The sequence below is a fragment of the Halichoerus grypus genome, chromosome X (assembly GCF_964656455.1).
Source record: "Halichoerus grypus chromosome X, mHalGry1.hap1.1, whole genome shotgun sequence".
NCBI lineage: Eukaryota > Metazoa > Chordata > Mammalia > Carnivora > Phocidae > Halichoerus > Halichoerus grypus.
The window spans coordinates 78,913,805-78,985,137 of NC_135727.1; positions in this window are offsets into that span (position 1 = coordinate 78,913,805).

Consider the following 71,333-nt stretch of genomic DNA (forward strand, 5'->3'; position numbering starts at 1 on the left):
TTTCGCTCGGGCCTGAGTGTCACTCGCAAAAAGCTTTGGACTCCCTTGCCGTGCTCTCACGCACGCACACAACAAAATGCTTCCACCCACAGGAGCAGCTGTTTTACCTGCAGCACAGGCTCTCAAGGGAGTTTTTCCTTTGAATTAGGTGGCTGTGTTTAAACCGGCACACACACCCTGGGCAACGGTACTAGCCCCATAACGATGATGTGGGTTGAGAGCTGCCTTCTGTACTGGCCTGTCTCTCCCCCGATATTACGATATTGAAACCGTCCCCAGGCTCTCAGCCACAGTACACCCTAAACTTCTTCGCCCACAGAGAGGTCGACGGTAGCTAAAGCACGGTTTCTCTACAGTGTTGTTTCTTCGAGTTAGAACCTAGCTATTAGCCTTCCATGCAAAAGTGGGGCTGCCGTGCTAGCTTGATGAAACACATGGGGAGTCGTGTTCTGCCTTTCGCTGGGGCCTGAGTCTCACTCGCAAAAAGCTTTGGACTCCCTTGCAGTGCTCTCACGCACGCACACAACAAAATGCTTCCACCCACAGGAGCAGCTGTTTCACCTGCAGCACAGGCTCTCAAGGGAGTTTTTCCTTTGAATTAGGTGGCCGTGTCTAAGCCGGCACACACACCCTGGGCAACGGTACTATCCGCATAACCATGATGTGAGTTGAGAGCTGCCTTCTGTACTGGCCTGTCTCTCCCTGATATTACGATACTGAAACCGTCCCCAGGCTCTCAGCCACAGTTTACCCTAAAGTGCTTCGCCCACAGAGAGGTCGACGGTAGCTAAGGCACCGTTTTTCTCCAGTGTTGTTTCTTCGAGTTAGAACGCTAGCTATTGGACTTCCATGCAAAAGTGAGGCTGCCGTGCTAGCTTGATGAAACACATGGGGAGTGGTGTTCTGCCTTTCGCTGGGGCCTGAGTCTCACTCGCAAAAAGCTTTGGACTCCCTTGCAGTGCTCTCACGGACGCACACAACCCAATGCTTCCACCCTCAGGAGCGGCTGTTTTAGCTGAAGCACGGATTCTCTACCGTGTTTTTCCTTTGAGTTAGGTGGCTGTCTTTAAGCCAGCAAACACACCCTGGGCAACGGAACTAGCACCATAACCATGTAGTGAGTTGAGAGGTGCCTTCTGTACCGGCCTGTCTCTCCCCCGATATTACGAAATGGAAACCGTCCCCAGGCTCTCAGCCACAGTACACCCTCAACTACTTCACCCACAGAGAGGTCGATGGTAGCTAAAGCACGGTTTCTCTACAGTGTTGTTTCTGCGAGTTAGAACGCTAGCTATTGGCCTTCCATGCCAAAGTGGGGCTGCCGTGCTAGTTTGATGAATCACATGGGGAGACGTGTTCTGCCTTTCGCTGGGGCCTGAGTCTCACTCGCAAAAAGCTTTGGACTCCCTTGCCGTGCTCTCACGCACGCACACAACAAAATGCTTCCACGGACAGGAGCAGCTGTTTTACCTGCAGCACAGGCTCTCAAGGGAGTTTTTCCTTTGAATTAGGTGGCTGTGTTTAAACCGGCACACACACCCTGGGCAACGGTACTATCCGCATAACCATGATGTGAATTGAGAGCTGCCTTCTGTACCGGCCTGTCTCTCCCTGATATTACGATATTGAAACCGTCCCCAGGCTCTCAGCCACAGTTTACCCTAAACTGCTTCGCCCACAGAGAGGTCGACGGTAGCTAAGGCACCGTTTCTCTACACTGTTGTTTCTTCGAGTTACAACGCTAGCTATTAGACTTCCATGCAAAAGTGGGGCTGCCGTGCTAGCTTGATGAAACACATGGGGAGTGGTGTTCTGCCTTTCGCTGGGGCCTGAGTCTCACTCGCAAAAAGCTTTGGACTCCCTTGCAGTGCTCTCACGCACGCACACAACAAAATGCTTCCACACTCAGGAGCAGCTGTTTTACCTGCAGCACAGGCTCTCAACCGAGTTTTTCCGTCGAGTAAGGTGGCTGTGTTTAAGCCTGCACACTCCCACGGGGGAACGGAACTTTCCCCATAACCATGTAGTGAGTTCAGAGCTGCATTATGTACCGGCCTTTCTCTCCCCCGATATTACGAAATGGAAACCGTCCCCAGGCTCTCAGCCACAGTACACCCTAAACTGCTTCGCCCACAGAGAGGTCGACAGTAGCTAAAGCACGGTTTCGCTACAGTGTTGTTTCTCCGAGTTAGAAAGCTATCTATTAGACTTCCAAGCAAAATTGGGACCACAGTTCTAGCTTCATGGAGCAAGTGGGGAGTCGTGTTCTGGCTTCTTCCGGGGCCTGGGTCTCACAAGGAAAATGGTTTTGGGCTCACCTGCAGTGCGCTCACGCATGCACACAGCAAAATGCGTCCACCCTGAGGCATGGCTCTTTTAGCCGAAGCAGAAATTCCCTACAGAGTTGTTCCTTTGAGTTAGGTGGTTGGCTTTAGGCCTGCAGGCACCCCCGGGGCAAGGGTACTAGCCTCATAAACCAGAGGTGACTTGAGAGCTGCCTTCCGCACCGGCCTGTTTCTCACTCCATTTCACGTATGGGACCCTTTCCCCGGTGTCTCGTACACGAGCAGTGTCAAATTCCTCCTGCTTCAGGAACGGCAATGTTAACTGAAGCGCAGTCACTCTATAGGATTGATTCTTGGTGTTAGTAGCCTGGTAACTAGGCATCCAGGCACACAGGGTGCAGCAGTGCTAATCTCCTCAAACAAGAGGTGAGTCGACAGCAGCCTTCCTTCCAGGCCTGCTTCTCACTCCGAGTTACGTGTAGGTTCCATTTCTCATGCTTTCACAAAAACACACAATACATGAAGTTCCCGCTCAGGAAGGGCGATCTTTGCTGAGGCACGGGTTCTCTACAGTTTTGTTCCTTTGCGTTACGTGGATGGCACTGAGGACTCCACGCACACACGGGAGAGCCGATCTAGTTTCCCGAAACAAGAGTTGAGTCGATAGGTGTCTTCTGCCCATGCTTATTTCTCCCTCCGAATTCTGCTGGGACTCCTTCCCCAGGTTTGCACTCAAGCAGACTTGAAAATGCTGCCACCCTGTGGAGAGGCGAATGAGCTGAAGCTGGGGTTCTTGACCGGCTTCTTTCTGCCAAATCAGTGCGGAGCCCTTAGCATTCCTATGCACACATGGAGCCGAAGTGTTAGCTTCAGGTAACAAGAGCTGAGTCGAGAGGAGCCTTCTGGCCCGGACTCCTTCTCCCTCGGTTTCACGTAAGGAACCCGTTCCTCAGGCTCTCACCCACGGTAGCCTGGAAAGTGCTTCCTCCCTCAGAGAGGTGGATGGTAGCTAAAGCACGGTTTCTCTACCGTGTTGTTTCTTCCAGGAAGAACGCTAGCGATTAGACTTCCATGCAAAAGTAGGGCCGCAGTGCTAGCTAAAGGAAACACACGGGGAGTCGTGTTCTGCCTTTTGCTGGGGCCTGAGTCTCACTCGCAGAAACTTTGGACTCCCTTGCAGTCCTCTCACGCACGCACACAACCAAATGCTTCCACCCTCAGGAGCGGCTGTTTTAGCTGAAGCACGGATTCTCTACCGTGTTTTTCCTTTGAGTTAGGTGGCTGTCTTTAAGCCTGCACACACACCCAGGGCAACGGTACTAGCCCCATAACGATGATGTGAGTTGAGAGCTGCCTTCTGTACTGGCCTGTCTCTCCCCCGATATTACGATATTGAAACCGTCCCCAGGCTCTCAGCCACAGTACACCCTAAACTTCTTCGCCCACAGAGAGGTCGACGGTAGCTAAAGCACGGTTTCTCTACAGTGTTGTTTCTTCGAGTTAGAACGCTAGCTATTGGCCTTCCATGCCAAAGTGGGGCTGCCGTGCTAGTTTGATGAATCACATGGGGAGACGTGTTCTGCCTTTCGCTCGGGCCTGAGTGTCACTCGCAAAAAGCTTTGGACTCCCTTGCCGTGCTCTCCCGCACGCACACAACAAAATGCTTCCACCCACAGGAGCAGCTGTTTTACCTGCAGCACAGGCTCTCAAGGGAGTTTTTCCTTTGAATTAGGTGGCTGTGTTTAAGCCGGCACACACACCCTGGGCAATGGTACTATCCGCATAACCATGATGTGAGTTGAGAGCTGCCTTCTGTACCGGCCTGTCTCTCTCTGATATTACGATATTGAAACCGTCCACAGGCTCTCAGCCACAGTTTACCCTAAAGTGCTTCGCCCACAGAGAGGTCGACGGTAGCTAAGGCACCGTTTCTCTACAGTGTTGTTTCTTCGAGTTAGAACGCTAGCTATTAGACTTCCATGCAAAAGTGGGGCTGCCGTGCTAGCGTGTTGAAACACATGGGGAGTCGTGTTCTGCCTTTCGCTGGGGCCTGAGTCTCACTCGCAAAAAGCTTTGGACTCCCTTGCAGTGCTCTCACGCACGCACACAACAAAATGCTGTCACCCTCAGGAGCAGCTGTTTTACCTGCAGCACAGGCTCTCAACCGAGTTTTTCCTTCGAGTTAGGTGGCTGTGTTTAAGCTGGCACACACAGCCTGGGCAACGGTACTAGCCCCATAACCATGATGTGAGTTGAGAGCTGCCTTCTGTACCGGCCTGTCTCTCCCCCGATATTACGATATGGAAACCGTCCCAAGGCTCTCAGCCACAGTACACCCTAAACTTCTTCGCCCACAGAGAGGTCGACGGTAGCTAAAGCACGGTTTCTCTACAGTGTTGTTTCTTCGAGTTAGAAAGCTAGCCATTAGACTTCAATTCAAAAGTGGGGCCGCAGTACTAGTTTCATGGAGCAAGTGGGGAGTCGTGTTCTGGCTTCTTCCGGGGCCTGGGTCTCACAGGGAAAATGGTTTTGGACTCACTTGCTGTGCACTCACGCATGCACACCACACAATGCATCCACCCTGAGGCATGGCTATTTTAGGCGAAGCAGGAATTCCCTACAGAGTTGTTCCTTTGAGTTAGGTGGTTGGCTTATGGCCTGCAGGCACACCCGGGGCAAGGGTCCTAGCCTCATAAACAAGAGGTAAGTTGAGAGCTGCCTTCCGCACCGGCCTGTTTCTCACTCCATTTCACGTATGGGACCCTTTCCCCGGTCTCTCATACACGAGCACTATACAACTCCTGCGGCTTCAGGAACGGCAATGTTAGCTAAAGCGCAGTAACGCTACAGCATTGATTCTTGGTGTTAGTAGCCTGGTAGGCGAATGAGCTGCAGCTGGGATTCTTTACAGGCTTGTTTATTCCCAGTCAGTGTCGAGCACATAGCATTCCAAGCACACATGGAGCAGTAGTGTTAGCTTCAGGTAGCAAGAGCTGAGTCCAGAGGTGCCTTCTGCCAGGACCTATTTCTCCCTTGTTTTCACGTATGGAACCCGTTCCCCAGGCTCTCAGCCACGGTACTCCGTGGAATGCTTCCTCCGTCTAGAGGTCGACGGTAGCTAAAGCACGGTCTCTCTACAGTGTTTTCTTCCAGTTAGAACGCTAGCTATTAGACTTCCATGCAAAAGTGCGGCTGCCGTGCTAGCGTGATGAAACACATGGGGAGTCGTGTTCTGCCTTTCGCTGGGGCCTGAGTCTCACTCGCAAAAAGCTTTGGACTCCCTTGCAGTGCTCTCACGCACGCACACAACAAAATGCCTCCACACTCAGGAACAGCTGTTTTACCTGCAGCACAGGCTCTCTACCGAGTTTTTCCTTCGAGTTAGGTGGCTGTGTTTAAGCCTGCACACACAACATGGGCAACGGAACTAGCCCCATAACCATGTAGTGAGTTGAGAGCTGCCTTCTGTACCGGCCTGTCTCTCCCCCGATATTACGAAATGGAAACCGTCCCCAGGCTCTCACCCACTGTACACCTTAAACTGCTTCCCCCACAGAGAGGTCGACGGTAGCTAAAGCACGGTTTCTCTGCAGTGTCGTTTCTTCGAGTTAGAACGCTAGCTATTAGCCTTCCATGCAAAAGTGGGGCTGCCGTGCTAGCTTGATGAAACACATGGGGAGTCGTGTTCTGCCTTTCGCTGGGGCCTGAGTCTCACTCGCAAAAAGCTTTGGACTCCCTTGCCGTGCTCTCACGCACACACACAACAAAATGCTTCCACCCACAGGAGCAGCTGTTTTACCTGCAGCACAGGCTCTCAAGGGAATTTTTCCTTTGAATTAGGTGGCTGTGTTTAAACCGGCACACACACCCTGGGCAACGGTACTATCCGCATAACCATGATGTGAGTTGAGAGCTGCCTTCTGTACCGGCCTGTCTCTCCCTGATATTACGATATTGAAACCGTCCCCAGGCTCTCAGCCACAGTTTACCCTAAACTGCTTCGCCCACAGAGAGGTCGACGGTAGCTAAGGCACCGTTTCTCTACACTGTTGTTTCTTCGAGTTACAACGCTAGCTATTAGACTTCCATGCAAAAGTGGGGCTGTCGTGCTAGCTTGATGAAACACATGGGGAGTGGTGTTCTGCCTTTCGCTGGGGCCTGAGTCTCACTCGCAAAAAGCTTTGGACTCCCTTGCAGTGCTCTCACGCACGCACACAACAAAATGCTTCCACACTCAGGAGCAGCTGTTTTACCTGCAGCACAGGATCTCAACCGAGTTTTTCTGTCGAGTAAGGTGGCTGTGTTTAAGCCTGCACACTCCCACGGGGGAACGGAACTTTCCCCATAACCATGTAGTGAGTTCAGAGCTGCATTATGTACCGGCCTTTCTCTCCCCCGATATTACGAAATGGAAACCGTCCCCAGGCTCTCAGCCACAGTACACCCTAAACTGCTTCGCCCACAGAGAGGTCGACAGTAGCTAAAGCACGGTTTCTCTACAGTGTTGTTTCTCCGAGTTAGAAAGCTATCTATTAGACTTCCAAGCAAAATTGGGACCGCAGTTCTAGCTTCATGGAGCAAGTGGGGAGTCGTGTTCTGGCTTCTTCCGGGGCCTGGGTCTCACAAGGAAAATGGTTTTGGGCTCACCTGCAGTGCGCTCACGCATGCACACAGCAAAATGCGTCCACCCTGAGGCATGGCTCTTTTAGCCGAAGCAGAAATTCCCTACAGAGTTGTTCCTTTGAGTTAGGTGGTTGGCTTTAGGCCTGCAGGCACCCCCGGGGCAAGGGTACTAGCCTCATAAACCAGAGGTGACTTGAGAGCTGCCTTCCGCACCGGCCTGTTTCTCACTCCATTTCACGTATGGGACCCTTTCCCCGGTGTCTCGTACACGAGCAGTGTCAAATTCCTCCTGCTTCAGGAACGGCAATGTTAACTGAAGCGCAGTCCCTCTATAGGATTGATTCTTGGTGTTAGTAGCCTGGTAACTAGGCATCCAGGCACACAGGGTGCAGCAGTGCTAATCTCCTCAAACAAGAGGTGAGTCGACAGCAGCCTTCCTTCCAGGCCTGCTTCTCACTCCGAGTTACGTGTAGGTTCCATTTCTCATGCTTTCACAAAAACACACAATACATGAAGTTCCCGCTCAGGAAGGGCGATCTTTGCTGAGGCACGGGTTCTCTACAGTTTTGTTCCTTTGCGTTACGTGGATGGCACTGAGGACTCCACGCACACACGGGAGAGCCGATCTAGTTTCCCGAAACAAGAGTTGAGTCGATAGGTGTCTTCTGCCCATGCTTATTTCTCCCTCCGAATTCTGCTGGGACTCCTTCCCCAGGTTTGCACTCGAGCAGACTTGAAAATGCTGCCACCCTGTGGAGAGGCGAATGAGCTGAAGCTGGGGTTCTTGACCGGCTTCTTTCTGCCAAATCAGTGCAGAGCCCTTAGCATTCCTATGCACACATGGAGCCGAAGTGTTAGCTTCAGGTAACAAGAGCTGAGTCGAGAGGAGCCTTCTGGCCCGGACTCCTTCTCCCTCGGTTTCACGTAAGGAACCCGTTCCTCAGGCTCTCACCCACGGTAGCCTGGAAAGTGCTTCCTCCCTCAGAGAGGTGGATGGTAGCTAAAGCACGGTTTCTCTACCGTGTTGTTTCTTCCAGGAAGAACGCTAGCGATTAGACTTCCATGCAAAAGTAGGGCCGCAGTGCTAGCTAAAGGAAACACACGGGGAGTCGTGTTCTGCCTTTTGCTGGGGCCTGAGTCTCACTCGCAGAAACTTTGGACTCCCTTGCAGTCCTCTCACGCACGCACACAACCAAATGCTTCCACCCTCAGGAGCGGCTGTTTTAGCTGAAGCACGGATTCTCTACCGTGTTTTTCCTTTGAGTTAGGTGGCTGTCTTTAAGCCTGCACACACACCCAGGGCAACGGTACTAGCCCCATAACGATGATGTGAGTTGAGAGCTGCCTTCTGTACTGGCCTGTCTCTCCCCCGATATTACGATATTGAAACCGTCCCCAGGCTCTCAGCCACAGTACACCCTAAACTTCTTCGCCCACAGAGAGGTCGACGGTAGCTAAAGCACGGTTTCTCTACAGTGTTGTTTCTTCGAGTTAGAACGCTAGCTATTGGCCTTCCATGCCAAAGTGGGGCTGCCGTGCTAGTTTGATGAATCACATGGGGAGACGTGTTCTGCCTTTCGCTCGGGCCTGAGTGTCACTCGCAAAAAGCTTTGGACTCCCTTGCCGTGCTCTCCCGCACGCACACAACAAAATGCTTCCACCCACAGGAGCAGCTGTTTTACCTGCAGCACAGGCTCTCAAGGGAGTTTTTCCTTTGAATTAGGTGGCTGTGTTTAAGCCGGCACACACACCCTGGGCAATGGTACTATCCGCATAACCATGATGTGAGTTGAGAGCTGCCTTCTGTACCGGCCTGTCTCTCTCTGATATTACGATATTGAAACCGTCCCCAGGCTCTCAGCCACAGTTTACCCTAAAGTGCTTCGCCCACAGAGAGGTCGACGGTAGCTAAGGCACCGTTTCTCTACAGTGTTGTTTCTTCGAGTTAGAACGCTAGCTATTAGACTTCCATGCAAAAGTGGGGCTGCCGTGCTAGCGTGTTGAAAAACATGGGGAGTCGTGTTCTGCCTTTCGCTGGGGCCTGAGTCTCACTCGCAAAAAGCTTTGGACTCCCTTGCAGTGCTCTCACGCACGCACACAACAAAATGCTGTCACCCTCAGGAGCAGCTGTTTTACCTGCAGCACAGGCTCTCAACCGAGTTTTTCCTTCGAGTTAGGTGGCTGTGTTTAAGCTGGCACACACAGCCTGGGCAACGGTACTAGCCCCATAACCATGCTGTGAGTTGAGAGCTGCCTTCTGTACCGGCCTGTCTCTCCCCCGATATTACGATATGGAAACCGTCCCCAGGCTCTCAGCCACAGTACACCCTAAACTTCTTCGCCCACAGAGAGGTCGACGGTAGCTAAAGCACGGTTTCTCTACAGTGTTGTTTCTTCGAGTTAGAAAGCTAGCCATTAGACTTCAATTCAAAAGTGGGGCCGCAGTACTAGTTTCATGGAGCAAGTGGGGAGTCGTGTTCTGGCTTCTTCCGGGGCCTGGGTCTCACAGGGAAAATGGTTTTGGACTCACTTGCTGTGCACTCACGCATGCACACCACACAATGCATCCACCCTGAGGCATGGCTATTTTAGGCGAAGCAGGAATTCCCTACAGAGTTGTTCCTTTGAGTTAGGTGGTTGGCTTATGGCCTGCAGGCACACCCGGGGCAAGGGTCCTAGCCTCATAAACAAGAGGTAAGTTGAGAGCTGCCTTCCGCACCGGCCTGTTTCTCACTCCATTTCACGTATGGGACCCTTTCCCCGGTCTCTCATACACGAGCACTATACAACTCCTGCGGCTTCAGGAACGGCAATGTTAGCTAAAGCGCAGTAACGCTACAGCATTGATTCTTGGTGTTAGTAGCCTGGTAGGCGAATGAGCTGCAGCTGGGATTCTTTACAGGCTTGTTTATTCCCAGTCAGTGTCGAGCACATAGCATTCCAAGCACACATGGAGCAGTAGTGTTAGCTTCAGGTAGCAAGAGCTGAGTCCAGAGGTGCCTTCTGCCAGGACCTATTTCTCCCTTGTTTTCACGTATGGAACCCGTTCCCCAGGCTCTCAGCCACGGTACTCCGTGGAATGCTTTCTCCGTCTAGAGGTCGACGGTAGCTAAAGCACGGTCTCTCTACAGTGTTTTCTTCCAGTTAGAACGCTAGCTATTAGACTTCCATGCAAAAGTGCGGCTGCCGTGCTAGCGTGATGAAACACATGGGGAGTCGTGTTCTGCCTTTCGCTGGGGCCTGAGTCTCACTCGCAAAAAGCTTTGGACTCCCTTGCAGTGCTCTCACGCACGCACACAACAAAATGCCTCCACACTCAGGAGCAGCTGTTTTACCTGCAGCACAGGCCCTCTACCGAGTTTTTCCTTCGAGTTAGGTGGCTGTGTTTAAGCCTGCACACACAACATGGGCAACGGAACTAGCCCCATAACCATGTAGTGAGTTGAGAGCTGCCTTCTGTACCGGCCTGTCTCTCCCCCGATATTACGAAATGGAAACCGTCCCCAGGCTCTCACCCACTGTACACCTTAAACTGCTTCCCCCACAGAGAGGTCGACGGTAGCTAAAGCACGGTTTCTCTGCAGTGTCGTTTCTTCGAGTTAGAACGCTAGCTATTAGCCTTCCATGCAAAAGTGGGGCTGCCGTGCTAGCTTGATGAAACACATGGGGAGTCGTGTTCTGCCTTTCGCTGGGGCCTGAGTCTCACTCGCAAAAAGCTTTGGACTCCCTTGCCGTGCTCTCACGCACACACACAACAAAATGCTTCCACCCACAGGAGCAGCTCTTTTACCTGCAGCACAGGCTCTCAAGGGAATTTTTCCTTTGAATTAGGTGGCTGTGTTTAAACCGGCACACACACCCTGGGCAACGGTACTATCCGCATAACCATGATGTGAATTGAGAGCTGCCTTCTGTACCGGCCTGTCTCTCCCTGATATTACGATATTGAAACCGTCCCCAGGCTCTCAGCCACAGTTTACCCTAAACTGCTTCGCCCACAGAGAGGTCGACGGTAGCTAAGGCACCGTTTCTCTACACTGTTGTTTCTTCGAGTTACAACGCTAGCTATTAGACTTCCATGCAAAAGTGGGGCTGCCGTGCTAGCTTGATGAAACACATGGGGAGTGGTGTTCTGCCTTTCGCTGGGGCCTGAGTCTCACTCGCAAAAAGCTTTGGACTCCCTTGCAGTGCTCTCACGCACGCACACAACAAAATGCTTCCACACTCAGGAGCAGCTGTTTTACCTGCAGCACAGGCTCTCAACCGAGTTTTTCCGTCGAGTAAGGTGGCTGTGTTTAAGCCTGCACACTCCCACGGGGGAACGGAACTTTCCCCATAACCATGTAGTGAGTTCAGAGCTGCATTATGTACCGGCCTTTCTCTCCCCCGATATTACGAAATGGAAACCGTCCCCAGGCTCTCAGCCACAGTACACCCTAAACTGCTTCGCCCACAGAGAGGTCGACAGTAGCTAAAGCACGGTTTCTCTACAGTGTTGTTTCTCCGAGTTAGAAAGCTATCTATTAGACTTCCAAGCAAAATTGGGACCGCAGTTCTAGCTTCATGGAGCAAGTGGGGAGTCGTGTTCTGGCTTCTTCCGGGGCCTGGGTCTCACAAGGAAAATGGTTTTGGGCTCACCTGCAGTGCGCTCACGCATGCACACAGCAAAATGCGTCCACCCTGAGGCATGGCTCTTTTAGCCGAAGCAGAAATTCCCTACAGAGTTGTTCCTTTGAGTTAGGTGGTTGGCTTTAGGCCTGCAGGCACCCCCGGGGCAAGGGTACTAGCCTCATAAACCAGAGGTGACTTGAGAGCTGCCTTCCGCACCGGCCTGTTTCTCACTCCATTTCACGTATGGGACCCTTTCCCCGGTGTCTCGTACACGAGCAGTGTCAAATTCCTCCTGCTTCAGGAACGGCAATGTTAACTGAAGCGCAGTCCCTCTATAGGATTGATTCTTGGTGTTAGTAGCCTGGTAACTAGGCATCCAGGCACACAGGGTGCAGCAGTGCTAATCTCCTCAAACAAGAGGTGAGTCGACAGCAGCCTTCCTTCCAGGCCTGCTTCTCACTCCGGGTTACGTGTAGGTTCCATTTCTCATGCTTTCACAAAAACACACAATACATGAAGTTCCCGCTCAGGAAGGGCGATCTTTGCTGAGGCACGGGTTCTCTACAGTTTTGTTCCTTTGCGTTACGTGGATGGCACTGAGGACTCCACGCACACACGGGAGAGCCGATCTAGTTTCCCGAAACAAGAGTTGAGTCGATAGGTGTCTTCTGCCCATGCTTATTTCTCCCTCCGAATTCTGCTGGGACTCCTTCCCCAGGTTTGCACTCGAGCAGACTTGAAAATGCTGCCACCCTGTGGAGAGGCGAATGAGCTGAAGCTGGGGTTCTTGACCGGCTTCTTTCTGCCAAATCAGTGCGGAGCCCTTAGCATTCCTATGCACACATGGAGCCGAAGTGTTAGCTTCAGGTAACAAGAGCTGAGTCGAGAGGAGCCTTCTGGCCCGGACTCCTTCTCCCTCGGTTTCACGTAAGGAACCCGTTCCTCAGGCTCTCACCCACGGTAGCCTGGAAAGTGCTTCCTCCCTCAGAGAGGTGGATGGTAGCTAAAGCACGGTTTCTCTACCGTGTTGTTTCTTCCAGGAAGAACGCTAGCGATTAGACTTCCATGCAAAAGTAGGGCCGCAGTGCTAGCTAAAGGAAACACACGGGGAGTCGTGTTCTGCCTTTTGCTGGGGCCTGAGTCTCACTCGCAGAAACTTTGGACTCCCTTGCAGTCCTCTCACGCACGCACACAACCTAATGCTTCCACCCTCAGGAGCGGCTGTTTTAGCTGAAGCACGGATTCTCTACCGTGTTTTTCCTTTGAGTTAGGTGGCTGTCTTTAAGCCTGCACACACACCCAGGGCAACGGTACTAGCCCCATAACCATGATGTGAGTTGAGAGCTGCCTTCTGTACTGGCCTGTCTCTCCCCCGATATTACGATATTGAAACCGTCCCCAGGCTCTCACCCACAGTACACCCTAAACTGCTTCGCCCACAGAGAGGTCGACGGGAGCTAAAGCACGGTTTCTCTACAGTGTCGTTTCTTCGAGTTAGAACGCTAGCTATTAGCCTTCCATGCAAAAGTGGGGCTGCCGTGCTAGCTTGATGAAACACATGGGGAGTCGTGTTCTGCCTTTCGCTGGGGCCTGAGTCTCACTCGCAAAAAGCTTTGGACTCCCTTGCCGTGCTCTCACGCACACACACAACAAAATGCTTCCACCCACAGGAGCAGCTGTTTTACCTGCAGCACAGGCTCTCAAGGGAGTTTTTCCTTTGAATTAGGTGGCTGTGTTTAAACCGGCACACACACCCTGGGCAACGGTACTATCCGCATAACCATGATGTGAGTTGAGAGCTGCCTTCTGTACCGGCCTGTCTCTCCCTGATATTACGATATTGAAACCGTCCCCAGGCTCTCAGCCACAGTTTACCCTAAAGTGCTTCGCCCACAGAGAGGTCGACGGTAGCTAAGGCACCGTTTCTCTCCAGTGTTGTTTCTTCGAGTTAGAACGCTAGCTATTGGACTTCCATGCAAAAGTGAGGCTGCCGTGCTAGCTTGATGAAACACATGGGGAGTGGTGTTCTGCCTTTCGCTGGGGCCTGAGTCTCACTCGCAAAAAGCTTTGGACTCCCTTGCAGTGCTCTCACGGACGCACACAACCCAATGCTTCCACCCTCAGGAGCGGCTGTTTTAGCTGAAGCACGGATTCTCTACCGTGTTTTTCCTTTGAGTTAGGTGGCTGTCTTTAAGCCTGCAAACACACCCTGGGCAACGGAACTAGCCCCATAACCATGTAGTGAGTTGAGAGGTGCCTTCTGTACCGGCCTGTCTCTCCCCCGATATTACGAAATGGAAACCGTCCCCAGGCTCTCAGCCACAGTACACCCTCAACTACTTCACCCACAGAGAGGTCGACGGTAGCTAAAGCACGGTTTCTCTACAGTGTTGTTTCTGCGAGTTAGAACGCTAGCTATTGGCCTTCCATGCCAAAGTGGGGCTGCCGTGCTAGTTTGATGAATCACATGGGGAGACGTGTTCTGCCTTTCGCTCGGGCCTGAGTGTCACTCGCAAAAAGCTTTGGACTCCCTTGCCGTGCTCTCATGCACGCACACAACAAAATGCTTCCACCCACAGGAGCAGCTGTTTTACCTGCAGCACAGGCTCTCAAGGGAGTTTTTCCTTTGAATTAGGTGGCTGTGTTTAAGCCGGCACACACACCCTGGGCAATGGTACTATCCGCATAACCATGATGTGAGTTGAGAGCTGCCTTCTGTACCGGCCTGTCTCTCTCTGATATTACGATATTGAAACCGTCCCCAGGCTCTCAGCCACAGTTTACCCTAAAGTGCTTCGCCCACAGAGAGGTCGACGGTAGCTAAGGCACCGTTTCTCTACAGTGTTGTTTCTTCGAGTTAGAACGCTAGCTATTAGACTTCCATGCAAAAGTGGGGCTGCCGTGCTAGCGTGTTGAAACACATGGGGAGTCGTGTTCTGCCTTTCGCTGGGGCCTGAGTCTTACTCGCAAAAAGCTTTGGACTCCCTTGCAGTGCTCTCACGCACGCACACAACAAAATGCTGCCACCCTCAGGAGCAGCTGTTTTACCTGCAGCACAGGCTCTCAACCGAGTTTTTCCTTCGAGTTAGGTGGCTGTGATTAAGCTGGCACACACAGCCTGGGCAACGGTACTAGCCCCATAACCATGATGTGAGTTGAGAGCTGCCTTCTGTACTGGCCTGTCTCTCCCCTGATATTACGATATGGAAACCGTCCCCAGGCTCTCAGCCACAGTACACCCTAAACTTCTTCGCCCACAGAGAGGTCGACGGTAGCTAAAGCACGGTTTCTCTACAGTGTTGTTTCTTCGAGTTAGAAAGCTAGCCATTAGACTTCAATTCAAAAGTGGGGCCGCAGTACTACTTTCATGGAGCAAGTGGGGAGTCGTGTTCTGGCTTCTTCCGGGGCCTGGGTCTCACAGGGAAAATGGTTTTGGACTCACTTGCTGTGCACTCACGCATGCACACCACACAATGCATCCACCCTGAGGCATGGCTATTTTAGGCGAAGCAGGAATTCCCTACAGAGTTGTTCCTTTGAGTTAGGTGGTTGGCTTATGGCCTGCAGGCACACCCGGGGCAAGGGTCCTAGCCTCATAAACAAGAGGTGAGTTGAGAGCTGCCTTCCGCACCGGCCTGTTTCTCACTCCATTTCACGTATGGGACCCTTTCCCCGGTCTCTCATACACGAGCACTATACAACTCCTGCGGCTTCAGGAACGGCAATGTTAGCTAAAGCGCAGTAACGCTACAGCATTGATTCTTGGTGTTAGTAGCCTGGTAGGCGAATGAGCTGCAGCTGGGATTCTTTACAGGCTTGTTTATTCCCAGTCAGTGTCGAGCACATAGCATTCCAAGCACACATGGAGCAGTAGTGTTAGCTTCAGGTAGCAAGAGCTGAGTCCAGAGGTGCCTTCTGCCAGGACCTATTTCTCCCTTGTTTTCACGTATGGAACCCGTTCCCCAGGCTCTCAGCCACGGTACTCCGTGGAATGCTTCCTCCGTCTAGAGGTCGACGGTAGCTAAAGCACGGTCTCTCTACAGTGTTTTCTTCCAGTTAGAACGCTAGCTATTAGACTTCCATGCAAAAGTGCGGCTGCCGTGCTAGCGTGATGAAACACATGGGGAGTCGTGTTCTGCCTTTCGCTGGGGCCTGAGTCTCACTCGCAAAAAGCTTTGGACTCCCTTGCAGTGCTCTCACGCACGCACACAACAAAATGCCTCCACACTCAGGAGCAGCTGTTTTACCTGCAGCACAGGCTCTCTACCGAGTTTTTCCTTCGAGTTAGGTGGCTGTGTTTAAGCCTGCACACACAACATGGGCAACGGAACTAGCCCCATAACCATGTAGTGAGTTGAGAGCTGCCTTCTGTACCGGCCTGTCTCTCCCCCGATATTACGAAATGGAAACCGTCCCCAGGCTCTCACCCACTGTACACCTTAAACTGCTTCCCCCACAGAGAGGTCGACGGTAGCTAAAGCACGGTTTCTCTGCAGTGTCGTTTCTTCGAGTTAGAACGCTAGCTATTAGACTTCCATGCAAAAGTGGGGCTGCCGTGCTAGCTTGATGAAACACATGGGGAGTCGTGTTCTGCCTTTCGCTGGGGCCTGAGTCTCACTCGCAAAAAGCTTTGGACTCCCTTGCCGTGCTCTCACGCACACACACAACAAAATGCTTCCACCCACAGGAGCAGCTGTTTTACCTGCAGCACAGGCTCTCAAGGGAGTTTTTCCTTTGAATTAGGTGGCTGTGTTTAAACCGGCACACACACCCTGGGCAACGGTACTATCCGCATAACCATGATGTGAATTGAGAGCTGCCTTCTGTACCGGCCTGTCTCTCCCTGATATTACGATATTGAAACCGTCCCCAGGCTCTCAGCCACAGTTTACCCTAAACTGCTTCGCCCACAGAGAGGTCGACGGTAGCTAAGGCACCGTTTCTCTACACTGTTGTTTCTTCGAGTTACAACGCTAGCTATTAGACTTCCATGCAAAAGTGGGGCTGCCGTGCTAGCTTGATGAAACACATGGGGAGTGGTGTTCTGCCTTTCGCTGGGGCCTGAGTCTCACTCGCAAAAAGCTTTGGACTCCCTTGCAGTGCTCTCACGCACGCACACAACAAAATGCTTCCACACTCAGGAGCAGCTGTTTTACCTGCAGCACAGGCTCTCAACCGAGTTTTTCCGTCGAGTAAGGTGGCTGTGTTTAAGCCTGCACACTCCCACGGGGGAACGGAACTTTCCCCATAACCATGTAGTGAGTTCAGAGCTGCATTATGTACCGGCCTTTCTCTCCCCCGATATTACGAAATGGAAACCGTCCCCAGGCTCTCAGCCACAGTACACCCTAAACTGCTTCGCCCACAGAGAGGTCGACAGTAGCTAAAGCACGGTTTCTCTACAGTGTTGTTTCTCCGAGTTAGAAAGCTATCTATTAGACTTCCAAGCAAAATTGGGACCGCAGTTCTAGCTTCATGGAGCAAGTGGGGAGTCGTGTTCTGGCTTCTTCCGGGGCCTGGGTCTCACAAGGAAAATGGTTTTGGGCTCACCTGCAGTGCGCTCACGCATGCACACAGCAAAATGCGTCCACCCTGAGGCATGGCTCTTTTAGCCGAAGCAGAAATTCCCTACAGAGTTGTTCCTTTGAGTTAGGTGGTTGGCTTTAGGCCTGCAGGCACCCCCGGGGCAAGGGTACTAGCCTCATAAACCAGAGGTGACTTGAGAGCTGCCTTCCGCACCGGCCTGTTTCTCACTCCATTTCACGTATGGGACCCTTTCCCCGGTGTCTCGTACACGAGCAGTGTCAAATTCCTCCTGCTTCAGGAACGGCAATGTTAACTGAAGCGCAGTCACTCTATAGGATTGATTCTTGGTGTTAGTAGCCTGGTAACTAGGCATCCAGGCACACAGGGTGCAGCAGTGCTAATCTCCTCAAACAAGAGGTGAGTCAACAGCAGCCTTCCTTCCAAGCCTGCTTCTCACTCCGGGTTACGTGTAGGTTCCATTTCTCATGCTTTCACAAAAACACACAATACATGAAGTTCCCGCTCAGGAAGGGCGATCTTTGCTGAGGCACGGGTTCTCTACAGTTTTGTTCCTTTGCGTTACGTGGATGGCACTGAGGACTCCACGCACACACGGGAGAGCCGATCTAGTTTCCCGAAACAAGAGTTGAGTCGATAGGTGTCTTCTGCCCATGCTTATTTCTCCCTCCGAATTCTGCTGGGACTCCTTCCCCAGGTTTGCACTCGAGCAGACTTGAAAATGCTGCCACCCTGTGGAGAGGCGAATGAGCTGAAGCTGGGGTTCTTGACCGGCTTCTTTCTGCCAAATCAGTGCGGAGCCCTTAGCATTCCTATGCACACATGGAGCCGAAGTGTTAGCTTCAGGTAACAAGAGCTGAGTCGAGAGGAGCCTTCTGGCCCGGACTCCTTCTCCCTCGGTTTCACGTAAGGAACCCGTTCCTCAGGCTCTCACCCACGGTAGCCTGGAAAGTGCTTCCTCCCTCAGAGAGGTGGATGGTAGCTAAAGCACGGTTTCTCTACCGTGTTGTTTCTTCCAGGAAGAACGCTAGCGATTAGACTTCCATGCAAAAGTAGGGCCGCAGTGCTAGCTAAAGGAAACACACGGGGAGTCGTGTTCTGCCTTTTGCTGGGGCCTGAGTCTCACTCGCAGAAACTTTGGACTCCCTTGCAGTCCTCTCACGCACGCACACAACCAAATGCTTCCACCCTCAGGAGCGGCTGTTTTAGCTGAAGCACGGATTCTCTACCGTGTTTTTCCTTTGAGTTAGGTGGCTGTCTTTAAGCCTGCACACACACCCAGGGCAACGGTACTAGCCCCATAACCATGATGTGAGTTGAGAGCTGCCTTCTGTACTGGCCTGTCTCTCCCCCGATATTACGATATTGAAACCGTCCCCAGGCTCTCACCCTCAGTACACCCTAAACTGCTTCGCCCACAGAGAAGTCGACGGTAGCTAAAGCACGGTTTCTCTACAGTGTCGTTTCTTCGAGTTAGAACGCTAGCTATTAGCCTTCCATGCAAAAGTGGGGCTGCCGTGCTAGCTTGATGAAACACATGGGGAGTCGTGTTCTGCCTTTCGCTGGGGCCTGAGTCTCACTCGCAAAAAGCTTTGGACTCCCTTGCCGTGCTCTCACGCACACACACAACAAAATGCTTCCACCCACAGGAGCAGCTGTTTTACCTGCAGCACAGGCTCTCAAGGGAGTTTTTCCTTTGAATTAGGTGGCTGTGTTTAAACCGGCACACACACCCTGGGCAACGGTACTATCCGCATAACCATGATGTGAGTTGAGAGCTGCCTTCTGTACCGGCCTGTCTCTCCCTGATATTACGATATTGAAACCGTCCCCAGGCTCTCAGCCACAGTTTACCCTAAACTGCTTCGCCCACAGAGAGGTCGACGGTAGCTAAGGCACCGTTTCTCTACACTGTTGTTTCTTCGAGTTACAACGCTAGCTATTGGACTTCCATGCAAAAGTGAGGCTGCCGTGCTAGCTTGATGAAACACATGGGGAGTGGTGTTCTGCCTTTCGCTGGGGCCTGAGTCTCACTCGCAAAAAGCTTTGGACTCCCTTGCAGTGCTCTCACGGACGCACACAACACAATGCTTCCACCCTCAGGAGCGGCTGTTTTAGCTGAATCACGGATTCTCTACCGTGTTTTTCCTTTGAGTTAGGTGGCTGTCTTTAAGCCAGCAAACACACCCTGGGCAACGGAACTAGCCCCATAACCATGTAGTGAGTTGAGAGGTGCCTTCTGTACCGGCCTGTCTCTCCCCCGATATTACGAAATGGAAACCGTCCCCAGGCTCTCAGCCACAGTACACCCTCAACTACTTCACCCACAGAGAGGTCGACGGTAGCTAAAGCACGGTTTCTCTACAGTGTTGTTTCTGCGAGTTAGAACGCTAGCTATTGGCCTTCCATGCCAAAGTGGGGCTGCCGTGCTAGTTTGATGAATCACATGGGGAGACGTGTTCTGCCTTTCGCTCGGGCCTGAGTGTCACTCGCAAAAAGCTTTGGACTCCCTTGCCGTGCTCTCACGCACGCACACAACAAAATGCTTCCACCCACAGGAGCAGCTGTTTTACCTGCAGCACAGGCTCTCAAGGGAGTTTTTCCTTTGAATTAGGTGGCTGTGTTTAAACCGGCACACACACCCTGGGCAACGGTACTATCCGCATAACCATGATGTGAGTTGAGAGCTGCCTTCTGTACCGGCCTGTCTCTCCCTGATATTACGATATTGAAACCGTCCCCAGGCTCTCAGCCACAGTTTACCCTAAACTGCTTCGCCCACAGAGAGGTCGACGGTAGCTAAGGCACCGTTTCTCTACACTGTTGTTTCTTCGAGTTACAACGCTAGCTATTAGACTTCCATGCAAAAGTGGGGCTGCCGTGCTAGCTTGATGAAACACATGGGGAGTGGTGTTCTGCCTTTCGCTGGGGCTTGAGTCTCACTCGCAAAAAGCTTTGGACTCCCTTGCAGTGCTCTCACGCACGCACACAACAAAATGCTTCCACACTCAGGAGCAGCTGTTTTACCTGCAGCACAGGCTCTCAACCGAGTTTTTCCGTCGAGTAAGGTGGCTGTGTTTAAGCCTGCACACTCCCACGGGGGAACGGAACTTTCCCCATAACCATGTAGTGAGTTCAGAGCTGCATTATGTACCGGCCTTTCTCTCCCCCGATATTACGAAATGGAAACCGTCCCCAGGCTCTCAGCCACAGTACACCCTAAACTGCTTCGCCCACAGAGAGGTCGACAGTAGCTAAAGCACGGTTTCTCTACAGTGTTGTTTCTCCGAGTTAGAAAGCTATCTATTAGACTTCCAAGCAAAATTGGGACCGCAGTTCTAGCTTCATGGAGCAAGTGGGGAGTCGTGTTCTGGCTTCTTCCGGGGCCTGGGTCTCACAAGGAAAATGGTTTTGGGCTCACCTGCAGTGCGCTCACGCATGCACACAGCAAAATGCGTCCACCCTGAGGCATGGCTCTTTTAGCCGAAGCAGAAATTCCCTACAGAGTTGTTCCTTTGAGTTAGGTGGTTGGCTTTAGGCCTGCAGGCACCCCCGGGGCAAGGGTACTAGCCTCATAAACCAGAGGTGACTTGAGAGCTGCCTTCCGCACCGGCCTGTTTCTCACTCCATTTCACGTATGGGACCCTTTCCCCGGTGTCTCGTACACGAGCAGTGTCAAATTCCTCCTGCTTCAGGAACGGCAATGTTAACTGAAGCGCAGTCCCTCTATAGGATTGATTCTTGGTGTTAGTAGCCTGGTAACTAGGCATCCAGGCACACAGGGTGCAGCAGTGCTAATCTCCTCAAACAAGAGGTGAGTCGACAGCAGCCTTCCTTCCAGGCCTGCTTCTCACTCCGGGTTACGTGTAGGTTCCATTTCTCATGCTTTCACAAAAACACACAATACATGAAGTTCCCGCTCAGGAAGGGCGATCTTTGCTGAGGCACGGGTTCTCTACAGTTTTGTTCCTTTGCGTTACGTGGATGGCACTGAGGACTCCACGCACACACGGGAGAGCCGATCTAGTTTCCCGAAACAAGAGTTGAGTCGATAGGTGTCTTCTGCCCATGCTTATTTCTCCCTCCGAATTCTGCTGGGACTCCTTCCCCAGGTTTGCACTCGAGCAGACTTGAAAATGCTGCCACCCTGTGGAGAGGCGAATGAGCTGAAGCTGGGGTTCTTGACCAGCTTCTTTCTGCCAAATCAGTGCGGAGCCCTTAGCATTCCTATGCACACATGGAGCCGAAGTGTTAGCTTCAGGTAACAAGAGCTGAGTCGAGAGGAGCCTTCTGGCCCGGACTCCTTCTCCCTCGGTTTCACGTAAGGAACCCGTTCCTCAGGCTCTCACCCACGGTAGCCTGGAAAGTGCTTCCTCCCTCAGAGAGGTGGATGGTAGCTAAAGCACGGTTTCTCTACCGTGTTGTTTCTTCCAGGAAGAACGCTAGCGATTAGACTTCCATGCAAAAGTAGGGCCGCAGTGCTAGCTAAAGGAAACACACGGGGAGTCGTGTTCTGCCTTTTGCTGGGGCCTGAGTCTCACTCGCAGAAACTTTGGACTCCCTTGCAGTCCTCTCACGCACGCACACAACCAAATGCTTCCACCCTCAGGAGCGGCTGTTTTAGCTGAAGCACGGATTCTCTACCGTGTTTTTCCTTTGAGTTAGGTGGCTGTCTTTAAGCCTGCACACACACCCAGGGCAACGGTACTAGCCCCATAACGATGATGTGAGTTGAGAGCTGCCTTCTGTACTGGCCTGTCTCTCCCCCGATATTACGATATTGAAACCGTCCCCAGGCTCTCAGCCACAGTACACACTAAACTTCTTCGCCCACAGAGAGGTCGACGGTAGCTAAAGCACGGTTTCTCTACAGTGTTGTTTCTTCGAGTTAGAACCTAGCTATTAGCCTTCCATGCAAAAGTGGGGCTGCCGTTCTAGCTTGATGAAACACATGGGGAGTCGTGTTCTGCCTTTCGCTGGGGCCTGAGTCTCACTCGCAAAAAGCTTTGGACTCCCTTGCAGTGCTCTCACGCACGCACACAACAAAATGCTTCCACCCACAGGAGCAGCTGTTTCACCTGCAGCACAGGCTCTCAAGGGAGTTTTTCCTTTGAATTAGGTGGCTGTGTTTAAGCCGGCACACACACCCTGGGCAACGGTACTATCCGCATAACCATGATGTGAGTTGAGAGCTGCGTTCTGTACCGGCCTGTCTCTCTCTGATATTACGATATTGAAACCGTCCCCGGGCTCTCAGCCACAGTTTACCCTAAAGTGCTTCGCCCACAGAGAGGTCGACGGTAGCTAAGGCACCGTTTCTCTCCAGTGTTGTTTCTTCGAGTTAGAACGCTAGCTATTAGACTTCCATGCAAAAGTGGGGCTGCCGTGCTAGCGTGTTGAAACACATGGGGAGTCGTGTTCTGCCTTTCGCTGCGGCCTGAGTCTCACTCGCAAAAAGCTTTGGACTCCCTTGCAGTGCTCTCACGCACGCACACAACAAAATGCTTCCACCCACAGGAGCAGCTGTTTCACCTGCAGCACAGGCTCTCAAGGGAGTTTTTCCTTTGAATTAGGTGGCTGTGTTTAAACCGGCACACACACCCTGGGCAACGGTACTATCCGCATAACCATGATGTGAGTTGAGAGCTGCCTTCTGTACCGGCCTGTCTCTCCCTGATATTACGATATTGAAACCGTCCCCAGGCTCTCAGCCACAGTTTACCCTAAAGTGCTTCGCCCACAGAGAGGTCGACGGTAGCTAAGGCACCGTTTCTCTACACTGTTGTTTCTTCGAGTTACAACGCTAGCTATTAGACTTCCATGCAAAAGTGGGGCTGCCGTGCTAGCTTGATGAAACACATGGGGAGTGGTGTTCTGCCTTTCGCTGGGGCCTGAGTCTCACTCGCAAAAAGCTTTGGACTCCCTTGCAGTGCTGTCACGGACGCACACAACCCAATGCTTCCACCCTCAGGAGCGGCTGTTTTAGCTGAAGCACGGATTCTCTACCGTGTTTTTCCTTTGGGTTAGGTGGCTGTCTTTAAGCCTGCACACACACCCAGGGCAACGGTACTAGCCCCATAACCATGATGTGAGTTGAGAGCTGCCTTCTGTACTGGCCTGTCTCTCCCCCGATATTACGATATTGAAACCGTCCCCAGGCTCTCACCCACAGTACACCCTAAACTGCTTCGCCCACAGAGAGGTCGACGGTAGCTAAAGCACGGTTTCTCTACAGTGTCGTTTCTTCGAGTTAGAACGCTAGCTATTAGCCTTCCATGCAAAAGTGGGGCTGCCGTGCTAGCTTGATGAAACACATGGGGAGTCGTGTTCTGCTTTTCGCTGGGGCCTGAGTCTCACTCGCAAAAAGCTTTGGACTCCCTTGCCGTGCTCTCACGCACACACACAACAAAATGCTTCCACCCACAGGAGCAGCTGTTTTACCTGCAGCACAGGCTCTCAAGGGAGTTTTTCCTTAGAATTAGGTGGCTGTGTTTAAACCGGCACACACACCCTGGGCAACGGTACTATCCGCATAACCATGATGTGAGTTGAGAGCTGCCTTCTGTACCGGCCTGTCTCTCCCTGATATTACGATATTGAAACCGTCCCCAGGCTCTCAGCCACAGTTTACCCTAAAGTGCTTCGCCCACAGAGAGGTCGACGGTAGCTAAGGCACCGTTTCTCTCCAGTGTTGTTTCTTCGAGTTAGAACGCTAGCTATTGGACTTCCATGCAAAAGTGAGGCTGCCGTGCTAGCTTGATGAAACACATGGGGAGTGGTGTTCTGCCTTTCGCTGGGGCCTGAGTCTCACTCGCAAAAAGCTTTGGACTCCCTTGCAGTGCTCTCACGGACGCACACAACCCAATGCTTCCACCCTCAGGAGCGGCTGTTTTAGCTGAAGCACGGATTCTCTACCGTGTTTTTCCTTTGAGTTAGGTGGCTGTCTTTAAGCCAGCAAACACACCCTGGGCAACGGAACTAGCCCCATAACCATGTCGTGAGTTGAGAGGTGCCTTCTGTACCGGCCTGTCTCTCCCCCGATATTACGAAATGGAAACCGTCCCCAGGCTCTCAGCCACAGTACACCCTCAACTACTTCACCCACAGAGAGGTCGACGGTAGCTAAAGCACGGTTTCTCTACAGTGTTGTTTCTGCGAGTTAGAACGCTAGCTATTGGCCTTCCATGCCAAAGTGGGGCTGCCGTGCTAGTTTGATGAATCACATGGGGAGACGTGTTCTGCCTTTCGCTCGGGCCTGAGTGTCACTCGCAAAAAGCTTTGGACTCCCTTGCCGTGCTCTCACGCACGCACACAACAAAATGCTTCCACCCACAGGAGCAGCTGTTTTACCTGCAGCACAGGCTCTCAAGGGAGTTTTTCCTTTGAATTAGGTGGCTGTGTTTAAACCGGCACACACACCCTGGGCAACGGTACTATCCGCATAACCATGATGTGAATTGAGAGCTGCCTTCTGTACCGGCCTGTCTCTCCCTGATATTACGATATTGAAACCGTCCCCAGGCTCTCAGCCACAGTTTACCCTAAACTGCTTCGCCCACAGAGAGGTCGACGGTAGCTAAGGCACCGTTTCTCTACACTGTTGTTTCTTCGAGTTACAACGCTAGCTATTAGACTTCCATGCAAAAGTGGGGCTGCCGTGCTAGCTTGATGAAACACATGGGGAGTGGTGTTCTGCCTTTCGCTGGGGCCTGAGTCTCACTCGCAAAAAGCTTTGGACTCCCTTGCAGTGCTCTCACGCACGCACACAACAAAATGCTTCCACACTCAGGAGCAGCTGTTTTACCTGCAGCACAGGCTCTCAACCGAGTTTTTCCGTCGAGTAAGGTGGCTGTGTTTAAGCCTGCACACTCCCACGGGGGAACGGAACTTTCCCCATAACCATGTAGTGAGTTCAGAGCTGCATTATGTACCGGCCTTTCTCTCCCCCGATATTACGAAATGGAAACCGTCCCCAGGCTCTCAGCCACAGTACACCCTAAACTGCTTCGCCCACAGAGAGGTCGACAGTAGCTAAAGCACGGTTTCTCTACAGTGTTGTTTCTCCGAGTTAGAAAGCTATCTATTAGACTTCCAAGCAAAATTGGGACCGCAGTTCTAGCTTCATGGAGCAAGTGGGGAGTCGTGTTCTGGCTTCTTCCGGGGCCTGGGTCTCACAAGGAAAATGGTTTTGGGCTCACCTGCAGTGCGCTCACGCATGCACACAGCAAAATGCGTCCACCCTGAGGCATGGCTCTTTTAGCCGAAGCAGAAATTCCCTACAGAGTTGTTCCTTTGAGTTAGGTGGTTGGCTTTAGGCCTGCAGGCACCCCCGGGGCAAGGGTACTAGCCTCATAAACCAGAGGTGACTTGAGAGCTGCCTTCCGCACCGGCCTGTTTCTCACTCCATTTCACGTATGGGACCCTTTCCCCGGTGTCTCGTACACGAGCAGTGTCAAATTCCTCCTGCTTCAGGAACGGCAATGTTAACTGAAGCGCAGTCCCTCTATAGGATTGATTCTTGGTGTTAGTAGCCTGGTAACTAGGCATCCAGGCACACAGGGTGCAGCAGTGCTAATCTCCTCAAACAAGAGGTGAGTCGACAGCAGCCTTCCTTCCAGGCCTGCTTCTCACTCCGGGTTACGTGTAGGTTCCATTTCTCATGCTTTCACAAAAACACACAATACATGAAGTTCCCGCTCAGGAAGGGCGATCTTTGCTGAGGCACGGGTTCTCTACAGTTTTGTTCCTTTGCGTTACGTGGATGGCACTGAGGACTCCACGCACACACGGGAGAGCCGATCTAGTTTCCCGAAACAAGAGTTGAGTCGATAGGTGTCTTCTGCCCATGCTTATTTCTCCCTCCGAATTCTGCTGGGACTCCTTCCCCAGGTTTGCACTCGAGCAGACTTGAAAATGCTGCCACCCTGTGGAGAGGCGAATGAGCTGAAGCTGGGGTTCTTGACCGGCTTCTTTCTGCCAAATCAGTGCGGAGCCCTTAGCATTCCTATGCACACATGGAGCCGAAGTGTTAGCTTCAGGTAACAAGAGCTGAGTCGAGAGGAGCCTTCTGGCCCGGACTCCTTCTCCCTCGGTTTCACGTAAGGAACCCGTTCCTCAGGCTCTCACCCACGGTGGCCTGGAAAGTGCTTCCTCCCTCAGAGAGGTGGATGGTAGCTAAAGCACGGTTTCTCTACCGTGTTGTTTCTTCCAGGAAGAACGCTAGCGATTAGACTTCCATGCAAAAGTAGGGCCGCAGTGCTAGCTAAAGGAAACACACGGGGAGTCGTGTTCTGCCTTTTGCTGGGGCCTGAGTCTCACTCGCAGAAACTTTGGACTCCCTTGCAGTCCTCTCACGCACGCACACAACCAAATGCTTCCACCCTCAGGAGCGGCTGTTTTAGCTGAAGCACGGATTCTCTACCGTGTTTTTCCTTTGAGTTAGGTGGCTGTCTTTAAGCCTGCACACACACCCAGGGCAACGGTACTAGCCCCATAACCATGATGTGAGTTGAGAGCTGCCTTCTGTACTGGCCTGTCTCTCCCCCGATATTACGATATTGAAACCGTCCCCAGGCTCTCAGCCACAGTACACCCTAAACTTCTTCGCCCACAGAGAGGTCGACGGTAGCTAAAGCACGGTTTCTCTACAGTGTTGTTTCTTCGAGTTAGAACCTAGCTATTAGCCTTCCATGCAAAAGTGGGGCTGCCGTGCTAGCTTGATGAAACACATGGGGAGTCGTGTTCTGCCTTTCGCTGGGGCCTGAGTCTCACTCGCAAAAAGCTTTGGACTCCCTTGCAGTGCTCTCACGCACGCACACAACAAAATGCTTCCACCCACAGGAGCAGCTGTTTCACCTGCAGCACAGGCTCTCAAGGGAGTTTTTCCTTTGAATTAGGTGGCTGTGTTTAAGCCGGCACACACACCCTGGGCAACGGTACTATCCGCATAACCATGATGTGAGTTGAGAGCTGCCTTCTGTACCGGCCTGTCTCTCCCTGATATTACGATATTGAAACCGTCCCCAGGCTCTCAGCCACAGTTTACCCTAAAGTGCTTCGCCCACAGAGAGGTCGACGGTAGCTAAGGCACCGTTTCTCTACACTGTTGTTTCTTCGAGTTACAACGCTAGCTATTAGACTTCCATGCAAAAGTGGGGCTGCCGTGCTAGCTTGATGAAACACATGGGGAGTGGTGTTCTGCCTTTCGCTGGGGCCTGAGTCTCACTCGCAAAAAGCTTTGGACTCCCTTGCAGTGCTGTCACGGACGCACACAACCCAATGCTTCCACCCTCAGGAGCGGCTGTTTTAGCTGAAGCACGGATTCTCTACCGTGTTTTTCCTTTGGGTTAGGTGGCTGTCTTTAAGCCTGCACACACACCCAGGGCAACGGTACTAGCCCCATAACCATGATGTGAGTTGAGAGCTGCCTTCTGTACTGGCCTGTCTCTCCCCCGATATTACGATATTGAAACCGTCCCCAGGCTCTCACCCACAGTACACCCTAAACTGCTTCGCCCACAGAGAGGTCGACGGTAGCTAAAGCACGGTTTCTCTACAGTGTCGTTTCTTCGAGTTAGAACGCTAGCTATTAGCCTTCCATGCAAAAGTGGGGCTGCCGTGCTAGCTTGATGAAACACATGGGGAGTCGTGTTCTGCCTTTCGCTGGGGCCTGAGTCTCACTCGCAAAAAGCTTTGGACTCCCTTGCCGTGCTCTCACGCACACACACAACAAAATGCTTCCACCCACAGGAGCAGCTGTTTTACCTGCAGCACAGGCTCTCAAGGGAGTTTTTCCTTAGAATTAGGTGGCTGTGTTTAAACCGGCACACACACCCTGGGCAACGGTACTATCCGCATAACCATGATGTGAGTTGAGAGCTGCCTTCTGTACCGGCCTGTCTCTCCCTGATATTACGATATTGAAACCGTCCCCAGGCTCTCAGCCACAGTTTACCCTAAAGTGCTTCGCCCACAGAGAGGTCGACGGTAGCTAAAGCACCGTTTCTCTCCAGTGTTGTTTCTTCGAGTTAGAACGCTAGCTATTGGACTTCCATGCAAAAGTGAGGCTGCCGTGCTAGCTTGATGAAACACATGGGGAGTGGTGTTCTGCCTTTCGCTGGGGCCTGAGTCTCACTCGCAAAAAGCTTTGGACTCCCTTGCAGTGCTCTCACGGACGCACACAACCCAATGCTTCCACCCTCAGGAGCGGCTGTTTTAGCTGAAGCACGGATTCTCTACCGTGTTTTTCCTTTGAGTTAGGTGGCTGTCTTTAAGCCAGCAAATACACCCTGGGCAACGGAACTAGCCCCATAACCATGTCGTGAGTTGAGAGGTGCCTTCTGTACCGGCCTGTCTCTCCCCCGATATTACGAAATGGAAACCGTCCCCAGGCTCTCAGCCACAGTACACCCTCAACTACTTCACCCACAGAGAGGTCGACGGTAGCTAAAGCACGGTTTCTCTACAGTGTTGTTTCTGCGAGTTAGAACGCTAGCTATTGGCCTTCCATGCCAAAGTGGGGCTGCCGTGCTAGTTTGATGAATCACATGGGGAGACGTGTTCTGCCTTTCGCTCGGGCCTGAGTGTCACTCGCAAAAAGCTTTGGACTCCCTTGCCGTGCTCTCACGCACGCACACAACAAAATGCTTCCACCCACAGGAGCAGCTGTTTTACCTGCAGCACAGGCTCTCAAGGGAGTTTTTCCTTTGAATTAGGTGGCTGTGTTTAAACCGGCACACACACCCTGGGCAACGGTACTATCCGCATAACCATGATGTGAATTGAGAGCTGCCTTCTGTACCGGCCTGTCTCTCCCTGATATTACGATATTGAAACCGTCCCCAGGCTCTCAGCCACAGTTTACCCTAAACTGCTTCGCCCACAGAGAGGTCGACGGTAGCTAAGGCACCGTTTCTCTACACTGTTGTTTCTTCGAGTTACAACGCTAGCTATTAGACTTCCATGCAAAAGTGGGGCTGCCGTGCTAGCTTGATGAAACACATGGGGAGTGGTGTTCTGCCTTTCGCTGGGGCCTGAGTCTCACTCGCAAAAAGCTTTGGACTCCCTTGCAGTGCTCTCACGCACGCACACAACAAAATGCTTCCACACTCAGGAGCAGCTGTTTTACCTGCAGCACAGGCTCTCAACCGAGTTTTTCCGTCGAGTAAGGTGGCTGTGTTTAAGCCTGCACACTCCCACGGGGGAACGGAACTTTCCCCATAACCATGTAGTGAGTTCAGAGCTGCATTATGTACCGGCCTTTCTCTCCCCCGATATTACGAAATGGAAACCGTCCCCAGGCTCTCAGCCACAGTACACCCTAAACTGCTTCGCCCACAGAGAGGTCGACAGTAGCTAAAGCACGGTTTCGCTACAGTGTTGTTTCTCCGAGTTAGAAAGCTATCTATTAGACTTCCAAGCAAAATTGGGACCGCAGTTCTAGCTTCATGGAGCAAGTGGGGAGTGGTGTTCTGGCTTCTTCCGGGGCCTGGGTCTCACAAGGAAAATGGTTTTGGGCTCACCTGCAGTGCGCTCACGCATGCACACAGCAAAATGCGTCCACCCTGAGGCATGGCTCTTTTAGCCGAAGCAGAAATTCCCTACAGAGTTGTTCCTTTGAGTTAGGTGGTTGGCTTTAGGCCTGCAGGCACCCCCGGGGCAAGGGTACTAGCCTCATAAACCAGAGGTGACTTGAGAGCTGCCTTCCGCACCGGCCTGTTTCTCACTCCATTTCACGTATGGGACCCTTTCCCCGGTGTCTCGTACACGAGCAGTGTCAAATTCCTCCTGCTTCAGGAACGGCAATGTTAACTGAAGCGCAGTCCCTCTATAGGATTGATTCTTGGTGTTAGTAGCCTGGTAACTAGGCATCCAGGCACACAGGGTGCAGCAGTGCTAATCTCCTCAAACAAGAGGTGAGTCGACAGCAGCCTTCCTTCCAGGCCTGCTTCTCACTCCGGGTTACGTGTAGGTTCCATTTCTCATGCTTTCACAAAAACACACAATACATGAAGTTCCCGCTCAGGAAGGGCGATCTTTGCTGAGGCACGGGTTCTCTACAGTTTTGTTCCTTTGCGTTACGTGGATGGCACTGAGGACTCCACGCACACACGGGAGAGCCGATCTAGTTTCCCGAAACAAGAGTTGAGTCGATAGGTGTCTTCTGCCCATGCTTATTTCTCCCTCCGAATTCTGCTGGGACTCCTTCCCCAGGTTTGCACTCGAGCAGACTTGAAAATGCTGCCACCCTGTGGAGAGGCGAATGAGCTGAAGCTGGGGTTCTTGACCGGCTTCTTTCTGCCAAATCAGTGCGGAGCCCTTAGCATTCCTATGCACACATGGAGCCGAAGTGTTAGCTTCAGGTAACAAGAGCTGAGTCGAGAGGAGCCTTCTGGCCCGGACTCCTTCTCCCTCGGTTTCACGTAAGGAACCCGTTCCTCAGGCTCTCACCCACGGTAGCCTGGAAAGTGCTTCCTCCCTCAGAGAGGTGGATGGTAGCTAAAGCACGGTTTCTCTACCGTGTTGTTTCTTCCAGGAAGAACGCTAGCGATTAGACTTCCATGCAAAAGTAGGGCCGCAGTGCTAGCTAAAGGAAACACACGGGGAGTCGTGTTCTGCCTTTTGCTGGGGCCTGAGTCTCACTCGCAGAAACTTTGGACTCCCTTGCAGTCCTCTCACGCACGCACACAACCAAATGCTTCCACCCTCAGGAGCGGCTGTTTTAGCTGAAGCACGGATTCTCTACCGTGTTTTTCCTTTGAGTTAGGTGGCTGTCTTTAAGCCTGCACACACACCCAGGGCAACGGTACTAGCCCCATAACCATGATGTGAGTTGAGAGCTGCCTTCTGTACTGGCCTGTCTCTCCCCCGATATTACGATATTGAAACCGTCCCCAGGCTCTCACCCACAGTACACCCTAAACTGCTTCGCCCACAGAGAGGTCGACGGTAGCTAAAGCACGGTTTCTCTACAGTGTCGTTTCTTCGAGTTAGAACGCTAGCTATTAGCCTTCCATGCAAAAGTGGGGCTGCCGTGCTAGCTTGATGAAACACATGGGGAGTCGTGTTCTGCCTTTCGCTGGGGCCTGAGTCTCACTCGCAAAAAGCTTTGGACTCCCTTGCCGTGCTCTCACGCACACACACAACAAAATGCTTCCACCCACAGGAGCAGCTGTTTTACCTGCAGCACAGGCTCTCAAGGGAGTTTTTCCTTTGAATTAGGTGGCTGTGTTTAAACCGGCACACACACCCTGGGCAACGGTACTATCCGCATAACCATGATGTGAGTTGAGAGCTGCCTTCTGTACCGGCCTGTCTCTCCCTGATATTACGATATTGAAACCGTCCCCAGGCTCTCAGCCACAGTTTACCCTAAAGTGCTTCGCCCACAGAGAGGTCGACGGTAGCTAAGGCACCGTTTCTCTCCAGTGTTGTTTCTTCGAGTTACAACGCTAGCTATTAGACTTCCATGCAAAAGTGGGGCTGCCGTGCTAGCTTGATGAAACACATGGGGAGTGGTGTTCTGCCTTTCGCTGGGGCCTGAGTCTCACTCGCAAAAAGCTTTGGACTCCCTTGCAGTGCTGTCACGGACGCACACAACCCAATGCTTCCACCCTCAGGAGCGGCTGTTTTAGCTGAAGCACGGATTCTCTACCGTGTTTTTCCTTTGGGTTAGGTGGCTGTCTTTAAGCCTGCACACACACCCAGGGCAACGGTACTAGCCCCATAACCATGATGTGAGTTGAGAGCTGCCTTCTGTACTGGCCTGTCTCTCCCCCGATATTACGATATTGAAACCGTCCCCAGGCTCTCACCCACAGTACACCCTAAACTGCTTCGCCCACAGAGAGGTCGACGGTAGCTAAAGCACGGTTTCTCTACAGTGTCGTTTCTTCGAGTTAGAACGCTAGCTATTAGCCTTCCATGCAAAAGTGGGGCTGCCGTGCTAGCTTGATGAAACACATGGGGAGTCGTGTTCTGCCTTTCGCTGGGGCCTGAGTCTCACTCGCAAAAAGCTTTGGACTCCCTTGCCGTGCTCTCACGCACACACACAACAAAATGCTTCCACCCACAGGAGCAGCTGTTTTACCTGCAGCACAGGCTCTCAAGGGAGTTTTTCCTTAGAATTAGGTGGCTGTGTTTAAACCGGCACACACACCCTGGGCAACGGTACTATCCGCATAACCATGATGTGAGTTGAGAGCTGCCTTCTGTACCGGCCTGTCTCTCCCTGATATTACGATATTGAAACCGTCCCCAGGCTCTCAGCCACAGTTTACCCTAAAGTGCTTCGCCCACAGAGAGGTCGACGGTAGCTAAGGCACCGTTTCTCTCCAGTGTTGTTTCTTCGAGTTAGAACGCTAGCTATTGGACTTCCATGCAAAAGTGAGGCTGCCGTGCTAGCTTGATGAAACACATGGGGAGTGGTGTTCTGCCTTTCGCTGGGGCCTGAGTCTCACTCGCAAAAAGCTTTGGACTCCCTTGCAGTGCTCTCACGGACGCACACAACCCAATGCTTCCACCCTCAGGAGCGGCTGTTTTAGCTGAAGCACGGATTCTCTACCGTGTTTTTCCTTTGAGTTAGGTGGCTGTCTTTAAGCCAGCAAACACACCCTGGGCAACGGAACTAGCCCCATAACCATGTCGTGAGTTGAGAGGTGCCTTCTGTACCGGCCTGTCTCTCCCCCGATATTACGAAATGGAAACCGTCCCCAGGCTCTCAGCCACAGTACACCCTCAACTACTTCACCCACAGAGAGGTCGACGGTAGCTAAAGCACGGTTTCTCTACAGTGTTGTTTCTGCGAGTTAGAACGCTAGCTATTGGCCTTCCATGCCAAAGTGGGGCTGCCGTGCTAGTTTGATGAATCACATGGGGAGACGTGTTCTGCCTTTCGCTCGGGCCTGAGTGTCACTCGCAAAAAGCTTTGGACTCCCTTGCCGTGCTCTCACGCACGCACGCAACAAAATGCTTCCACCCACAGGAGCAGCTGTTTTACCTGCAGCACAGGCTCTCAAGGGAGTTTTTCCTTTGAATTAGGTGGCTGTGTTTAAACCGGCACACACACCCTGGGCAACGGTACTATCCGCATAACCATGATGTGAATTGAGAGCTGCCTTCTGTACCGGCCTGTCTCTCCCTGATATTACGATATTGAAACCGTCCCCAGGCTCTCAGCCACAGTTTACCCTAAACTGCTTCGCCCACAGAGAGGTCGACGGTAGCTAAGGCACCGTTTCTCTACACTGTTGTTTCTTCGAGTTACAACGCTAGCTATTAGACTTCCATGCAAAAGTGGGGCTGCCGTGCTAGCTTGATGAAACACATGGGGAGTGGTGTTCTGCCTTTCGCTGGGGCCTGAGTCTCACTCGCAAAAAGCTTTGGACTCCCTTGCAGTGCTCTCACGCACGCACACAACAAAATGCTTCCACACTCAGGAGCAGCTGTTTTACCTGCAGCACAGGCTCTCAACCGAGTTTTTCCGTCGAGTAAGGTGGCTGTGTTTAAGCCTGCACACTCCCACGGGGGAACGGAACTTTCCCCATAACCATGTAGTGAGTTCAGAGCTGCATTATGTACCGGCCTTTCTCTCCCCCGATATTACGAAATGGAAACCGTCCCCAGGCTCTCAGCCACAGTACACCCTAAACTGCTTCGCCCACAGAGAGGTCGACAGTAGCTAAAGCACGGTTTCTCTACAGTGTTGTTTCTCCGAGTTAGAAAGCTATCTATTAGACTTCCAAGCAAAATTGGGACCGCAGTTCTAGCTTCATGGAGCAAGTGGGGAGTGGTGTTCTGGCTTCTTCCGGGGCCTGGGTCTCACAAGGAAAATGGTTTTGGGCTCACCTGCAGTGCGCTCACGCATGCACACAGCAAAATGCGTCCACCCTGAGGCATGGCTCTTTTAGCCGAAGCAGAAATTCCCTACAGAGTTGTTCCTTTGAGTTAGGTGGTTGGCTTTAGGCCTGCAGGCACCCCCGGGGCAAGGGTACTAGCCTCATAAACCAGAGGTGACTTGAGAGCTGCCTTCCGCACCGGCCTGTTTCTCACTCCATTTCACGTATGGGACCCTTTCCCCGGTGTCTCGTACACGAGCAGTGTCAAATTCCTCCTGCTTCAGGAACGGCAATGTTAACTGAAGCGCAGTCCCTCTATAGGATTGATTCTTGGTGTTAGTAGCCTGGTAACTAGGCATCCAGGCACACAGGGTGCAGCAGTGCTAATCTCCTCAAACAAGAGGTGAGTCGACAGCAGCCTTCCTTCCAGGCCTGCTTCTCACTCCGGGTTACGTGTAGGTTCCATTTCTCATGCTTTCACAAAAACACACAATACATGAAGTTCCCGCTCAGGAAGGGCGATCTTTGCTGAGGCACGGGTTCTCTACAGTTTTGTTCCTTTGCGTTACGTGGATGGCACTGAGGACTCCACGCACACACGGGAGAGCCGATCTAGTTTCCCGAAACAAGAGTTGAGTCGATAGGTGTCTTCTGCCCATGCTTATTTCTCCCTCCGAATTCTGCTGGGACTCCTTCCCCAGGTTTGCACTCGAGCAGACTTGAAAATGCTGCCACCCTGTGGAGAGGCGAATGAGCTGAAGCTGGGGTTCTTGACCGGCTTCTTTCTGCCAAATCAGTGCGGAGCCCTTAGCATTCCTATGCACACATGGAGCCGAAGTGTTAGCTTCAGGTAACAAGAGCTGAGTCGAGAGGAGCCTTCTGGCCCGGACTCCTTCTCCCTCGGTTTCACGTAAGGAACCCGTTCCTCAGGCTCTCACCCACGGTAGCCTGGAAAGTGCTTCCTCCCTCAGAGAGGTGGATGGTAGCTAAAGCACGGTTTCTCTACCGTGTTGTTTCTTCCAGGAAGAACGCTAGCGATTAGACTTCCATGCAAAAGTAGGGCCGCAGTGCTAGCTAAAGGAAACACACGGGGAGTCGTGTTCTGCCTTTTGCTGGGGCCTGAGTCTCACTCGCAGAAACTTTGGACTCCCTTGCAGTCCTCTCACGCACGCACACAACCAAATGCTTCCACCCTCAGGAGCGGCTGTTTTAGCTGAAGCACGGATTCTCTACCGTGTTTTTCCTTTGAGTTAGGTGGCTGTCTTTAAGCCTGCACACACACCCAGGGCAACGGTACTAGCCCCATAACCATGATGTGAGTTGAGAGCTGCCTTCTGTACTGGCCTGTCTCTCCCCCGATATTACGATATTGAAACCGTCCCCAGGCTCTCAGCCACAGTACACACTAAACTTCTTCGCCCACAGAGAGGTCGACGGTAGCTAAAGCACGGTTTCTCTACAGTGTTGTTTCTTCGAGTTAGAACCTAGCTATTAGCCTTCCATGCAAAAGTGGGGCTGCCGTGCTAGCTTGATGAAACACATGGGGAGTCGTGTTCTGCCTTTCGCTGGGGCCTGAGTCTCACTCGCAAAAAGCTTTGGACTCCCTTGCAGTGCTCTCACGCACGCACACAACAAAATGCTTCCACCCACAGGAGCAGCTGTTTCACCTGCAGCACAGGCTCTCAAGGGAGTTTTTCCTTTGAATTAGGTGGCTGTGTTTAAGCCGGCACACACACCCTGGGCAACGGTACTATCCGCATAACCATGATGTGAGTTGAGAGCTGCCTTCTGTACCGGCCTGTCTCTCCCTGATATTACGATATTGAAACCGTCCCCAGGCTCTCAGCCACAGTTTACCCTAAAGTGCTTCGCCCACAGAGAGGTCGACGGTAGCTAAGGCACCGTTTCTCTACACTGTTGTTTCTTCGAGTTACAACGCTAGCTATTAGACTTCCATGCAAAAGTGGGGCTGCCGTGCTAGCTTGATGAAACACATGGGGAGTGGTGTTCTGCCTTTCGCTGGGGCCTGAGTCTCACTCGCAAAAAGCTTTGGACTCCCTTGCAGTGCTGTCACGGACGCACACAACCCAATGCTTCCACCCTCAGGAGCGGCTGTTTTAGCTGAAGCACGGATTCTCTACCGTGTTTTTCCTTTGGGTTAGGTGGCTGTCTTTAAGCCTGCACACACACCCAGGGCAACGGTACTAGCCCCATAACCATGATGTGAGTTGAGAGCTGCCTTCTGTACTGGCCTGTCTCTCCCCCGATATTACGATATTGAAACCGTCCCCAGGCTCTCACCCACAGTACACCCTAAACTGCTTCGCCCACAGAGAGGTCGACGGTAGCTAAAGCACGGTTTCTCTACAGTGTCGTTTCTTCGAGTTAGAACGCTAGCTATTAGCCTTCCATGCAAAAGTGGGGCTGCCGTGCTAGCTTGATGAAACACATGGGGAGTCGTGTTCTGCCTTTCGCTGGGGCCTGAGTCTCACTCGCAAAAAGCTTTGGACTCCCTTGCCGTGCTCTCACGCACACACACAACAAAATGCTTCCACCCACAGGAGCAGCTGTTTTACCTGCAGCACAGGCTCTCAAGGGAGTTTTTCCTTAGAATTAGGTGGCTGTGTTTAAACCGGCACACACACCCTGGGCAACGGTACTATCCGCATAACCATGATGTGAGTTGAGAGCTGCCTTCTGTACCGGCCTGTCTCTCCCTGATATTACGATATTGAAACCGTCCCCAGGCTCTCAGCCACAGTTTACCCTAAAGTGCTTCGCCCACAGAGAGGTCGACGGTAGCTAAAGCACCGTTTCTCTCCAGTGTTGTTTCTTCGAGTTAGAACGCTAGCTATTGGACTTCCATGCAAAAGTGAGGCTGCCGTGCTAGCTTGATGAAACACATGGGGAGTGGTGTTCTGCCTTTCGCTGGGGCCTGAGTCTCACTCGCAAAAAGCTTTGGACTCCCTTGCAGTGCTCTCACGGACGCACACAACCCAATGCTTCCACCCTCAGGAGCGGCTGTTTTAGCTGAAGCACGGATTCTCTACCGTGTTTTTCCTTTGAGTTAGGTGGCTGTCTTTAAGCCAGCAAATACACCCTGGGCAACGGAACTAGCCCCATAACCATGTCGTGAGTTGAGAGGTGCCTTCTGTACCGGCCTGTCTCTCCCCCGATATTACGAAATGGAAACCGTCCCCAGGCTCTCAGCCACAGTACACCCTCAACTACTTCACCCACAGAGAGGTCGACGGTAGCTAAAGCACGGTTTCTCTACAGTGTTGTTTCTGCGAGTTAGAACGCTAGCTATTGGCCTTCCATGCCAAAGTGGGGCTGCCGTGCTAGTTTGATGAATCACATGGGGAGACGTGTTCTGCCTTTCGCTCGGGCCTGAGTGTCACTCGCAAAAAGCTTTGGACTCCCTTGCCGTGCTCTCACGCACGCACACAACAAAATGCTTCCACCCACAGGAGCAGCTGTTTTACCTGCAGCACAGGCTCTCAAGGGAGTTTTTCCTTTGAATTAGGTGGCTGTGTTTAAACCGGCACACACACCCTGGGCAACGGTACTATCCGCATAACCATGATGTGAATTGAGAGCTGCCTTCTGTACCGGCCTGTCTCTCCCTGATATTACGATATTGAAACCGTCCCCAGGCTCTCAGCCACAGTTTACCCTAAACTGCTTCGCCCACAGAGAGGTCGACGGTAGCTAAGGCACCGTTTCTCTACACTGTTGTTTCTTCGAGTTACAACGCTAGCTATTAGACTTCCATGCAAAAGTGGGGCTGCCGTGCTAGCTTGATGAAACACATGGGGAGTGGTGTTCTGCCTTTCGCTGGGGCCTGAGTCTCACTCGCAAAAAGCTTTGGACTCCCTTGCAGTGCTCTCACGCACGCACACAACAAAATGCTTCCACACTCAGGAGCAGCTGTTTTACCTGCAGCACAGGCTCTCAACCGAGTTTTTCCGTCGAGTAAGGTGGCTGTGTTTAAGCCTGCACACTCCCACGGGGGAACGGAACTTTCCCCATAACCATGTAGTGAGTTCAGAGCTGCATTATGTACCGGCCTTTCTCTCCCCCGATATTACGAAATGGAAACCGTCCCCAGGCTCTCAGCCACAGTACACCCTAAACTGCTTCGCCCACAGAGAGGTCGACAGTAGCTAAAGCACGGTTTCGCTACAGTGTTGTTTCTCCGAGTTAGAAAGCTATCTATTAGACTTCCAAGCAAAATTGGGACCGCAGTTCTAGCTTCATGGAGCAAGTGGGGAGTGGTGTTCTGGCTTCTTCCGGGGCCTGGGTCTCACAAGGAAAATGGTTTTGGGCTCACCTGCAGTGCGCTCACGCATGCACACAGCAAAATGCGTCCACCCTGAGGCATGGCTCTTTTAGCCGAAGCAGAAATTCCCTACAGAGTTGTTCCTTTGAGTTAGGTGGTTGGCTTTAGGCCTGCAGGCACCCCCGGGGCAAGGGTACTAGCCTCATAAACCAGAGGTGACTTGAGAGCTGCCTTCCGCACCGGCCTGTTTCTCACTCCATTTCACGTATGGGACCCTTTCCCCGGTGTCTCGTACACGAGCAGTGTCAAATTCCTCCTGCTTCAGGAACGGCAATGTTAACTGAAGCGCAGTCCCTCTATAGGATTGATTCTTGGTGTTAGTAGCCTGGTAACTAGGCATCCAGGCACACAGGGTGCAGCAGTGCTAATCTCCTCAAACAAGAGGTGAGTCGACAGCAGCCTTCCTTCCAGGCCTGCTTCTCACTCCGGGTTACGTGTAGGTTCCATTTCTCATGCTTTCACAAAAACACACAATACATGAAGTTCCCGCTCAGGAAGGGCGATCTTTGCTGAGGCACGGGTTCTCTACAGTTTTGTTCCTTTGCGTTACGTGGATGGCACTGAGGACTCCACGCACACACGGGAGAGCCGATCTAGTTTCCCGAAACAAGAGTTGAGTCGATAGGTGTCTTCTGCCCATGCTTATTTCTCCCTCCGAATTCTGCTGGGACTCCTTCCCCAGGTTTGCACTCGAGCAGACTTGAAAATGCTGCCACCCTGTGGAGAGGCGAATGAGCTGAAGCTGGGGTTCTTGACCGGCTTCTTTCTGCCAAATCAGTGCGGAGCCCTTAGCATTCCTATGCACACATGGAGCCGAAGTGTTAGCTTCAGGTAACAAGAGCTGAGTCGAGAGGAGCCTTCTGGCCCGGACTCCTTCTCCCTCGGTTTCACGTAAGGAACCCGTTCCTCAGGCTCTCACCCACGGTAGCCTGGAAAGTGCTTCCTCCCTCAGAGAGGTGGATGGTAGCTAAAGCACGGTTTCTCTACCATGTTGTTTCTTCCAGGAAGAACGCTAGCGATTAGACTTCCATGCAAAAGTAGGGCCGCAGTGCTAGCTAAAGGAAACACACGGGGAGTCGTGTTCTGCCTTTTGCTGGGACCTGAGTCTCACTCGCAGAAACTTTGGACTCCCTTGCAGTCCTCTCACGCACGCACACAACCAAATGCTTCCACCCTCAGGAGCGGCTGTTTTAGCTGAAGCACGGATTCTCTACCGTGTTTTTCCTTTGAGTTAGGTGGCTGTCTTTAAGCCTGCACACACACCCAGGGCAACGGTACTAGCCCCATAACCATGATGTGAGTTGAGAGCTGCCTTCTGTACTGGCCTGTCTCTCCCCCGATATTACGATATTGAAACCGTCCCCAGGCTCTCACCCACAGTACACCCTAAACTGCTTCGCCCACAGAGAGGTCGACGGTAGCTAAAGCACGGTTTCTCTACAGTGTCGTTTCTTCGAGTTAGAACGCTAGCTATTAGCCTTCCATGCAAAAGTGGGGCTGCCGTGCTAGCTTGATGAAACACATGGGGAGTCGTGTTCTGCCTTTCGCTGGGGCCTGAGTCTCACTCGCAAAAAGCTTTGGACTCCCTTGCCGTGCTCTCACGCACACACACAACAAAATGCTTCCACCCACAGGAGCAGCTGTTTTACCTGCAGCACAGGCTCTCAAGGGAGTTTTTCCTTTGAATTAGGTGGCTGTGTTTAAACCGGCACACACACCCTGGGCAACGGTACTATCCGCATAACCATGATGTGAGTTGAGAGCTGCCTTCTGTACCGGCCTGTCTCTCCCTGATATTACGATATTGAAACCGTCCCCAGGCTCTCAGCCACAGTTTACCCTAAAGTGCTTCGCCCACAGAGAGGTCGACGGTAGCTAAGGCACCGTTTCTCTCCAGTGTTGTTTCTTCGAGTTACAACGCTAGCTATTAGACTTCCATGCAAAAGTGGGGCTGCCGTGCTAGCTTGATGAAACACATGGGGAGTGGTGTTCTGCCTTTCGCTGGGGCCTGAGTCTCACTCGCAAAAAGCTTTGGACTCCCTTGCAGTGCTGTCACGGACGCACACAACCCAATGCTTCCACCCTCAGGAGCGGCTGTTTTAGCTGAAGCACGGATTCTCTACCGTGTTTTTCCTTTGGGTTAGGTGGCTGTCTTTAAGCCTGCACACACACCCAGGGCAACGGTACTAGCCCCATAACCATGATGTGAGTTGAGAGCTGCCTTCTGTACTGGCCTGTCTCTCCCCCGATATTACGATATTGAAACCGTCCCCAGGCTCTCACCCACAGTACACCCTAAACTGCTTCGCCCACAGAGAGGTCGACGGTAGCTAAAGCACGGTTTCTCTACAGTGTCGTTTCTTCGAGTTAGAACGCTAGCTATTAGCCTTCCATGCAAAAGTGGGGCTGCCGTGCTAGCTTGATGAAACACATGGGGAGTCGTGTTCTGCCTTTCGCTGGGGCCTGAGTCTCACTCGCAAAAAGCTTTGGACTCCCTTGCCGTGCTCTCACGCACACACACAACAAAATGCTTCCACCCACAGGAGCAGCTGTTTTACCTGCAGCACAGGCTCTCAAGGGAGTTTTTCCTTAGAATTAGGTGGCTGTGTTTAAACCGGCACACACACCCTGGGCAACGGTACTATCCGCATAACCATGATGTGAGTTGAGAGCTGCCTTCTGTACCGGCCTGTCTCTCCCTGATATTACGATATTGAAACCGTCCCCAGGCTCTCAGCCACAGTTTACCCTAAAGTGCTTCGCCCACAGAGAGGTCGACGGTAGCTAAGGCACCGTTTCTCTCCAGTGTTGTTTCTTCGAGTTAGAACGCTAGCTATTGGACTTCCATGCAAAAGTGAGGCTGCCGTGCTAGCTTGATGAAACACATGGGGAGTGGTGTTCTGCCTTTCGCTGGGGCCTGAGTCTCACTCGCAAAAAGCTTTGGACTCCCTTGCAGTGCTCTCACGGACGCACACAACCCAATGCTTCCACCCTCAGGAGCGGCTGTTTTAGCTGAAGCACGGATTCTCTACCGTGTTTTTCCTTTGAGTTAGGTGGCTGTCTTTAAGCCAGCAAACACACCCTGGGCAACGGAACTAGCCCCATAACCATGTCGTGAGTTGAGAGGTGCCTTCTGTACCGGCCTGTCTCTCCCCCGATATTACGAAATGGAAACCGTCCCCAGGCTCTCAGCCACAGTACACCCTCAACTACTTCACCCACAGAGAGGTCGACGGTAGCTAAAGCACGGTTTCTCTACAGTGTTGTTTCTGCGAGTTAGAACGCTAGCTATTGGCCTTCCATGCCAAAGTGGGGCTGCCGTGCTAGTTTGATGAATCACATGGGGAGACGTGTTCTGCCTTTCGCTCGGGCCTGAGTGTCACTCGCAAAAAGCTTTGGACTCCCTTGCCGTGCTCTCACGCACGCACGCAACAAAATGCTTCCACCCACAGGAGCAGCTGTTTTACCTGCAGCACAGGCTCTCAAGGGAGTTTTTCCTTTGAATTAGGTGGCTGTGTTTAAACCGGCACACACACCCTGGGCAACGGTACTATCCGCATAACCATGATGTGAATTGAGAGCTGCCTTCTGTACCGGCCTGTCTCTCCCTGATATTACGATATTGAAACCGTCCCCAGGCTCTCAGCCACAGTTTACCCTAAACTGCTTCGCCCACAGAGAGGTCGACGGTAGCTAAGGCACCGTTTCTCTACACTGTTGTTTCTTCGAGTTACAACGCTAGCTATTAGACTTCCATGCAAAAGTGGGGCTGCCGTGCTAGCTTGATGAAACACATGGGGAGTGGTGTTCTGCCTTTCGCTGGGGCCTGAGTCTCACTCGCAAAAAGCTTTGGACTCCCTTGCAGTGCTCTCACGCACGCACACAACAAAATGCTTCCACACTCAGGAGCAGCTGTTTTACCTGCAGCACAGGCTCTCAACCGAGTTTTTCCGTCGAGTAAGGTGGCTGTGTTTAAGCCTGCACACTCCCACGGGGGAACGGAACTTTCCCCATAACCATGTAGTGAGTTCAGAGCTGCATTATGTACCGGCCTTTCTCTCCCCCGATATTACGAAATGGAAACCGTCCCCAGGCTCTCAGCCACAGTACACCCTAAACTGCTTCGCCCACAGAGAGGTCGACAGTAGCTAAAGCACGGTTTCGCTACAGTGTTGTTTCTCCGAGTTAGAAAGCTATCTATTAGACTTCCAAGCAAAATTGGGACCGCAGTTCTAGCTTCATGGAGCAAGTGGGGAGTGGTGTTCTGGCTTCTTCCGGGGCCTGGGTCTCACAAGGAAAATGGTTTTGGGCTCACCTGCAGTGCGCTCACGCATGCACACAGCAAAATGCGTCCACCCTGAGGCATGGCTCTTTTAGCCGAAGCAGAAATTCCCTACAGAGTTGTTCCTTTGAGTTAGGTGGTTGGCTTTAGGCCTGCAGGCACCCCCGGGGCAAGGGTACTAGCCTCATAAACCAGAGGTGACTTGAGAGCTGCCTTCCGCACCGGCCTGTTTCTCACTCCATTTCACGTATGGGACCCTTTCCCCGGTGTCTCGTACACGAGCAGTGTCAAATTCCTCCTGCTTCAGGAACGGCAATGTTAACTGAAGCGCAGTCCCTCTATAGGATTGATTCTTGGTGTTAGTAGCCTGGTAACTAGGCATCCAGGCACACAGGGTGCAGCAGTGCTAATCTCCTCAAACAAGAGGTGAGTCGACAGCAGCCTTCCTTCCAGGCCTGCTTCTCACTCCGGGTTACGTGTAGGTTCCATTTCTCATGCTTTCACAAAAACACACAATACATGAAGTTCCCGCTCAGGAAGGGCGATCTTTGCTGAGGCACGGGTTCTCTACAGTTTTGTTCCTTTGCGTTACGTGGATGGCACTGAGGACTCCACGCACACACGGGAGAGCCGATCTAGTTTCCCGAAACAAGAGTTGAGTCGATAGGTGTCTTCTGCCCATGCTTATTTCTCCCTCCGAATTCTGCTGGGACTCCTTCCCCAGGTTTGCACTCGAGCAGACTTGAAAATGCTGCCACCCTGTGGAGAGGCGAATGAGCTGAAGCTGGGGTTCTTGACCGGCTTCTTTCTGCCAAATCAGTGCGGAGCCCTTAGCATTCCTATGCACACATGGAGCCGAAGTGTTAGCTTCAGGTAACAAGAGCTGAGTCGAGAGGAGCCTTCTGGCCCGGACTCCTTCTCCCTCGGTTTCACGTAAGGAACCCGTTCCTCAGGCTCTCACCCACGGTAGCCTGGAAAGTGCTTCCTCCCTCAGAGAGGTGGATGGTAGCTAAAGCACGGTTTCTCTACCGTGTTGTTTCTTCCAGGAAGAACGCTAGCGATTAGACTTCCATGCAAAAGTAGGGCCGCAGTGCTAGCTAAAGGAAACACACGGGGAGTCGTGTTCTGCCTTTTGCTGGGGCCTGAGTCTCACTCGCAGAAACTTTGGACTCCCTTGCAGTCCTCTCACGCACGCACACAACCAAATGCTTCCACCCTCAGGAGCGGCTGTTTTAGCTGAAGCACGGATTCTCTACCGTGTTTTTCCTTTGAGTTAGGTGGCTGTCTTTAAGCCTGCACACACACCCAGGGCAACGGTACTAGCCCCATAACCATGATGTGAGTTGAGAGCTGCCTTCTGTACTGGCCTGTCTCTCCCCCGATATTACGATATTGAAACCGTCCCCAGGCTCTCAGCCACAGTACACACTAAACTTCTTCGCCCACAGAGAGGTCGACGGTAGCTAAAGCACGGTTTCTCTACAGTGTTGTTTCTTCGAGTTAGAACCTAGCTATTAGCCTTCCATGCAAAAGTGGGGCTGCCGTGCTAGCTTGATGTAACACATGGGGAGTCGTGTTCTGCCTTTCGCTGGGGCCTGAGTCTCACTCGCAAAAAGCTTTGGACTCCCTTGCAGTGCTCTCACGCACGCACACAACAAAATGCTTCCACCCACAGGAGCAGCTGTTTCACCTGCAGCACAGGCTCTCAAGGGAGTTTTTCCTTTGAATTAGGTGGCTGTGTTTAAGCCGGCACACACACCCTGGGCAACGGTACTATCCGCATAACCATGATGTGAGTTGAGAGCTGCGTTCTGTACCGGCCTGTCTCTCTCTGATATTACGATATTGAAACCGTCCCCGGGCTCTCAGCCACAGTTTACCCTAAAGTGCTTCGCCCACAGAGAGGTCGACGGTAGCTAAGGCACCGTTTCTCTACAGTGTTGTTTCTTCGAGTTAGAACGCTAGCTATTAGACTTCCATGCAAAAGTGGGGCTGCCGTGCTAGCGTGTTGAAACACATGGGGAGTCGTGTTCTGCCTTTCGCTGCGGCCTGAGTCTCACTCGCAAAAAGCTTTGGACTCCCTTGCAGTGCTCTCACGCACGCACACAACAAAATGCTTCCACCCACAGGAGCAGCTGTTTCACCTGCAGCACAGGCTCTCAAGGGAGTTTTTCCTTTGAATTAGGTGGCTGTGTTTAAACCGGCACACACACCCTGGGCAACGGTACTATCCGCATAACCATGATGTGAGTTGAGAGCTGCCTTCTGTACCGGCCTGTCTCTCCCTGATATTACGATATTGAAACCGTCCCCAGGCTCTCAGCCACAGTTTACCCTAAAGTGCTTCGCCTACAGAGAGGTCGACGGTAGCTAAGGCACCGTTTCTCTACACTGTTGTTTCTTCGAGTTACAACGCTAGCTATTAGACTTCCATGCAAAAGTGGGGCTGCCGTGCTAGCTTGATGAAACACATGGGGAGTGGTGTTCTGCCTTTCGCTGGGGCCTGAGTCTCACTCGCAAAAAGCTTTGGACTCCCTTGCAGTGCTGTCACGGACGCACACAACCCAATGCTTCCACCCTCAGGAGCGGCTGTTTTAGCTGAAGCACGGATTCTCTACCGTGTTTTTCCTTTGGGTTAGGTGGCTGTCTTTAAGCCTGCACACACACCCAGGGCAACGGTACTAGCCCCATAACCATGATGTGAGTTGAGAGCTGCCTTCTGTACTGGCCTGTCTCTCCCCCGATATTACGATATTGAAACCGTCCCCAGGCTCTCACCCACAGTACACCCTAAACTGCTTCGCCCACAGAGAGGTCGACGGTAGCTAAAGCACGGTTTCTCTACAGTGTCGTTTCTTCGAGTTAGAACGCTAGCTATTAGCCTTCCATGCAAAAGTGGGGCTGCCGTGCTAGCTTGATGAAACACATGGGGAGTCGTGTTCTGCCTTTCGCTGGGGCCTGAGTCTCACTCGCAAAAAGCTTTGGACTCCCTTGCCGTGCTCTCACGCACACACACAACAAAATGCTTCCACCCACAGGAGCAGCTGTTTTACCTGCAGCACAGGCTCTCAAGGGAGTTTTTCCTTAGAATTAGGTGGCTGTGTTTAAACCGGCACACACACCCTGGGCAACGGTACTATCCGCATAACCATGATGTGAGTTGAGAGCTGCCTTCTGTACCGGCCTGTCTCTCCCTGATATTACGATATTGAAACCGTCCCCAGGCTCTCAGCCACAGTTTACCCTAAAGTGCTTCGCCCACAGAGAGGTCGACGGTAGCTAAGGCACCGTTTCTCTCCAGTGTTGTTTCTTCGAGTTAGAACGCTAGCTATTGGACTTCCATGCAAAAGTGAGGCTGCCGTGCTAGCTTGATGAAACACATGGGGAGTGGTGTTCTGCCTTTCGCTGGGGCCTGAGTCTCACTCGCAAAAAGCTTTGGACTCCCTTGCAGTGCTCTCACGGACGCACACAACCCAATGCTTCCACCCTCAGGAGCGGCTGTTTTAGCTGAAGCACGGATTCTCTACCGTGTTTTTCCTTTGAGTTAGGTGGCTGTCTTTAAGCCAGCAAACACACCCTGGGCAACGGAACTAGCCCCATAACCATGTCGTGAGTTGAGAGGTGCCTTCTGTACCGGCCTGTCTCTCCCCCGATATTACGAAATGGAAACCGTCCCCAGGCTCTCAGCCACAGTACACCCTCAACTACTTCACCCACAGAGAGGTCGACGGTAGCTAAAGCACGGTTTCTCTACAGTGTTGTTTCTGCGAGTTAGAACGCTAGCTATTGGCCTTCCATGCCAAAGTGGGGCTGCCGTGCTAGTTTGATGAATCACATGGGGAGACGTGTTCTGCCTTTCGCTCGGGCCTGAGTGTCACTCGCAAAAAGCTTTGGACTCCCTTGCTGTGCTCTCACGCACGCACGCAACAAAATGCTTCCACCCACAGGAGCAGCTGTTTTACCTGCAGCACAGGCTCTCAAGGGAGTTTTTCCTTTGAATTAGGTGGCTGTGTTTAAACCGGCACACACACCCTGGGCAACGGTACTATCCGCATAACCATGATGTGAATTGAGAGCTGCCTTCTGTACCGGCCTGTCTCTCCCTGATATTACGATATTGAAACCGTCCCCAGGCTCTCAGCCACAGTTTACCCTAAACTGCTTCGCCCACAGAGAGGTCGACGGTAGCTAAGGCACCGTTTCTCTACACTGTTGTTTCTTCGAGTTACAACGCTAGCTATTAGACTTCCATGCAAAAGTGGGGCTGCCGTGCTAGCTTGATGAAACACATGGGGAGTGGTGTTCTGCCTTTCGCTGGGGCCTGAGTCTCACTCGCAAAAAGCTTTGGACTCCCTTGCAGTGCTCTCACGCACGCACACAACAAAATGCTTCCACACTCAGGAGCAGCTGTTTTACCTGCAGCACAGGCTCTCAACCGAGTTTTTCCGTCGAGTAAGGTGGCTGTGTTTAAGCCTGCACACTCCCACGGGGGAACGGAACTTTCCCCATAACCATGTAGTGAGTTCAGAGCTGCATTATGTACCGGCCTTTCTCTCCCCCGATATTACGAAATGGAAACCGTCCCCAGGCTCTCAGCCACAGTACACCCTAAACTGCTTCGCCCACAGAGAGGTCGACAGTAGCTAAAGCACGGTTTCGCTACAGTGTTGTTTCTCCGAGTTAGAAAGCTATCTATTAGACTTCCAAGCAAAATTGGGACCGCAGTTCTAGCTTCATGGAGCAAGTGGGGAGTGGTGTTCTGGCTTCTTCCGGGGCCTGGGTCTCACAAGGAAAATGGTTTTGGGCTCACCTGCAGTGCGCTCACGCATGCACACAGCAAAATGCGTCCACCCTGAGGCATGGCTCTTTTAGCCGAAGCAGAAATTCCCTACAGAGTTGTTCCTTTGAGTTAGGTGGTTGGCTTTAGGCCTGCAGGCACCCCCGGGGCAAGGGTACTAGCCTCATAAACCAGAGGTGACTTGAGAGCTGCCTTCCGCACCGGCCTGTTTCTCACTCCATTTCACGTATGGGACCCTTTCCCCGGTGTCTCGTACACGAGCAGTGTCAAATTCCTCCTGCTTCAGGAACGGCAATGTTAACTGAAGCGCAGTCCCTCTATAGGATTGATTCTTGGTGTTAGTAGCCTGGTAACTAGGCATCCAGGCACACAGGGTGCAGCAGTGCTAATCTCCTCAAACAAGAGGTGAGTCGACAGCAGCCTTCCTTCCAGGCCTGCTTCTCACTCCGGGTTACGTGTAGGTTCCATTTCTCATGCTTTCACAAAAACACACAATACATGAAGTTCCCGCTCAGGAAGGGCGATCTTTGCTGAGGCACGGGTTCTCTACAGTTTTGTTCCTTTGCGTTACGTGGATGGCACTGAGGACTCCACGCACACACGGGAGAGCCGATCTAGTTTCCCGAAACAAGAGTTGAGTCGATAGGTGTCTTCTGCCCATGCTTATTTCTCCCTCCGAATTCTGCTGGGACTCCTTCCCCAGGTTTGCACTCGAGCAGACTTGAAAATGCTGCCACCCTGTGGAGAGGCGAATGAGCTGAAGCTGGGGTTCTTGACCGGCTTCTTTCTGCCAAATCAGTGCGGAGCCCTTAGCATTCCTATGCACACATGGAGCCGAAGTGTTAGCTTCAGGTAACAAGAGCTGAGTCGAGAGGAGCCTTCTGGCCCGGACTCCTTCTCCCTCGGTTTCACGTAAGGAACCCGTTCCTCAGGCTCTCACCCACGGTAGCCTGGAAAGTGCTTCCTCCCTCAGAGAGGTGGATGGTAGCTAAAGCACGGTTTCTCTACCATGTTGTTTCTTCCAGGAAGAACGCTAGCGATTAGACTTCCATGCAAAAGTAGGGCCGCAGTGCTAGCTAAAGGAAACACACGGGGAGTCGTGTTCTGCCTTTTGCTGGGACCTGAGTCTCACTCGCAGAAACTTTGGACTCCCTTGCAGTCCTCTCACGCACGCACACAACCAAATGCTTCCACCCTCAGGAGCGGCTGTTTTAGCTGAAGCACGGATTCTCTACCGTGTTTTTCCTTTGAGTTAGGTGGCTGTCTTTAAGCCTGCACACACACCCAGGGCAACGGTACTAGCCCCATAACCATGATGTGAGTTGAGAGCTGCCTTCTGTACTGGCCTGTCTCTCCCCCGATATTACGATATTGAAACCGTCCCCAGGCTCTCACCCACAGTACACCCTAAACTGCTTCGCCCACAGAGAGGTCGACGGTAGCTAAAGCACGGTTTCTCTACAGTGTCGTTTCTTCGAGTTAGAACGCTAGCTATTAGCCTTCCATGCAAAAGTGGGGCTGCCGTGCTAGCTTGATGAAACACATGGGGAGTCGTGTTCTGCCTTTCGCTGGGGCCTGAGTCTCACTCGCAAAAAGCTTTGGACTCCCTTGCCGTGCTCTCACGCACACACACAACAAAATGCTTCCACCCACAGGAGCAGCTGTTTTACCTGCAGCACAGGCTCTCAAGGGAGTTTTTCCTTAGAATTAGGTGGCTGTGTTTAAACCGGCACACACACCCTGGGCAACGGTACTATCCGCATAACCATGATGTGAGTTGAGAGCTGCCTTCTGTACCGGCCTGTCTCTCCCTGATATTACGATATTGAAACCGTCCCCAGGCTCTCAGCCACAGTTTACCCTAAAGTGCTTCGCCCACAGAGAGGTCGACGGTAGCTAAGGCACCGTTTCTCTCCAGTGTTGTTTCTTCGAGTTAGAACGCTAGCTATTGGACTTCCATGCAAAAGTGAGGCTGCCGTGCTAGCTTGATGAAACACATGGGGAGTGGTGTTCTGCCTTTCGCTGGGGCCTGAGTCTCACTCGCAAAAAGCTTTGGACTCCCTTGCAGTGCTCTCACGGACGCACACAACCCAATGCTTCCACCCTCAGGAGCGGCTGTTTTAGCTGAAGCACGGATTCTCTACCGTGTTTTTCCTTTGAGTTAGGTGGCTGTCTTTAAGCCAGCAAACACACCCTGGGCAACGGAACTAGCCCCATAACCATGTAGTGAGTTGAGAGGTGCCTTCTGTACCGGCCTGTCTCTCCCCCGATATTACGAAATGGAAACCGTCCCCAGGCTCTCAGCCACAGTACACCCTCAACTACTTCACCCACAGAGAGGTCGACGGTAGCTAAAGCACGGTTTCTCTACAGTGTTGTTTCTTCGAGTTAGAAAGCTAGCCATTAGACTTCAATTCAAAAGTGGGGCCGCAGTACTAGTTTCATGGAGCAAGTGGGGAGTCGTGTTCTGGCTTCTTCCGGGGCCTGGGTCTCACAGGGAAAATGGTTTTGGACTCACTTGCTGTGCACTCACGCATGCACACCACACAATGCATCCACCCTGAGGCATGGCTATTTTAGGCGAAGCAGGAATTCCCTACAGAGTTGTTCCTTTGAGTTAGGTGGTTGGCTTATGGCCTGCAGGCACACCCGGGGCAAGGGTCCTAGCCTCATAAACAAGAGGTAAGTTGAGAGCTGCCTTCCGCACCGGCCTGTTTCTCACTCCATTTCACGTATGGGACCCTTTCCCCGGTCTCTCATACACGAGCACTATACAACTCCTGCGGCTTCAGGAACGGCAATGTTAGCTAAAGCGCAGTAACGCTACAGCATTGATTCTTGGTGTTAGTAGCCTGGTAGGCGAATGAGCTGCAGCTGGGATTCTTTACAGGCTTGTTTATTCCCAGTCAGTGTCGAGCACATAGCATTCCAAGCACACATGGAGCAGTAGTGTTAGCTTCAGGTAGCAAGAGCTGAGTCCAGAGGTGCCTTCTGCCAGGACCTATTTCTCCCTTGTTTTCACGTATGGAACCCGTTCCCCAGGCTCTCAGCCACGGTACTCCGTGGAATGCTTCCTCCGTCTAGAGGTCGACGGTAGCTAAAGCACGGTCTCTCTACAGTGTTTTCTTCCAGTTAGAACGCTAGCTATTAGACTTCCATGCAAAAGTGCGGCTGCCGTGCTAGCGTGATGAAACACATGGGGAGTCGTGTTCTGCCTTTCGCTGGGGCCTGAGTCTCACTCGCAAAAAGCTTTGGACTCCCTTGCAGTGCTCTCACGCACGCACACAACAAAATGCCTCCACACTCAGGAGCAGCTGTTTTACCTGCAGCACAGGCTCTCTACCGAGTTTTTCCTTCGAGTTAGGTGGCTGTGTTTAAGCCTGCACACACAACATGGGCAACGGAACTAGCCCCATAACCATGTAGTGAGTTGAGAGCTGCCTTCTGTACCGGCCTGTCTCTCCCCCGATATTACGAAATGGAAACCGTCCCCAGGCTCTCACCCACTGTACACCTTAAACTGCTTCCCCCACAGAGAGGTCGACGGTAGCTAAAGCACGGTTTCTCTGCAGTGTCGTTTCTTCGAGTTAGAACGCTAGCTATTAGCCTTCCATGCAAAAGTGGGGCTGCCGTGCTAGCTTGATGAAACACATGGGGAGTCGTGTTCTGCCTTTCGCTGGGGCCTGAGTCTCACTCGCAAAAAGCTTTGGACTCCCTTGCCGTGCTCTCACGCACACACACAACAAAATGCTTCCACCCACAGGAGCAGCTGTTTTACCTGCAGCACAGGCTCTCAAGGGAGTTTTTCCTTTGAATTAGGTGGCTGTGTTTAAACCGGCACACACACCCTGGGCAACGGTACTATCCGCATAACCATGATGTGAATTGAGAGCTGCCTTCTGTACCGGCCTGTCTCTCCCTGATATTACGATATTGAAACCGTCCCCAGGCTCTCAGCCACAGTTTACCCTAAACTGCTTCGCCCACAGAGAGGTCGACGGTAGCTAAGGCACCGTTTCTCTACACTGTTGTTTCTTCGAGTTACAACGCTAGCTATTAGACTTCCATGCAAAAGTGGGGCTGCCGTGCTAGCTTGATGAAACACATGGGGAGTGGTGTTCTGCCTTTCGCTGGGGCCTGAGTCTCACTCGCAAAAAGCTTTGGACTCCCTTGCAGTGCTCTCACGCACGCACACAACAAAATGCTTCCACACTCAGGAGCAGCTGTTTTACCTGCAGCACAGGCTCTCAACCGAGTTTTTCCGTCGAGTAAGGTGGCTGTGTTTAAGCCTGCACACTCCCACGGGGGAACGGAACTTTCCCCATAACCATGTAGTGAGTTCAGAGCTGCATTATGTACCGGCCTTTCTCTCCCCCGATATTACGAAATGGAAACCGTCCCCAGGCTCTCAGCCACAGTACACCCTAAACTGCTTCGCCCACAGAGAGGTCGACAGTAGCTAAAGCACGGTTTCTCTACAGTGTTGTTTCTCCGAGTTAGAAAGCTATCTATTAGACTTCCAAGCAAAATTGGGACCGCAGTTCTAGCTTCATGGAGCAAGTGGGGAGTCGTGTTCTGGCTTCTTCCGGGGCCTGGGTCTCACAAGGAAAATGGTTTTGGGCTCACCTGCAGTGCGCTCACGCATGCACACAGCAAAATGCGTCCACCCTGAGGCATGGCTCTTTTAGCCGAAGCAGAAATTCCCTACAGAGTTGTTCCTTTGAGTTAGGTGGTTGGCTTTAGGCCTGCAGGCACCCCCGGGGCAAGGGTACTAGCCTCATAAACCAGAGGTGACTTGAGAGCTGCCTTCCGCACCGGCCTGTTTCTCACTCCATTTCACGTATGGGACCCTTTCCCCGGTGTCTCGTACACGAGCAGTGTCAAATTCCTCCTGCTTCAGGAACGGCAATGTTAACTGAAGCGCAGTCACTCTATAGGATTGATTCTTGGTGTTAGTAGCCTGGTAACTAGGCATCCAGGCACACAGGGTGCAGCAGTGCTAATCTCCTCAAACAAGAGGTGAGTCGACAGCAGCCTTCCTTCCAGGCCTGCTTCTCACTCCGGGTTACGTGTAGGTTCCATTTCTCATGCTTTCACAAAAACACACAATACATGAAGTTCCCGCTCAGGAAGGGCGATCTTTGCTGAGGCACGGGTTCTCTACAGTTTTGTTCCTTTGCGTTACGTGGATGGCACTGAGGACTCCACGCACACACGGGAGAGCCGATCTAGTTTCCCGAAACAAGAGTTGAGTCGATAGGTGTCTTCTGCCCATGCTTATTTCTCCCTCCGAATTCTGCTGGGACTCCTTCCCCAGGTTTGCACTCGAGCAGACTTGAAAATGCTGCCACCCTGTGGAGAGGCGAATGAGCTGAAGCTGGGGTTCTTGACCGGCTTCTTTCTGCCAAATCAGTGCGGAGCCCTTAGCATTCCTATGCACACATGGAGCCGAAGTGTTAGCTTCAGGTAACAAGAGCTGAGTCGAGAGGAGCCTTCTGGCCCGGACTCCTTCTCCCTCGGTTTCACGTAAGGAACCCGTTCCTCAGGCTCTCACCCACGGTAGCCTGGAAAGTGCTTCCTCCCTCAGAGAGGTGGATGGTAGCTAAAGCACGGTTTCTCTACCGTGTTGTTTCTTCCAGGAAGAACGCTAGCGATTAGACTTCCATGCAAAAGTAGGGCCGCAGTGCTAGCTAAAGGAAACACACGGGGAGTCGTGTTCTGCCTTTTGCTGGGGCCTGAGTCTCACTCGCAGAAACTTTGGACTCCCTTGCAGTCCTCTCACGCACGCACACAACCAAATGCTTCCACCCTCAGGAGCGGCTGTTTTAGCTGAAGCACGGATTCTCTACCGTGTTTTTCCTTTGAGTTAGGTGGCTGTCTTTAAGCCTGCACACACACCCAGGGCAACGGTACTAGCCCCATAACGATGATGTGAGTTGAGAGCTGCCTTCTGTACTGGCCTGTCTCTCCCCCGATATTACGATATGGAAACCGTCCCCAGGCTCTCAGCCACAGTACACCCTAAACTTCTTCGCCCACAGAGAGGTCGACGGTAGCTAAAGCACGGTTTCTCTACAGTGTTGTTTCTTCGAGTTAGAAAGCTAGCCATTAGACTTCAATTCAAAAGTGGGGCCACAGTACTACTTTCATGGAGCAAGTGGGGAGTCGTGTTCTGGCTTCTTCCGGGGCCTGGGTCTCACAGGGAAAATGGTTTTGGACTCACTTGCTGTGCACTCACGCATGCACACCACACAATGCATCCACCCTGAGGCATGGCTATTTTAGGCGAAGCAGGAATTCCCTACAGAGTTGTTCCTTTGAGTTAGGTGGTTGGCTTATGGCCTGCAGGCACACCCGGGGCAAGGGTCCTAGCCTCATAAACAAGAGGTGAGTTGAGAGCTGCCTTCCGCACCGGCCTGTTTCTCACTCCATTTCACGTATGGGACCCTTTCCCCGGTCTCTCATACACGAGCACTATACAACTCCTGCGGCTTCAGGAACGGCAATGTTAGCTAAAGCGCAGTAACGCTACAGCATTGATTCTTGGTGTTAGTAGCCTGGTAGGCGAATGAGCTGCAGCTGGGATTCTTTACAGGCTTGTTTATTCCCAGTCAGTGTCGAGCACATAGCATTCCAAGCACACATGGAGCAGTAGTGTTAGCTTCAGGTAGCAAGAGCTGAGTCCAGAGGTGCCTTCTGCCAGGACCTATTTCTCCCTTGTTTTCACGTATGGAACCCGTTCCCCAGGCTCTCAGCCACGGTACTCCGTGGAATGCTTCCTCCGTCTAGAGGTCGACGGTAGCTAAAGCACGGTCTCTCTACAGTGTTTTCTTCCAGTTAGAACGCTAGCTATTAGACTTCCATGCAAAAGTGCGGCTGCCGTGCTAGCGTGATGAAACACATGGGGAGTCGTGTTCTGCCTTTCGCTGGGGCCTGAGTCTCACTCGCAAAAAGCTTTGGACTCCCTTGCAGTGCTCTCACGCACGCACACAACAAAATGCCTCCACACTCAGGAGCAGCTGTTTTACCTGCAGCACAGGCTCTCTACCGAGTTTTTCCTTCGAGTTAGGTGGCTGTGTTTAAGCCTGCACACACAACATGGGCAACGGAACTAGCCCCATAACCATGTAGTGAGTTGAGAGCTGCCTTCTGTACCGGCCTGTCTCTCCCCCGATATTACGAAATGGAAACCGTCCCCAGGCTCTCACCCACTGTACACCTTAAACTGCTTCCCCCACAGAGAGGTCGACGGTAGCTAAAGCACGGTTTCTCTGCAGTGTCGTTTCTTCGAGTTAGAACGCTAGCTATTAGCCTTCCATGCAAAAGTGGGGCTGCCGTGCTAGCTTGATGAAACACATGGGGAGTCGTGTTCTGCCTTTCGCTGGGGCCTGAGTCTCACTCGCAAAAAGCTTTGGACTCCCTTGCCGTGCTCTCACGCACACACACAACAAAATGCTTCCACCCACAGGAGCAGCTGTTTTACCTGCAGCACAGGCTCTCAAGGGAGTTTTTCCTTTGAATTAGGTGGCTGTGTTTAAACCGGCACACACACCCTGGGCAACGGTACTATCCGCATAACCATGATGTGAATTGAGAGCTGCCTTCTGTACCGGCCTGTCTCTCCCTGATATTACGATATTGAAACCGTCCCCAGGCTCTCAGCCACAGTTTACCCTAAACTGCTTCGCCCACAGAGAGGTCGACGGTAGCTAAGGCACCGTTTCTCTACACTGTTGTTTCTTCGAGTTACAACGCTAGCTATTAGACTTCCATGCAAAAGTGGGGCTGCCGTGCTAGCTTGATGAAACACATGGGGAGTGGTGTTCTGCCTTTCGCTGGGGCCTGAGTCTCACTCGCAAAAAGCTTTGGACTCCCTTGCAGTGCTCTCACGCACGCACACAACAAAATGCTTCCACACTCAGGAGCAGCTGTTTTACCTGCAGCACAGGCTCTCAACCGAGTTTTTCCGTCGAGTAAGGTGGCTGTGTTTAAGCCTGCACACTCCCACGGGAGAACGGAACTTTCCCCATAACCATGTAGTGAGTTCAGAGCTGCATTATGTACCGGCCTTTCTCTCCCCCGATATTACGAAATGGAAACCGTCCCCAGGCTCTCAGCCACAGTACACCCTAAACTGCTTCGCCCACAGAGAGGTCGACAGTAGCTAAAGCACGGTTTCTCTACAGTGTTGTTTCTCCGAGTTAGAAAGCTATCTATTAGACTTCCAAGCAAAATTGGGACCGCAGTTCTAGCTTCATGGAGCAAGTGGGGAGTCGTGTTCTGGCTTCTTCCGGGGCCTGGGTCTCACAAGGAAAATGGTTTTGGGCTCACCTGCAGTGCGCTCACGCATGCACACAGCAAAATGCGTCCACCCTGAGGCATGGCTCTTTTAGCCGAAGCAGAAATTCCCTACAGAGTTGTTCCTTTGAGTTAGGTGGTTGGCTTTAGGCCTGCAGGCACCCCCGGGGCAAGGGTACTAGCCTCATAAACCAGAGGTGACTTGAGAGCTGCCTTCCGCACCGGCCTGTTTCTCACTCCATTTCACGTATGGGACCCTTTCCCCGGTGTCTCGTACACGAGCAGTGTCAAATTCCTCCTGCTTCAGGAACGGCAATGTTAACTGAAGCGCAGTCACTCTATAGGATTGATTCTTGGTGTTAGTAGCCTGGTAACTAGGCATCCAGGCACACAGGGTGCAGCAGTGCTAATCTCCTCAAACAAGAGGTGAGTCGACAGCAGCCTTCCTTCCAGGCCTGCTTCTCACTCCGGGTTACGTGTAGGTTCCATTTCTCATGCTTTCACAAAAACACACAATACATGAAGTTCCCGCTCAGGAAGGGCGATCTCTGCTGAGGCACGGGTTCTCTACAGTTTTGTTCCTTTGCGTTACGTGGATGGCACTGAGGACTCCACGCACACACGGGAGAGCCGATCTAGTTTCCCGAAACAAGAGTTGAGTCGATAGGTGTCTTCTGCCCATGCTTATTTCTCCCTCCGAATTCTGCTGGGACTCCTTCCCCAGGTTTGCACTCGAGCAGACTTGAAAATGCTGCCACCCTGTGGAGAGGCGAATGAGCTGAAGCTGGGGTTCTTGACCGGCTTCTTTCTGCCAAATCAGTGCGGAGCCCTTAGCATTCCTATGCACACATGGAGCCGAAGTGTTAGCTTCAGGTAACAAGAGCTGAGTCGAGAGGAGCCTTCTGGCCCGGACTCCTTCTCCCTCGGTTTCACGTAAGGAACCCGTTCCTCAGGCTCTCACCCACGGTAGCCTGGAAAGTGCTTCCTCCCTCAGAGAGGTGGATGGTAGCTAAAGCACGGTTTCTCTACCGTGTTGTTTCTTCCAGGAAGAACGCTAGCGATTAGACTTCCATGCAAAAGTAGGGCCGCAGTGCTAGCTAAAGGAAACACACGGGGAGTCGTGTTCTGCCTTTTGCTGGGGCCTGAGTCTCACTCGCAGAAACTTTGGACTCCCTTGCAGTCCTCTCACGCACGCACACAACCAAATGCTTCCACCCTCAGGAGCGGCTGTTTTAGCTGAAGCACGGATTCTCTACCGTGTTTTTCCTTTGAGTTAGGTGGCTGTCTTTAAGCCTGCACACACACCCAGGGCAACGGTACTAGCCCCATAACCATGATGTGAGTTGAGAGCTGCCTTCTGTACTGGCCTGTCTCTCCCCCGATATTACGATATTGAAACCGTCCCCAGGCTCTCACCCACAGTACACCCTAAACTGCTTCGCCCACAGAGAAGTCGACGGTAGCTAAAGCACGGTTTCTCTACAGTGTCGTTTCTTCGAGTTAGAACGCTAGCTATTAGCCTTCCATGCAAAAGTGGGGCTGCCGTGCTAGCTTGATGAAACACATGGGGAGTCGTGTTCTGCCTTTCGCTGGGGCCTGAGTCTCACTCGCAAAAAGCTTTGGACTCCCTTGCCGTGCTCTCACGCACACACACAACAAAATGCTTCCACCCACAGGAGCAGCTGTTTTACCTGCAGCACAGGCTCTCAAGGGAGTTTTTCCTTTGAATTAGGTGGCTGTGTTTAAACCGGCACACACACCCTGGGCAACGGTACTATCCGCATAACCATGATGTGAGTTGAGAGCTGCCTTCTGTACCGGCCTGTCTCTCCCTGATATTACGATATTGAAACCGTCCCCAGGCTCTCAGCCACAGTTTACCCTAAACTGCTTCGCCCACAGAGAGGTCGACGGTAGCTAAGGCACCGTTTCTCTCCAGTGTTGTTTCTTCGAGTTAGAACGCTAGCTATTGGACTTCCATGCAAAAGTGAGGCTGCCGTGCTAGCTTGATGAAACACATGGGGAGTGGTGTTCTGCCTTTCGCTGGGGCCTGAGTCTCACTCGCAAAAAGCTTTGGACTCCCTTGCAGTGCTCTCACGGACGCACACAACCCAATGCTTCCACCCTCAGGAGCGGCTGTTTTAGCTGAAGCACGGATTCTCTACCGTGTTTTTCCTTTGAGTTAGGTGGCTGTCTTTAAGCCAGCAAACACACCCTGGGCAACGGAACTAGCCCCATAACCATGTAGTGAGTTGAGAGGTGCCTTCTGTACCGGCCTGTCTCTCCCCCGAAATTACGAAATGGAAACCGTCCCCAGGCTCTCAGCCACAGTACACCCTCAACTACTTCACCCACAGAGAGGTCGACGGTAGCTAAAGCACGGTTTCTCTACAGTGTTGTTTCTGCGAGTTAGAACGCTAGCTATTGGCCTTCCATGCCAAAGTGGGGCTGCCGTGCTAGTTTGATGAATCACATGGGGAGACGTGTTCTGCCTTTCGCTCGGGCCTGAGTGTCACTCGCAAAAAGCTTTGGACTCCCTTGCCGTGCTCTCACGCACGCACACAACAAAATGCTTCCACCCACAGGAGCAGCTGTTTTACCTGCAGCACAGGCTCTCAAGGGAGTTTTTCCTTTGAATTAGGTGGCTGTGTTTAAACCGGCACACACACCCTGGGCAACGGTACTATCCGCATAACCATGATGTGAATTGAGAGCTGCCTTCTGTACCGGCCTGTCTCTCCCTGATATTACAATATTGAAACCGTCCCCAGGCTCTCAGCCACAGTTTACCCTAAACTGCTTCGCCCACAGAGAGGTCGACGGTAGCTAAGGCACCGTTTCTCTACACTGTTGTTTCTTCGAGTTACAACGCTAGCTATTAGACTTCCATGCAAAAGTGGGGCTGTCGTGCTAGCTTGATGAAACACATGGGGAGTGGTGTTCTGCCTTTCGCTGGGGCCTGAGTCTCACTCGCAAAAAGCTTTGGACTCCCTTGCAGTGCTCTCACGCACGCACACAACAAAATGCTTCCACACTCAGGAGCAGCTGTTTTACCTGCAGCACAGGCTCTCAACCGAGTTTTTCCGTCGAGTAAGGTGGCTGTGTTTAAGCCTGCACACTCCCACGGGGGAACGGAACTTTCCCCATAACCATGTAGTGAGTTCAGAGCTGCATTATGTACCGGCCTTTCTCTCCCCCGATATTACGAAATGGAAACCGTCCCCAGGCTCTCAGCCACAGTACACCCTAAACTTCTTCGCCCACAGAGAGGTCGACGGTAGCTAAAGCAAGGTTTCTCTACAGTGTTGTTTCTTCGAGTTAGAACGCTAGCTATTGGCCTTCCATGCCAAAGTGGGGCTGCCGTGCTAGTTTGATGAATCACATGGGGAGACGTGTTCTGCCTTTCGCTCGGGCCTGAGTGTCACTCGCAAAAAGCTTTGGACTCCCTTGCCGTGCTCTCCCGCACGCACACAACAAAATGCTTCCACCCACAGGAGCAGCTGTTTTACCTGCAGCACAGGCTCTCAAGGGAGTTTTTCCTTTGAATTAGGTGGCTGTGTTTAAGCCGGCACACACACCCTGGGCAATGGTACTATCCGCATAACCATGATGTGAGTAGAGAGCTGCCTTCTGTACCGGCCTGTCTCTCTCTGATATTACGATATTGAAACCGTCCCCAGGCTCTCAGCCACAGTTTACCCTAAAGTGCTTCGCCCACAGAGAGGTCGACGGTAGCTAAGGCACCGTTTCTCTACAGTGTTGTTTCTTCGAGTTAGAACGCTAGCTATTAGACTTCCATGCAAAAGTGGGGCTGCCGTGCTAGCGTGTTGAAACACATGGGGAGTCGTGTTCTGCCTTTCGCTGGGGCCTGAGTCTCACTCGCAAAAAGCTTTGGACTCCCTTGCAGTGCTCTCACGCACGCACACAACAAAATGCTCTCACCCTCAGGAGCAGCTGTTTTACCTGCAGCACAGGCTCTCAACCGAGTTTTTCCTTCGAGTTAGGTGGCTGTGTTTAAGCTGGCACACACAGCCTGGGCAACGGTACTAGCCCCATAACCATGATGTGAGTTGAGAGCTGCCTTCTGTACCGGCCTGTCTCTCCCCCGATATTACGATATGGAAACCGTCCCCAGGCTCTCAGCCACAGTACACCCTAAACTTCTTCGCCCACAGAGAGGTCGACGGTAGTTAAAGCACGGTTTCTCTACAGTGTTGTTTCTTCGAGTTAGAAAGCTAGCCATTAGACTTCAATTCAAAAGTGGGGCCGCAGTACTAGTTTCATGGAGCAAGTGGGGAGTCGTGTTCTGGCTTCTTCCGGGGCCTGGGTCTCACAGGGAAAATGGTTTTGGACTCACTTGCTGTGCACTCACGCATGCACACCACACAATGCATCCACCCTGAGGCATGGCTATTTTAGGCGAAGCAGGAATTCCCTACAGAGTTGTTCCTTTGAGTTAGGTGGTTGGCTTATGGCCTGCAGGCACACCCGGGGCAAGGGTCCTAGCCTCATAAACAAGAGGTAAGTTGAGAGCTGCCTTCCGCACCGGCCTGTTTCTCACTCCATTTCACGTATGGGACCCTTTCCCCGGTCTCTCATACACGAGCACTATACAACTCCTGCGGCTTCAGGAACGGCAATGTTAGCTAAAGCGCAGTAACGCTACAGCATTGATTCTTGGTGTTAGTAGCCTGGTAGGCGAATGAGCTGCAGCTGGGATTCTTTACAGGCTTGTTTATTCCCAGTCAGTGTCGAGCACATAGCATTCCAAGCACACATGGAGCAGTAGTGTTAGCTTCAGGTAGCAAGAGCTGAGTCCAGAGGTGCCTTCTGCCAGGACCTATTTCTCCCTTGTTTTCACGTATGGAACCCGTTCCCCAGGCTCTCAGCCACGGTACTCCGTGGAATGCTTCCTCCGTCTAGAGGTCGACGGTAGCTAAAGCACGGTCTCTCTACAGTGTTTTCTTCCAGTTAGAACGCTAGCTATTAGACTTCCATGCAAAAGTGCGGCTGCCGTGCTAGCGTGATGAAACACATGGGGAGTCGTGTTCTGCCTTTCGCTGGGGCCTGAGTCTCACTCGCAAAAAGCTTTGGACTCCCTTGCAGTGCTCTCACGCACGCACACAACAAAATGCCTCCACACTCAGGAGCAGCTGTTTTACCTGCAGCACAGGCTCTCTACCGAGTTTTTCCTTCGAGTTAGGTGGCTGTGTTTAAGCCTGCACACACAACATGGGCAACGGAACTAGCCCCATAACCATGTAGTGAGTTGAGAGCTGCCTTCTGTACCGGCCTGTCTCTCCCCCGATATTACGAAATGGAAACCGTCCCCAGGCTCTCACCCACTGTACACCTTAAACTGCTTCCCCCACAGAGAGGTCGACGGTAGCTAAAGCACGGTTTCTCTGCAGTGTCGTTTCTTCGAGTTAGAACGCTAGCTATTAGCCTTCCATGCAAAAGTGGGGCTGCCGTGCTAGCTTGATGAAACACATGGGGAGTCGTGTTCTGCCTTTCGCTGGGGCCTGAGTCTCACTCGCAAAAAGCTTTGGACTCCCTTGCCGTGCTCTCACGCACGCACACAACAAAATGCTTCCACCCACAGGAGCAGCTGTTTTACCTGCAGCACAGGCTCTCAAGGGAATTTTTCCTTTGAATTAGGTGGCTGTGTTTAAACCGGCACACACACCCTGGGCAACAGTACTATCCGCATAACCATGATGTGAGTTGAGAGCTGCCTTCTGTACCGGCCTGTCTCTCCCTGATATTACGATATTGAAACCGTCCCCAGGCTCTCAGCCACAGTTTACCCTAAACTGCTTCGCCCACAGAGAGGTCGACGGTAGCTAAGGCACCGTTTCTCTACACTGTTGTTTCTTCGAGTTACAACGCTAGCTATTAGACTTCCATGCAAAAGTGGGGCTGTCGTGCTAGCTTGATGAAACACATGGGGAGTGGTGTTCTGCCTTTCGCTGGGGCCTGAGTCTCACTCGCAAAAAGCTTTGGACTCCCTTGCAGTGCTCTCACGCACGCACACAACAAAATGCTTCCACACTCAGGAGCAGCTGTTTTACCTGCAGCACAGGCTCTCAACCGAGTTTTTCCGTCGAGTAAGGTGGCTGTGTTTAAGCCTGCACACTCCCACGGGGGAACGGAACTTTCCCCATAACCATGTAGTGAGTTCAGAGCTGCATTATGTACCGGCCTTTCTCTCCCCCGATATTACGAAATGGAAACCGTCCCCAGGCTCTCAGCCACAGTACACCCTAAACTGCTTCGCCCACAGAGAGGTCGACAGTAGCTAAAGCACGGTTTCTCTACAGTGTTGTTTCTCCGAGTTAGAAAGCTATCTATTAGACTTCCAAGCAAAATTGGGACCGCAGTTCTAGCTTCATGGAGCAAGTGGGGAGTCGTGTTCTGGCTTCTTCCGGGGCCTGGGTCTCACAAGGAAAATGGTTTTGGGCTCACCTGCAGTGCGCTCACGCATGCACACAGCAAAATGCGTCCACCCTGAGGCATGGCTCTTTTAGCCGAAGCAGAAATTCCCTACAGAGTTGTTCCTTTGAGTTAGGTGGTTGGCTTTAGGCCTGCAGGCACCCCCGGGGCAAGGGTACTAGCCTCATAAACCAGAGGTGACTTGAGAGCTGCCTTCCGCACCGGCCTGTTTCTCACTCCATTTCACGTATGGGACCCTTTCCCCGGTGTCTCGTACACGAGCAGTGTCAAATTCCTCCTGCTTCAGGAACGGCAATGTTAACTGAAGCGCAGTCACTCTATAGGATTGATTCTTGGTGTTAGTAGCCTGGTAACTAGGCATCCAGGCACACAGGGTGCAGCAGTGCTAATCTCCTCAAACAAGAGGTGAGTCGACAGCAGCCTTCCTTCCAGGCCTGCTTCTCACTCCGGGTTACGTGTAGGTTCCATTTCTCATGCTTTCACAAAAACACACAATACATGAAGTTCCCGCTCAGGAAGGGCGATCTTTGCTGAGGCACGGGTTCTCTACAGTTTTGTTCCTTTGCGTTACGTGGATGGCACTGAGGACTCCACGCACACACGGGAGAGCCGATCTAGTTTCCCGAAACAAGAGTTGAGTCGATAGGTGTCTTCTGCCCATGCTTATTTCTCCCTCCGAATTCTGCTGGGACTCCTTCCCCAGGTTTGCACTCGAGCAGACTTGAAAATGCTGCCACCCTGTGGAGAGGCGAATGAGCTGAAGCTGGGGTTCTTGACCGGCTTCTTTCTGCCAAATCAGTGCGGAGCCCTTAGCATTCCTATGCACACATGGAGCCGAAGTGTTAGCTTCAGGTAACAAGAGCTGAGTCGAGAGGAGCCTTCTGGCCCGGACTCCTTCTCCCTCGGTTTCACGTAAGGAACCCGTTCCTCAGGCTCTCACCCACGGTAGCCTGGAAAGTGCTTCCTCCCTCAGAGAGGTGGATGGTAGCTAAAGCACGGTTTCTCTACCGTGTTGTTTCTTCCAGGAAGAACGCTAGCGATTAGACTTCCATGCAAAAGTAGGGCCGCAGTGCTAGCTAAAGGAAACACACGGGGAGTCGTGTTCTGCCTTTTGCTGGGGCCTGAGTCTCACTCGCAGAAACTTTGGACTCCCTTGCAGTCCTCTCACGCACGCACACAACCAAATGCTTCCACCCTCAGGAGCGGCTGTTTTAGCTGAAGCACGGATTCTCTACCGTGTTTTTCCTTTGAGTTAGGTGGCTGTCTTTAAGCCTGCACACACACCCAGGGCAACGGTACTAGCCCCATAACGATGATGTGAGTTGAGAGCTGCCTTCTGTACCGGCCTGTCTCTCCCCCGATATTACGAAATGGAAACCGTCCCCAGGCTCTCACCCACTGTACACCTTAAACTGCTTCCCCCACAGAGAGGTCGACGGTAGCTAAAGCACGGTTTCTCTGCAGTGTCGTTTCTTCGAGTTAGAACGCTAGCTATTAGCCTTCCATGCAAAAGTGGGGCTGCCGTGCTAGCTTGATGAAACACATGGGGAGTCGTGTTCTGCCTTTCGCTGGGGCCTGAGTCTCACTCGCAAAAAGCTTTGGACTCCCTTGCCGTGCTCTCACGCACGCACACAACAAAATGCTTCCACCCACAGGAGCAGCTGTATCACCTGCAGCACAGGCTCTCAAGGGAGTTTTTCCTTTGAATTAGGTGGCTGTGTTTAAACCGGCACACACACCCTGGGCAACGGTACTATCCGCATAACCATGATGTGAGTTGAGAGCTGCCTTCTGTACCGGCCTGTCTCTCCCTGATATTACGATATTGAAACCGTCCCCAGGCTCTCAGCCACAGTTTACCCTAAACTGCTTCGCCCACAGAGAGGTCGACGGTAGCTAAGGCACCGTTTCTCTACACTGTTGTTTCTTCGAGTTACAACGCTAGCTATTGGACTTCCATGCAAAAGTGAGGCTGCCGTGCTAGCTTGATGAAACACATGGGGAGTGGTGTTCTGCCTTTCGCTGGGGCCTGAGTCTCACTCGCAAAAAGCTTTGGACTCCCTTGCAGTGCTCTCACGGACGCACACAACACAATGCTTCCACCCTCAGGAGCGGCTGTTTTAGCTGAATCACGGATTCTCTACCGTGTTTTTCCTTTGAGTTAGGTGGCTGTCTTTAAGCCAGCAAACACACCCTGGGCAACGGAACTAGCCCCATAACCATGTAGTGAGTTGAGAGGTGCCTTCTGTACCGGCCTGTCTCTCCCCCGATATTACGAAATGGAAACCGTCCCCATGCTCTCAGCCACAGTACACCCTCAACTACTTCACCCACAGAGAGGTCGACGGTAGCTAAAGCACGGTTTCTCTACAGTGTTGTTTCTGCGAGTTAGAACGCTAGCTATTGGCCTTCCATGCCAAAGTGGGGCTGCCGTGCTAGTTTGATGAATCACATGGGGAGACGTGTTCTGCCTTTCGCTCGGGCCTGAGTGTCACTCGCAAAAAGCTTTGGACTCCCTTGCCGTGCTCTCACGCACGCACACAACAAAATGCTTCCACCCACAGGAGCAGCTGTTTTACCTGCAGCACAGGCTCTCAAGGGAGTTTTTCCTTTGAATTAGGTGGCTGTGTTTAAACCGGCACACACACCCTGGGCAACGGTACTATCCGCATAACCATGATGTGAGTTGAGAGCTGCCTTCTGTACCGGCCTGTCTCTCCCTGATATTACGATATTGAAACCGTCCCCAGGCTCTCAGCCACAGTTTACCCTAAAGTGCTTCGCCCACAGAGAGGTCGACGGTAGCTAAGGCACCGTTTCTCTACACTGTTGTTTCTTCGAGTTACAACGCTAGCTATTAGACTTCCATGCAAAAGTGGGGCTGCCGTGCTAGCTTGATGAAACACATGGGGAGTGGTGTTCTGCCTTTCGCTGGGGCTTGAGTCTCACTCGCAAAAAGCTTTGGACTCCCTTGCAGTGCTCTCACGCACGCACACAACAAAATGCTTCCACACTCAGGAGCAGCTGTTTTACCTGCAGCACAGGCTCTCAACCGAGTTTTTCCGTCGAGTAAGGTGGCTGTGTTTAAGCCTGCACACTCCCACGGGGGAACGGAACTTTCCCCATAACCATGTAGTGAGTTCAGAGCTGCATTATGTACCGGCCTTTCTCTCCCCCGATATTACGAAATGGAAACCGTCCCCAGGCTCTCAGCCACAGTACACCCTAAACTGCTTCGCCCACAGAGAGGTCGACAGTAGCTAAAGCACGGTTTCTCTACAGTGTTGTTTCTCCGAGTTAGAAAGCTATCTATTAGACTTCCAAGCAAAATTGGGACCGCAAGTGGGGAGTCGTGTTCTGGCTTCTTCCGGGGCCTGGGTCTCACAAGGAAAATGGTTTTGGGCTCACCTGCAGTGCGCTCACGCATGCACACAGCAAAATGCGTCCACCCTGAGGCATGGCTCTTTTAGCCGAAGCAGAAATTCCCTACAGAGTTGTTCCTTTGAGTTAGGTGGTTGGCTTTAGGCCTGCAGGCACCCCCGGGGCAAGGGTACTAGCCTCATAAACCAGAGGTGACTTGAGAGCTGCCTTCCGCACCGGCCTGTTTCTCACTCCATTTCACGTATGGGACCCTTTCCCCGGTGTCTCGTACACGAGCAGTGTCAAATTCCTCCTGCTTCAGGAACGGCAATGTTAACTGAAGCGCAGTCACTCTATAGGATTGATTCTTGGTGTTAGTAGCCTGGTAACTAGGCATCCAGGCACACAGGGTGCAGCAGTGCTAATCTCCTCAAACAAGAGGTGAGTCGACAGCAGCCTTCCTTCCAGGCCTGCTTCTCACTCCGGGTTACGTGTAGGTTCCATTTCTCATGCTTTCACAAAAACACACAATACATGAAGTTCCCGCTCAGGAAGGGCGATCTTTGCTGAGGCACGGGTTCTCTACAGTTTTGTTCCTTTGCGTTACGTGGATGGCACTGAGGACTCCACGCACACACGGGAGAGCCGATCTAGTTTCCCGAAACAAGAGTTGAGTCGATAGGTGTCTTCTGCCCATGCTTATTTCTCCCTCCGAATTCTGCTGGGACTCCTTCCCCAGGTTTGCACTCGAGCAGACTTGAAAATGCTGCCACCCTGTGGAGAGGCGAATGAGCTGAAGCTGGGGTTCTTGACCGGCTTCTTTCTGCCAAATCAGTGCGGAGCCCTTAGCATTCCTATGCACACATGGAGCCGAAGTGTTAGCTTCAGGTAACAAGAGCTGAGTCGAGAGGAGCCTTCTGGCCCGGACTCCTTCTCCCTCGGTTTCACGTAAGGAACCCGTTCCTCAGGCTCTCACCCACGGTAGCCTGGAAAGTGCTTCCTCCCTCAGAGAGGTGGATGGTAGCTAAAGCACGGTTTCTCTACCGTGTTGTTTCTTCCAGGAAGAACGCTAGCGATTAGACTTCCATGCAAAAGTAGGGCCGCAGTGCTAGCTAAAGGAAACACACGGGGAGTCGTGTTCTGCCTTTTGCTGGGGCCTGAGTCTCACTCGCAGAAACTTTGGACTCCCTTGCAGTCCTCTCACGCACGCACACAACCAAATGCTTCCACCCTCAGGAGCGGCTGTTTTAGCTGAAGCACGGATTCTCTACCGTGTTTTTCCTTTGAGTTAGGTGGCTGTCTTTAAGCCTGCACACACACCCAGGGCAACGGTACTAGCCCCATAACGATGATGTGGGTTGAGAGCTGCCTTCTGTACTGGCCTGTCTCTCCCCCGATATTACGATATTGAAACCGTCCCCAGGCTCTCAGCCACAGTACACCCTAAACTTCTTCGCCCACAGAGAGGTCGACGGTAGCTAAAGCACGGTTTCTCTACAGTGTTGTTTCTTCGAGTTAGAACCTAGCTATTAGCCTTCCATGCAAAAGTGGGGCTGCCGTGCTAGCTTGATGAAACACATGGGGAGTCGTGTTCTGCCTTTCGCTGGGGCCTGAGTCTCACTCGCAAAAAGCTTTGGACTCCCTTGCAGTGCTCTCACGCACGCACACAACAAAATGCTTCCACCCACAGGAGCAGCTGTTTCACCTGCAGCACAGGCTCTCAAGGGAGTTTTTCCTTTGAATTAGGTGGCCGTGTCTAAGCCGGCACACACACCCTGGGCAACGGTACTATCCGCATAACCATGATGTGAGTTGAGAGCTGCCTTCTGTACTGGCCTGTCTCTCCCTGATATTACGATACTGAAACCGTCCCCAGGCTCTCAGCCACAGTTTACCCTAAACTGCTTCGCCCACAGAGAGGTCGACGGTAGCTAAGGCACGGTTTCTCTCCAGTGTTGTTTCTTCGAGTTAGAACGCTAGCTATTGGACTTCCAAGCAAAAGTGGGGCTGCCGTGCTAGCTTGATGAAACACATGGGGAGTGGTGTTCTGCCTTTCGCTGGGGCCTGAGTCTCACTCGCAAAAAGCTTTGGACTCCCTTGCAGTGCTCTCACGGACGCACACAACCCAATGCTTCCACCCTCAGGAGCGGCTGTTTTAGCTGAAGCACGGATTCTCTACCGTGTTTTTCCTTTGAGTTAGGTGGCTGTCTTTAAGCCTGCAAACACACCCTGGGCAACGGAAGTAGCCCCATAACCATGTAGTGAGTTGAGAGCTGCCTTCTGTACCGGCCTGTCTCTCCCCCGATATTACGAAATGGAAACCGTCCCGAGGCTCTCAGCCACAGTACACCCTCAACTACTTCACCCACAGAGAGGTCGACGGTAGCTAAAGCACGGTTTCTCTATAGTGTCGTTTCTTCGAGTTAGAACGCTAGCTATTGGCCTTCCATGCCAAAGTGGGGCTGCCGTGCTAGTTTGATGAATCACAGGGGGAGACGTGTTCTGCCTTTTGCTCGGGCCTGAGTGTCACTCGCAAAAAGCTTTGGACTCCCTTGCCGTGCTCTCACGCACGCACACAACAAAATGCTTCCACCCACAGGAGCAGCTGTTTTACCTGCAGCACAGGCTCTCAAGGGAGTTTTTCCTTTGAATTAGGTGGCTGTGTTTAAACCGGCACACACACCCTGGGCAACGGTACTATCCGCATAACCATGATGTGAGTTGAGAGCTGCCTTCTGTACCGGCCTGTCTCTCCCTGATATTACGATATTGAAACCGTCCCCAGGCTCTCAGCCACAGTTTACCCTAAACTGCTTCGCCCACAGAGAGGTCGTCGGTAGCTAAGGCACCGTTTCTCTACACTGTTGTTTCTTCGAGTTACAACGCTAGCTATTAGACTTCCATGCAAAAGTGGGGCTGCCGTGCTAGCTTGATGAAACACATGGGGAGTGGTGTTCTGCCTTTCGCTGGGGCCTGAGTCTCACTCGCAAAAAGCTTTGGACTCCCTTGCAGTGCTCTCACGCACGCACACAACAAAATGCTTCCACACTCAGGAGCAGCTGTTTTACCTGCAGCACAGGCTCTCAACCGAGTTTTTCCGTCGAGTAAGGTGGCTGTGTTTAAGCCTGCACACTCCCACGGGGGAACGGAACTTTCCCCATAACCATGTAGTGAGTTCAGAGCTGCATTATGTACCGGCCTTTCTCTCCCCCGATATTACGAAATGGAAACCGTCCCCAGGCTCTCAGCCACAGTACACCCTAAACTGCTTCGCCCACAGAGAGGTCGACAGTAGCTAAAGCACGGTTTCTCTACAGTGTTGTTTCTCCGAGTTAGAAAGCTATCTATTAGACTTCCAAGCAAAATTGGGACCGCAGTTCTAGCTTCATGGAGCAAGTGGGGAGTCGTGTTCTGGCTTCTTCCGGGGCCTGGGTCTCACAAGGAAAATGGTTTTGGGCTCACCTGCAGTGCGCTCACGCATGCACACAGCAAAATGCGTCCACCCTGAGGCATGGCTCTTTTAGCCGAAGCAGAAATTCCCTACAGAGTTGTTCCTTTGAGTTAGGTGGTTGGCTTTAGGCCTGCAGGCACCCCCGGGGCAAGGGTACTAGCCTCATAAACCAGAGGTGACTTGAGAGCTGCCTTCCGCACCGGCCTGTTTCTCACTCCATTTCACGTATGGGACCCTTTCCCCGGTGTCTCGTACACGAGCAGTGTCAAATTCCTCCTGCTTCAGGAACGGCAATGTTAACTGAAGCGCAGTCCCTCTATAGGATTGATTCTTGGTGTTAGTAGCCTGGTAACTAGGCATCCAGGCACACAGGGTGCAGCAGTGCTAATCTCCTCAAACAAGAGGTGAGTCGACAGCAGCCTTCCTTCCAGGCCTGCTTCTCACTCCGGGTTACGTGTAGGTTCCATTTCTCATGCTTTCACAAAAACACACAATACATGAAGTTCCCGCTCAGGAAGGGCGATCTTTGCTGAGGCACGGGTTCTCTACAGTTTTGTTCCTTTGCGTTACGTGGATGGCACTGAGGACTCCACGCACACACGGGAGAGCCGATCTAGTTTCCCGAAACAAGAGTTGAGTCGATAGGTGTCTTCTGCCCATGCTTATTTCTCCCTCCGAATTCTGCTGGGACTCCTTCCCCAGGTTTGCACTCGAGCAGACTTGAAAATGCTGCCACCCTGTGGAGAGGCGAATGAGCTGAAGCTGGGGTTCTTGACCGGCTTCTTTCTGCCAAATCAGTGCGGAGCCCTTAGCATTCCTATGCACACATGGAGCCGAAGTGTTAGCTTCAGGTAACAAGAGCTGAGTCGAGAGGAGCCTTCTGGCCCGGACTCCTTCTCCCTCGGTTTCACGTAAGGAACCCGTTCCTCAGGCTCTCACCCACGGTAGCCTGGAAAGTGCTTCCTCCCTCAGAGAGGTGGATGGTAGCTAAAGCACGGTTTCTCTACCGTGTTGTTTCTTCCAGGAAGAACGCTAGCGATTAGACTTCCATGCAAAAGTAGGGCCGCAGTGCTAGCTAAAGGAAACACACGGGGAGTCGTGTTCTGCCTTTTGCTGGGGCCTGAGTCTCACTCGCAGAAACTTTGGACTCCCTTGCAGTCCTCTCACGCACGCACACAACCAAATGCTTCCACCCTCAGGAGCGGCTGTTTTAGCTGAAGCACGGATTCTCTACCGTGTTTTTCCTTTGAGTTAGGTGGCTGTCTTTAAGCCTGCACACACACCCAGGGCAACGGTACTAGCCCCATAACCATGATGTGAGTTGAGAGCTGCCTTCTGTACTGACCTGTCTCTCCCCCGATATTACGATATTGAAACCGTCCCCAGGCTCTCACCCACAGTACACCCTAAACTGCTTCGCCCACAGAGAAGTCGACGGTAGCTAAAGCACGGTTTCTCTACAGTGTCGTTTCTTCGAGTTAGAACGCTAGCTATTAGCCTTCCATGCAAAAGTGGGGCTGCCGTGCTAGCTTGATGAAACACATGGGGAGTCGTGTTCTGCCTTTCGCTGGGGCCTGAGTCTCACTCGCAAAAAGCTTTGGACTCCCTTGCCGTGCTCTCACGCACACACACAACAAAATGCTTCCACCCACAGGAGCAGCTGTTTTACCTGCAGCACAGGCTCTCAAGGGAGTTTTTCCTTTGAATTAGGTGGCTGTGTTTAAACCGGCACACACACCCTGGGCAACGGTACTATCCGCATAACCATGATGTGAGTTGAGAGCTGCCTTCTGTACCGGCCTGTCTCTCCCTGATATTACGATATTGAAACCGTCCCCAGGCTCTCAGCCACAGTTTACCCTAAACTGCTTCGCCCACAGAGAGGTCAACGGTAGCTAAGGCACCGTTTCTCTACACTGTTGTTTCTTCGAGTTACAACGCTAGCTATTGGACTTCCATGCAAAAGTGAGGCTGCCGTGCTAGCTTGATGAAACACATGGGGAGTGGTGTTCTGCCTTTCGCTGGGGCCTGAGTCTCACTCGCAAAAAGCTTTGGACTCCCTTGCAGTGCTCTCACGGACGCACACAACACAATGCTTCCACCCTCAGGAGCGGCTGTTTTAGCTGAATCACGGATTCTCTACCGTGTTTTTCCTTTGAGTTAGGTGGCTGTCTTTAAGCCAGCAAACACACCCTGGGCAACGGAACTAGCCCCATAACCATGTAGTGAGTTGAGAGGTGCCTTCTGTACCGGCCTGTCTCTCCCCCGATATTACGAAATGGAAACCGTCCCCAGGCTCTCAGCCACAGTACACCCTCAACTACTTCACCCACAGAGAGGTCGACGGTAGCTAAAGCACGGTTTCTCTACAGTGTTGTTTCTGCGAGTTAGAACGCTAGCTATTGGCCTTCCATGCCAAAGTGGGGCTGCCGTGCTAGTTTGATGAATCAC